This window comes from Sarcophilus harrisii, chromosome 2 (assembly GCF_902635505.1).
Source record: "Sarcophilus harrisii chromosome 2, mSarHar1.11, whole genome shotgun sequence".
Classification (NCBI taxonomy): Eukaryota; Metazoa; Chordata; class Mammalia; order Dasyuromorphia; family Dasyuridae; genus Sarcophilus; species Sarcophilus harrisii.
Window position 1 is genome coordinate 344054830 of NC_045427.1, and position 72089 is coordinate 344126918.

The 72089-nt window shown below is 34.4% G+C and overlaps 1 protein-coding gene across 2 annotated transcripts; it reads right to left on the bottom strand.

Annotated features, from left to right (window-relative positions):
- Positions 1 to 1982: 1982 nt before the first annotated feature.
- On the bottom strand, positions 1983 to 48848 carry SMAD5 (SMAD family member 5). Of its 2 annotated transcripts, none has more exons than XM_031953016.1 (7): positions 48688 to 48848; positions 23516 to 24107; positions 22661 to 22912; positions 13925 to 14044; positions 9596 to 9817; positions 8013 to 8269; positions 1983 to 6774 (listed from the first exon to the last, which is right to left on the bottom strand). In XM_031953016.1, exons 2-7 carry the CDS (start codon positions 23916 to 23918, stop codon positions 6631 to 6633), a joined length of 1398 nt encoding a protein of 465 aa, XP_031808876.1. In that variant the 5' UTR covers positions 23919 to 24107; positions 48688 to 48848; the 3' UTR covers positions 1983 to 6630. The 2 variants fall into 2 exon arrangements, with proteins under 2 accessions (XP_031808876.1, XP_023359165.1); XM_023503397.2 differs by lacking the exon at positions 48688 to 48848 and adding an exon at positions 29420 to 29922.
- Positions 48849 to 72089: the final 23241 nt, after the last annotated feature.

A 72089-nucleotide genomic window follows, 5' to 3' on the forward strand; every position in this document is an offset into this window, starting at 1 on the left:
GATCTACTAAGTATTTGAGGCCATATTTGCACTCAGAAGATGAGTCTTTCTAGGCTAGCATCACATCCACTGTACTACCTAGCTAATAGAAGCGAACACTACAGATTGAGCAAAAAGACTCAGGGCATGTCAAGATGGTTGCCTGAATATCAGGAAACAGACCTGATCTACTACTAGATCCCACAAAAACCTCAGAAACACATCAGACCGAATTATAATTTAAAAATCCCATGAGAAACTAGTTTAAGTGATTTCTTCCATTCCAAAACTGAACAAAAAGTCAGTCAGAATGCCATGGTCAATAGAGGAAATAGGATCACCCAGCAAAGCCAACTCGAATAAGCAAATATAATAGCTTCCCATTGTGACTACTGTGATTCAGGTAGAGATAAAGGTAGTCTATAGGATTGTAACTCGAAGTGACAAAAATGGAGAGTCCTCCCCAAAAAGTAAATCAGAAACTAACAACAAGATCTTTGGAAACCTAAGATAGGAGTTACCAATGTGAAAGCATGGGGTTGTGGTAGTGTTTAGATTAGGACACCTAGGTCCAGATAATCTATTGTCCCTAGAATTGTTCAAATATTTTGATGAATATTTTCTGACCCATAAATATATCTATAGGAGCCCAAACCTGGAAAGTAAAGATCGACAGCACCCATGTAACCTAGATCTGGACCTTGTAGAGTGATGACTGAACCAGAAATGTAGCAGAAGACAAAATTTAACCATGATACATAGTCCCTATTTAGGAATTAAGGCTGAAGAAGTGAATATGAGATTTGGGCCACTACAAAGCATTATCACATCCAAAAATACAACCCAAAAGGAGAAAATATCTTCATAAAAACTAAGCAGAGGCTCAAAAGTGAATTTTTCATATGGACCATGTGAATAGCTAAAAGAAATTCAACAAAAGCAAAAAAAAAAAAAAAAAAAAAACCGTTAGGTATTTGCTCTGTAACAATGGATGTAAAAAAAGAGGTCAAGAAGAAATAATTTCAGAATCAATGTACATCCCCAAAACTATGATTAAATTTTAAAAAATGATTACCATATTTCAGGAAATAAATGAAAACTGCCTAGACCTATTAGAACCAAAAGACAAGTGATGATAGAAAGAATTCACAGATCACCTCCTGAAATAAATATCTCAAAAGAAAAGCCCCAGGAACATAATGGCCCAAAAAAACCCATCCACTCTTTTAAGCAAGGAGAGATAAACAAGCAAATGAATAGATACACATGATCTGTTGTGAAATGTCAAACTGAACAGGAAAATGAGTGGGAATAGGGAGAAAGGACATTAAATGTAAATTAAAAATAAAGGGTATACATCAATTAGGGAATGAATTAGTTATAGAACATGAATATAGTATTTCACTGTAAAAAGTAATTTCAGAGAATTTGGGGAATGATTTTTTGGTAGAATGAAGATTGGAATAGAACCAAGTAAACAATTTCTACAAGGACAACAAACAAGATAAACAGCTTTTAAGAACTTTTAAAAACTCTCATTGATGTAATGATTGACTTCACCTCTAGAGGGCCAATGATGAATCATATTCCCTACCTCCTGACAAAGACTCAAATATGGAGTCAAAGTACAAAAAGACATATTTTTGGACACAGCAAGTATGTGGATTTATTTTGCTTAATCATGATTAACTACTATATAGGTTGTGATTTTGTTTTTAATTTGGGGGTATGACTGGAAAGAATGAATTCATAACAGTGATGCCAAAAAAGCATCACTGAAACATTTTTAAAAAATGCATAGAGAACAGAAGACCGTTCACAAGGAAGTTCAGAAAAGCAGGACAATTTTTAAAGTAACAAGTTGAAATCATCATATACTTTTTAACAAAGCATCACAAAATGGAAATTCCTGATTTCACATACAATCTTTTGTTCTGCTGTGTACAAGGAAATACTTGTTTTTTCTAGAATTTAAATTCAAAACAAACAAAAAAAATTAAAAATAAGAAAAGAATGAGATTTATTGAAAGAATATTTATGAGCAATATGCAAAAATTCATAAGCATTGTGGATTTGTAGAGCGCAATAAAAACTAATACATTTTACAAATTACCAAAAAGAGAAGAAAATTAAAACTTGCTGATAGAATCTCATTTCCAATAATGTAAATAAAAGCATAATAATGTTAGCATTACAAATGAGATGCAGACCAATAGTATAATCAAATAATTTGGTCTATTATTTGCTTATCAAATTTATTTTTAGAAAAGCATAGGCATGAATAAACTTTATGATGGTATTCGAATCACTTAAAAAGTAAAACAATTAGTTATTTTCAAAATGTCATTTGCTGAAAATGTTTTTTTAAAAACATATCTGTAAAATTGTTACTATAGTTGCTAAAACTAAAGAGTTCTCTATTAAGAAAGGTTATGATTAAATCAAAGCACATTTATCTTAAAGGGCAAAGAGGAAAAACTTAATGCCATTTTTTCTTTTAAAAGATGGTTAATGTGAAATACTAGTTTTTTGTTCAGTCTGGATTTTTATAATCTTGCTTGTCAATATTATACTGTCTGGAGCTAAAAATCACTCAACACCATTGTTTTTGTATTATTATCATAATGGCCCATAACCTGCTTTGAAAAAACAAAAAGCAAAATCAGATGCTTCACAAACTGGTAATTAAGGCTAAGAAATCTATATAAGTTGCAAATTTGAGATGACTTTTAAATTTTTCAGTATTTTAGAAAGAACAGCCTTTTAAGAATAACTGATTAGACCAAATCATAAGCATGACCCTAAGGAAGCACTGATAAGAATATTAACGCAATTGAGTTCAGTTTTCTAAGCCAATATAATTCTAACTTTTTGGGATGAGTTCAGTTTTCTAAGCCAATATAATTCTAACTTTTTGGGATATCAATATGTTGTCATGCTATTATTTCTCATCTTTTCATCACTCAAAGTGTTAATATAATAATAATAGGGCCTTATTATGATATGTTGAAACTAACAATATAAAGCTTTTCTTTTTATCTCGACTAAAATTTGGAAGACTTTTTTACAGTTGAATTTCTTCCTATATAGGAAGACTGCCCCTCTCCACCCAAGAAACCCCTCCAAATACAATACCACTTATAATTCAGTTAGGTTATAGGAGCAGAGTGTATGGAAGAAGGCAGGAGGAACACTATATCACATTAAATGCATTTGTCAAAATTCCTGTAATTGAAGTATCACATGATAACCTTTTATAAGATATTTTGAGGGTCAATTTTCATTACAAAAAACTGCAACTTGGATTAAGCTGGGCTCAAATCTTGAGCCTTAATTTTGTGCAGAACAGCTAAATAAATACCTTAATACTGGCCATTCTTGCCAAAATCCCATTTTTCAGCCTTATTGTACATAGAGCAACAGAGAAAATAGGCCTGACTCGACTTCTTTGTTAAGTTTTTATTTAGGGCTACTAAAAAAAAAAAATAATGGAACAGTAAGGTTGGCTCCCAGAGAGAAAAATATACACATCCTCCTACAGATTGGCCCAGGAAACATCACAGTTGTTGGGGGGTGAAGGGGGTTGAGGGGGGAAGGGTTGTTTTTGCTTTGAGAAAAGGACTTGTAACTGTTAACAGAAATGTGCCTTAATAACCTCTGATAAAATTATTTTCACATTTTTGTTTCTAATACTTTGTGAGGCACCTTTTTTTTTTTTTTTTTACCATTGCTTTAGAACAGTGTAATAAAATATATATACTGACAGATCCTAAGATCTATTCTTTAATTTATACATTTACCATGAAAAAGTCAAGTTGTGTTTCTAACATAATAGTTCGCTTATGATATTATTCCCTCATTAGTTGGCTTATTAGTAACAGTTCAATTCACTTACATAATTCCAGTAAGCTATTAGCTTTTGGCAGTAGAGAGAAATATGTAATGAGTAGTGACATCAAGAGGGTCAAATGTGCCCCAGGGTTGTATCTGAAGATGAGAGAAATAATACCTTAGATTTTAAAACTCTTTCAAAGTTCTCTTAACTGGTGATAAAAAGATTATAGCCCTATCTAAATATGCCTAAAAGAAAAATCTCTACATTAACAGGAGATTTATACTCAAAAAAAGTTTCCATAATACCAACAAAAATTCTGTCTCACACAGATAAACCATTCCCCCATCTATCATGGAACATATCTGAATTTAAAATTGTGATTCTCCAAATTCAATTTTCTGATAATTATAGTGACAATACTCAAACTCCTAATAGACAGCACTGTATCTCAGCTCCAAAGAGGAAATTCAAGTTGGCCAAGTAATCAAAGTTTTAATATCCTGGGTTGTCATATACACATATGATGATTGTTAACTATATAACTATTTAAAACTTTTCTTGAGGGTGGCAGAAAGGGGCTTCAAGGACCATATGTAAACTAAATTAAAATTCAGAAGTATAATAACATCCAGCAATCTTTAACCTTTGTGAAAGGTTAAATTACTATCTGATTAACTTTTAATCAGTTTAAATATCTATTCAAACTACCAAAATTAAATGTCTTCCCTAATTCAACATCAAAACTGCATTTTTATTATTTACATTTCATGTAAATGCATTTACATTATCATGAAAATGCTCCAGTAGCTCTCTTCGGTTATTAACTACGCTTTATTGATTTCCACCATCAAAGTTTCCTCAACTTGATTCTGAGAATTCAATGGAAAAAAAAAAAAAGGCAGGACTCTTTCCTAAGTTGAATCAAAAGACATTGCATTTACTGGTTTTAATACAACTCGGGATTCCAGATGTCAAATAATGTTTATATTCATTGTATAACTGTTAGGTATTCCTTTTATCTGACCATGGGTTCATCTCTAGGGTAATATGAAAGTTTGTGTTAAAACACAATTATTTTAACCAAATTAAACTAGTTGCAATCACAAAAAACAAATATTGGTATAGATGCCAAAAGGAAATCACATTCTCCATCAAAAAGGCCTATTTCTTAAGATCACTAAAATCAAGTAATAGTATACCTGTATCCTCCCTACTTATAAAATGTCAATTCTATATGCTTATGAAGATATTCAACAATGAAATTTCTGAGGACAGGTAACTAAATTTCTTTTAAATGATCCTTTCCTTCTTCCACAATTATTCCATTCTTGAAAAAGTGACTGTTCTTTTAACCTGAAAATTATAGCAGCTCACAAGAAGCTCAAAGGTTTAAAGTTTTAATCCCTATCCTCAAAAATTTTATTTGAGGTATTTAACTGCCATTAATCTAGGTAGTGAATTAGGATGAGCTATTGCACAAATGCTAAAGGTACAATTTGCATTCTTTGATGCATAACCTCTTTAAAAAACTTAGAAACCACTGGAGATTCTCTATTCTTATATGTGGGTCATGAAATACTTGCCTTAAAGTACATGTTTGTTTCTGAGAAAAGACCTGACCTAAATCATTCTTAAGGATGAAATCAGATACTTAACATTAATGCTTTGACTACATATTTATGTTAAATTGGTTGTCTTCTCAATGAAGAGGGTTGGGAAGGAGGGAGATAATTTGGAACTCAGTTTTAAAAATAAATGTTAAAAATTGTTTTTACATGTAATTGGGAATAAATGAAATACTAAATTAAAAAAAAGTAATGCCATCTATGTGAGTGAAAAGGCATCTGAAGTTAAAGCTAAACAAAAACTTTACAATTCTGATCAAAAATAAAAAAACTAGACAAAAAAACTTCTTCAACTTAAGTATGAGTTGCCATTTACAAACTGAAGTTTTTGTATTAAGACACAAAAAGGGGTAACAAGCTAATAATTAATAACTACATCTGAGTTGTTTGGGCACTTTGTCAAAGGCTACACTAAAAAATATTCACCCATAAAAGTGCAAAATAAAAAGGTTAGTCTTAACTAAATTACAATCCTTACAATGGTGGCTAAAGGCAACATAATCAAAGTGGAACCTGTGACCTGTCATCCCGCTATCAAAATAGTGTTCATGACAGAATTAAAATATTGTCACATATCTGATACCACTTGTCTGTAATAATTTTTTAAAGTGTATTTCAAAATATACATTGAAGTCACATTATTGTGTAAGGCAAATATTTAGAGGAAAAAAATGTAAATTTTATGATGTTTAATCTATAAAAGTATAGTTTTGCTTTATTACTGACTACCTGAAAGCTAGAAGAGTAAGTGGCATTTCTTTAAATTACACATTTCATAATTTTTTTTAAAGAAACACAACATGCCCTCCAAGAAATTCTCACTCTCTTTTGAGATTTTTTTTTTGTTGTTGTTCATTTAAAAACTGGTGTGACACTGAAGTAAATGCATTTTCCAGGTCAAGATGAATGCAAAATCATCTGATATACGTTATATATATGAGGGGTCATAATACTTGTTCTGTATCTTTCAGGCCATTTCTAAGACTTCAACTACTATTTTTTATAACACAACCATGAGTAAAAACAGAAATGTCCTTTCATTACAAAATACAAATGTATTGGTCACAAGTAGGTAGAAAAAGTAAGCTGAAATATCTGTTTTCCATGTAAGCTCACAGTATTCATACTGAAGGTATCTCTAAAATTAAAATAAGGTCACTAATATAGTAACTTAAGTTTAAGACTTCAGCACTACGAAACAGAAGATATGGGATTAAGAGGGGAGCCCATTTGAGTAAGTACTTTATCCAGCCATTGCAGAGGCCCATGAAGATGAATTTCAATCCAGCATGGAGTACTGGTAACATCCTGCCGGTGATATTCAGCTCCCCAGCCCTAGAAAGATTAAGAGATTTTAACATTAAATTTTTCCTCAGACTGTTACAACATAATATATTTTTGTTGAGATATAATTCTAACTTTCTGATATACAAAATATACTTTTAAAAAACATTTCTACCCGAATGATAAAAATGTTCAGTTTTGAATATAAATAACTAGGAGTTATAAATCATTCATGAATACAAAATTGTTTTTAGGGGCAGACATAATTTCATCGATATAGGGTAGATATTCACTGAGTAAATTCTTTTCAAAATCAACATTTTGCAATTTAAAATCTTAAAGAGAGGTATTATTAAAGTAAAAACTAAAATTTAAGCCTCTAAGTAATTCATTAAATTATTTCAGGTGGAAGTTATGATTCACTGAAAAATGATCACTGACCTTTTAGAGGGAAAGAAGCTATTCAAATTCAGAATATTTTAACCTGAAAAACTAGCTAATTAAAAGAAAATGTATTCTTAATTTCCTCTTAAGCTGTCTGGATCTATCCACTGTGCATACAGAAATGAGAATACAGGTAAACTGAGGGTGAGAGAGCATAGAAAATTGGTAGGAATATTAAAATCATTTTTCTAGTTATCTTCTTTCTATAAAAAACATCCTTAATTAATATGCTATTATTAAAAGAAAAATATTAGCCATATGTATGTAGTATAGTGAAAATAGTCCAATCAGCCTCTAGAAAAGAGAAAGTCAAAGAATGAAAGTGATTGGTAATTCTTTGACTTTGTCCTCAGCATAATGTAACAGCAGCATTATAGTATTTATGTGGTAATATGATTCTACTCTTCTCAGTTTTACTCATGAAATAACAATTTTGAAAAACTCACATTTATTTGAAAGCTTTTAGAATTGTTTTAGAGCTTTTTAGAACCTTTAAGAAATAGCAATTCTTAAGACAAATTTTATTTAGGTAACATTAATAACAAAATGAACTGACAACAAATGATTATTTTCCCATAGAGCTCCCTTCCTCAGTAAGTTACACTTAGAATTTTCTCTTTATATATGATGATCCAGAGAATGGCAATAAATCTGGTGATATCTTCTACTAACATTTTAGAGACATTAGTCATATACAAAGTAACACCCAGTGTTTCAACTACATTCATAGAAAGGAATTTGTAAAAAAAAATTTTCCTAATTGAACTTGCAGAATACCAAATATTGAGGACTGGGCTACAGCATTAAATGGTGAATCAAATCAGGTCAAAACAGAATCTACTCACCTTTACAAAGCTCATTCGAATTGTACACATTTTGGTGAGTTCATAGACTGCCTCAAATCCATGGTTGACAGACTGCGCCAAAAGCTGAGCAAACTCTTGATTGTTAAAAATCTTTAGGCTACAGCCACTAGGAATCTTACAGACAGTGGTAGGATGAAAGCCATGATGAAAGTTGCAGTTTCTACTCTGTACAAATATGCTGCTGTCACTCAAGCACTCAGCATAGACTTCCCCTCCAACATAATAAAGATGAACCCCTTTGCAAAGAAATGCATTAAAATATATTTTAATAAATTATGATTATTAAGACCACAAATACAATATAATTTTTATGCAAGACTTATATAATGTGCTCCAGGCAACCAATAGATGGCAATCCTTTACCATTTATACAACAAGATATGCTTCCTCCATCATATCCAAATGACAACCATATCAAGTTTGTTATCTACTATGATATTTTTGTTTCTGGTATTTCCTTCTTCTCACCTTCAATAATCATTTGTCATCTTTTTTGAAAGATGGAAAAGAAAGCTTTTTTTAGACAAGTCCTTAATATTAGGTAAACTACTTTTAAAATGGAATTCAACAAAGAAGTTCCTCATTATTTTTGTTAATGGAAAAAATTGGTACTTCAACAAATTTAGGATACACATATAATTTAATTGGCAGTGTCCTAATTTGTTTTGGGGTAATTATATGTCAAAATTGCTTCAATCCCCCCCAAGACATATGAATTGAACATGGATGAAAGGGTTTAATAGAGCAAAGTTGGGACAACATTTAAGAAATTGAACCAGATTCCAAGTTTCATTTCATAAGCATAGTGGGTGTATTACCCTTATTAGGCTGACGAAATAGAAATAAAAATCCTTTTGTTAGGAAATTAATTTTCCTCCTACAATTGCTCTAAAAGAGAAATGAATTTGTTCTAATAATATATTAATAGTCCATTATCAAAAATAATATTTGAAAGAATTCATTTTACTTAGTCAAAAAATGAACCTAGCCATAATACATATCTTTTCATTACTAGTAAGACTGTTTAAAAAAAAAAAAAAAAAAAAACAGAAGGCACAGACTCAGAAAAATAACATTCTTGATATTCTATACATTTTCAACTTCTCTGACAAAAAAATCTTTAAAATAAGTTATCTCAATGCAAAACATTTAAAATTTCTAATATGAATAAAAACTTACCTGGTGAATAAGAGAACAGGTCTCAAATCAGGAAGACCAGTATTTCAATTTTTATCTGATATTTAACTGGGCTTTCAGACTATAGACCATAATCACTTACCTACATAATATCTTGTCCTCAGTTTCTTCCTTCAAAAAATGAAGGGATTAGATTCTAACTTCTAAAATCACTTCCAGCTCTAAATCTAAACTATTATGGAAGCGGTTTGGATTTCACATTGAATAATCTGGGTCCAAATCTCTGTTACTATTATATTCTGAACTACTATATTCTGGACAAGTTATTTCCACTCTCTGTACCTTAATTTCTTCCATTGTTAAAAAAAAAAAAAAAAAATGAAGGATTTGAACTAGATGATCACAAAAGTCACAAATCATATTACCTTTTCCAATATGCCGCCTGGTATTTTCAATTGTTGAGTTACGATTAACATTTGACAACAAACCTAAACAGAATCTACTTTTGTTGTTGGAAGGATCTGTAAATCCATCAACTAGAACACTTGTTGAAGATGCATGAAAAGCTTCTCCAACTCGATTGTTTAATTCATAATAAACAATTGAACACCAGTGCTTAGGCTCTTCATAAGCAACAGGTTGGACATCTGTAAATGGAACATAAGGAAATGATCAATTACTTCACAATATAAATTCTGGAATTTTTACTAGGGTTTCAAGATATAAAAACTTAACTTTTTTAAAACTTTATTTTTAATAAATAGGTTCCAAATGTATAAATTCTCTTTTTGCCTCCACCACCCTCCCCCCTGCCCAGAAGACAAGATATATGATATGCATTAAGTGAAAAAAGAAAAAATAGAAAAAAAAAAATGCTTCGATCTGAGTCCATTCAGTTCTCTCTTTTAAGGTGGATAACATTTTAACATTTTTCACCATGAGACGTTTGGAATAATTTGATTATTGAACTGATCAGAAGTGCTGCTAAATCTTTCATAGTTGATTATCATTACAATATTGCTATAATCTTATATAAACTGTTCTCCTGGTTCTGTTCACTTTCCATTCTTTCAAATAAATCTTCCCAAGTTTTTCTGAAATCACCGCCATCATTTCTTATAGTACAATGGTATTCCATTATTTTAATATTTCATAACATTATTTAACTATTACCCAATTGATGGGCTTGCCTTTCAATTTCCAATGCTTTTGCCACCAAAGAAGTGCTGCTAAAAATATTTTCCTTCTTGAATGTGTCTAACCAATCAAAGGGGATACATAGTTTAATAGCATTTGGGCACAGTTCCAAATTGCTTTCCAGTTGGATCAGTTCACAATTTCATTAACAGTCTTCCTATTTTCCCATATCCCTACTGTCATTTGTCATTTTTCTTTCCTGTAATTTCAGTCAATTTGATAGGTGTAAGGTGGTACCTCACTTATTTTAATTTGCATTTCTCTATTAGAGATTTGAAGCATTTTTTTTTTCACATGGCTAGCAATAGTTTGGATTTCTTCCTTTATCAGAGAAACGTGCTGTAAACATTTATTCCCCAGTTTCCTGCTTTTTTTCTTTCTAATTTTGGCTACATTGATTTGGTTTGTGGAATGTAAACAAAATCATACCTTTTTACCTCCTGTGAAATTATCTTTTTTTGTGCTCATGAACTTTTCTCCTTTCCACAGAACTAAAAGGTAATTTTTTCCAAACTCCCCTAGTTTGCTTATGACAAAGACTTTCTATCTAAATCATGTACTCATTTTGAATTTTTCTTGGTACATAGTATGAAATTTTGATTTCTGTCAGACTACTTTTCCACTTTTCCCAAAAGGTTTTGTGAAATAATGAGTTCTTAATTCAATGTCTGGGATCTTTGCATTTCTGATCCCTAGGTCACTATTTATTTGCTTCTCTATATTGTATGCCTAAACAGTTCCATTTTATTTCCTGTCCAATATCAAACTGTGACAATTATAGCCTTATATTATAGTCTGAGATCTGGTACTGCTAGAGGACCTTCCTTTACATTTTTTGTCCTTATTGCGTTCCTTAAAATTCTTGACCTTTTGTTCCTTCAGCTGAATTTGTATTATTTTTTCTAGCTCTAAAGTTTGAATGGTATGACATTGAATAAATAAATTTAGGCAGTTTATTATATGAACTTAGTCAATCCATATGCAATTAATATTTCTTCATTACTTAAGACATGACTTTATCTGAGCGAAGAGTATTATGTAATTGTGTTCATATTGAACACAGTTACTTGTCTTGGCAGGTAGACTCAAGTATTTTATAGTACCTGCAGTTATTTTTAAATGGAATCATCTTTCTACATCTTCCTGTTGAGTTTTGTTGGCAATATACAGAAATGCTAATGACTTCAGGTGATTTATTTTATAATCTACAATTGTGCTAAAGTTGCTAATTGTTTTGACTATTTTTTTAATTGACTCTCTAAGAATCTTAAATATATTATATCATTTGCAAAAAGTAATATTTGTTTTTTCTCACTGCCTTTGCTTATTCCTTCAATTATCTTTTTCTTGTCTTAATGCTATAGATAATATTTCTAGTACAGTACTGACTAATAATGTTGATAACGGACAATCTTTGTTTCACCTTTTATCTTACTGAAAAGGCTTCTAGTTTGTCCCCATTATAAATAATGTTTGCTCTTGATTTTAGATAAATATTATTTTAAGGAAAGTTTAATTTTGCTTTTTAGTATTTTGTTGTTTTTCTTTTAAATAGAAATAAACCTCATTTATGGAGGACTGATACATACAGTTGTTGTTTTTGTTAATGATGTGGGTAATTATGCTTACAATTTTCCTACTATTGAATCAACCCTGCACTCTTGGTTTAAATTTAGCCTCGTTATGACTTCGGAGAGGTGAAATGAGCAGAACCAGAAGATCATTGTACATGGCAAACAAGATTATAGGATGATCAATTCAAATGGATTTGGCTCTCTTCAACAATGAGATGATTCAGAGAGCCACCTACACCCAGAGAAAGGACTGTGGGAACTGAATGTGGTTCACAATATAGCATTTTCGCTCTTTTTGTTATTGTTTGCTTGCATTTTATTTTTCTCGTTTTTTCCCCTGATTTGATTTTTCTTGTGCAGCAAGATAATTGTATAAATATGTATGCATAAACTGGATTTAACATATATTTCTACCATGTTTAACATATATTAGATTACTTACCATCTAGGGAGGGGATGAGTAAAGGGGGGTTGGATTGGAACACAAAATTTTACAAGAGTTAATGTCAAAGAATCATATATGCATATGTTTTGAAAGATAAAAAGCTTTAATAAATAAATTTAGCTTGGTCATATAGTATATGATCTTTGCAACATATTGCTATAATCCCCTTGCAAGTTTTTATTTAAATTTTTTTTGCATTAAAATTCATTATGGAATTGGTCTTTTTTGTTTTTACCTTCCCTTGTTATTTGTCACGAAAAGAATCTGACAAGACTCTTTTACCTAATTTTTTTTTCCAAACAGGTTTTAGCATTAGAATTGTTCTTTGAATGGTACAATTTACTTGTAAATACATCTAATTCTGGGTTTTTTTCCTTAAAGCTCATCTATGGCTTGTTCAATTTCTTTTTTAAGATGAGTTATTTAATTATTTTATTTCTTCTATTAATGTGGACAATATTTATATTTTTATTGTTTATATCCATACAATATTCATCCATTTCAAAAAGAAAACTTTCAAACATTTTCCTTAATGTAACATGTTGGATATTAGCAAAAGTAGAGTTTTTTTAATTCAAAAACTCTTGAATGAGTGCATGCTAAAGCCTTACACAGTATACTTAAAAAACTTGGCAGAAGTCTTGCACACTTCTTGAATCCTAGGAGAATATTAACTATAAATAAATATAATAAATATATATATAGTATAAATAATTTATTTCTAAATATATCAAGACACAAATTACAATTAATGACTTCTACACAAGTATCAAATACAAATTAAATTTCATGTGAATATCAAACCTAAAATGTGGATTATTTTGTGAAAATGTCTAACTTCCATAATCCAAATATATTTTTCCCTTCAAACTTTCATATTTCAAAGTTTTACTTAGGTTTTAACTTTCTAGACTTCAGTAGTGTTAAAAATTTTGCCTTTATGCCAATGAAGGAAACAGGCAGCTTTATATCCTGACGCCATAAAAGCATGGGCAGAAGCTTCAAGAAGAAGGTACTTTTGGTACTCACTACTTGTTTGATATGTTCTTAATATGAATTCAAATCTAAAGTGTTTACAGTTGCACATACACACACACACACACACACTCAGTAGACCACCAATATTAGGAAGACAGTGGAACTGAGTGTGGCAAAAAACATTAAAAAATAAAAGGTCTACTAGCTATCAATTTAAAAGAAAAAGTATTAAGATGTTCAATGTAATTAGTATTATTGAGGCAGAATGGATAAAAAGTTGATCTTAAGAGTCAGGAAACCTGGGTACAAGTCTAGTCTTTAATATGTAATAAATAGCTTTGTGACTTTCTGCAACCACTTTATCTCTCAGCATCCCCTAAGACTAAATTACAGAGCATACTACATCCTACACTTATAGTTTCTTATATCAATGAAATCACAAGTTTGGTCCAAAAATTTCTGTCTGTCTGTCTCTCTCTCTCTCTCTCACACACACACACACACACACACACACACACACGGGTAAAAAGAACATTCAAGAACTACTTGTTTATTTTTACCTCTAGTAGATATATTTGGCATAATTTGAGGAATCATATTATTGCTTGTGTCCATAGATTGAGAATTATCTTGACCCATCTGGTCATCAGGAGGCATATAAGCTGGAGGAGGAGTATCAGCTATAAACAAAGAAAATAAAATTAATGAAGCATTCACAAAGGACAAGCTAAAGTTTGGGTTTTCTCTAAAGTTTTCAAGGGAACATATATGAATTATTCTTAATGAAAAAATACTCAATTGATTTTTACATAGAAAGCTTACCAAATATACAATTTTTAAACAAATATCAGTAATTAAAAGCAATATAAAATCATGAATGAATCTAGCAAAGAGGGAACATTTTATAGTGCAAAAATGAGCATGATAAAGACAAACATTAGAGAAATTTACTAGAAGAGATTAAGAAGAGGTATCAAGAATACACAAAAGAAGCAAACAATTAAGATCTTAACATCACTGATAACCACAATAATGTAGTTATTGATCTTAAGTCAAATATCCTGGAGAATGAAGTTAAGTAGATCTTAATGCTAACAAAAAGACTAAAAGAAGCGATAACATTCCAACCCAGATACTGAAGATTCTAAAAGACGCTACCTAAAATGCTATATTTAATATGCCAGCAAATTTGAAAAAGGTCTGTTTGTTTCCCAATTCTAAAGAAGGGAAATGCCAAAAAATGTTCAAATTACCAAATAACTGCATTCATTTCACATACCAGCAAAGTTACACTTAAGATTCTACAAGTTAGGCTTCAGCAATATGTGAACCAAGAATTGCCAGATTGGAAAAGGAGTATAAAAAGGGCGCTTATTTATTTAACATACACAGAGAACATTTTGTGAAATGTCAAGCTGAATAAATCAAAAGACAGATTTTTCTAGACACTTTAATTCTATCTCAATCTTCAAATAAATCTCAGATGTGCAGATGATACCACTTTGATGGCAGAAAGTACAGAAACATTCCAAAGAAAAAGAACAAGAGCAAAATGGCTGCTAAGGAGAGAAGGAAAGCAAAAGATAAAGGAGAAAGGGAAAGATCTACACAAATACAGAATCCCAGAGGAAAAAAGCATGGAGAAGGTTTTCTTAAATGAACAATGCAAAGAAATAGAAGAAAATAATAGGAAAGACAAGATCTCTTCAAGAAAATTAGAGCTACAAAAAGTTATCAAACTGTGCATACCCTTTGGTCCAGCAGTGTTACTACTGGGCTTATATCCCAAAGAGATCATAAAGAAGGGAAAGGGACCTGTATGTGCACGAATGTTTATGGCAGCCCTCTTTGTAGTGGCTAGAAACTGGAAACTGAGTGGATGCCCATCAGCTGGAGAATGGCAGAATAAATTGTGGTATATGAATATTATGGAATATTATTGTTCTGTAAGAAATGACCAACAGGATGATTTCAGAAAGGCCTGGAGAGACTTACATGAACTGATGCTGAGTGAAATGATCAGGACCAGGAGATCATTATATACTTCAACAACAATACTATATGATGACCAGTTCTGATGGACCTGGCCATCCTCAGCAATGAGATCAACCAAATCATTTCCAATGGAGCAGCTACGCTCAGAGAAAGAACTCTGGGAGATGACTAAAAACCATTACATTGAATTCCCAATCCCTATATTTTTGCCCACCTGCATTTTTGATTTCCTTCACAAGCTAATTGTACAATATTTCAGAGTCTGATTCTTTTTGTACAACAAAATAACAGTTTGGTCATGTATACTTATTGTGTATCTAATTTATATTTTAATATATTTAACATCTACCGGTCATCCTGCCATCCGGGGGAGGGGGTGGGGGTAAAAGGTGAAAAATTGGAACAAGAGGTTTGGCAATTGTTAATGCTGTAAAGTTACCCATACATATAACCTGTAAATAAAAGGCTATTAAATAAAAAAAGAAAGAAAGAAAGAAAAGAAAATAATAGGAAAGACAAGATCTCTTCAAGAAAATTCGCGCTACAAAAAGTTATCAAACTGTGCATACCCTTTGATCCAGCAGTGTTACTACTGGGCTTATATCCCAAAAAGATCATAAAGAAGGGAAAGGGATCTGTATGTGCACAAATGTTCGTGGCAGCCCTCTTTGTAGTGGCCAGAAACTGGAAACTGAGTAGATACTCATCAATTGGAGAATGGCTGAATAAATTGTGGTATATGAATATTATGTACATTATGTTATATAATATTATGTACATCTACTGGTCATCTTGCCATCTAGGGGAGGGGGTGCGGAGAAGGAGGGGAAAAATTGGAACAAAAGGTTTGGCAGTTGTCAATGCTGTAAAATTACTCATACATATAACTTGTAAATAAAAGGCTATTAAAAATAAATAAATAAATATTTAAAAAAATTAGAGCTATTAAATGAATGTTTCATATAAAAATATGCACAATAAAATACAAAAATGGTAGGCACTGAAGAGAAATAGAAGAGATTAAGAGGGGGTAATAATACATTAATAACCAAGATCATGTGGTTACTGATCTAGAACCAAACATCCTAAAGAATAAAGCGGGGTGAAGCTTAAAAAGCACTATTAATAATGAGGATAGTGGAGGTGATGGAATTCCAGCTGAGCTACTGAAAATCCTAAAAGATGTAATGTTGCACTCAATATGCCAAAGAATTTGGAAAATTCAACAATGGCCAGTGGAGTGGAAAAAAAAATAGTTTTATGTCCCAATTTTTAAATAGGGCAATAATAAAGAATCTTCAAATTACTGAACAATTGTGCTCATTTCACATACCAGCAAGGTTATTCTTAACATTCTACAAGCTAGGCATCAGCAGCATGTAAACTGAGAATTACTAGAAGAGCAGGCTGATTTTCAAAGAGTCAGAAAAACCAGTAACTTCTTTGCCAACAATAGCTAGATTATAAAGAAAGCAAGAAAGTTGCAGAAAAACACTTCATTGTTTTCAGCTTCATTGACTACATTAAAGCCTCTGACTTTGTGGATCACAACAAAATGTGGCAAGTCCTCAAAGAGATGAGTACCAGATCGTATCTGTTTCCTAAAGAATCTGTATGAGAACCGAGGCTTAACAGTTCGAATCAACATGTGACTTCAGATATGCAACATGCTACTTTGATGGCAGAAAATGAAAAGGAATCAATAAGTCTCTTGAAGGTGAAAGAAGAAAAGTATAAAAGTTGGCTTGAAATTTAACATCAAGGAAAAAAAAAACCTAAGATCTTGGCAACTGCAGTGTCATGATTTTGTATTCTTGGACTTGAAGATTACAGCAGACATTAACTGCAGCCATTAAATTAAGAGATGCTTGCTTCTAGGAAGGAAAATCATGGCAAATCTCTGTAGCATATTAAAAGCAAAGGCATCACCTTGCTGACAAAGCTCCTTATACTCAAAGATATGGCTTTTCTAGCAGCTAAGTATGGTTATAAGGAAAGTCTGGGGAGCTGCAGAATTGATGGTTTTCAGTTATGGTGCTAAAGAAGATTTTTGAGAATTCCTTGAGCAAAAGGAAATCAAATCAGTGAGTATTTAAATTAATCCAGACTGTTCACTGGAAGGCAAAATACTGAGGCTGAGTATTACTGAAGCTGAGGCTTACTTTGGCCACATAATGAGAAGACAGGATTCACTGAAAAAGACCTTGGATTGAAGACATAAGAAAAGGGGTGGGTGGCAGAGAATGAGATGGATTGTGTCTTGAAAACAAACAACAAACATGACCTTGAACAGACTTCAATAGATAATGAAGGATAGAAAAACTTGGTGTGCTATGGTTCATAGGACCACCACCTTTCTGTAAATCAGAACATGGGCAAAAGATTCTTTTATTTTGCAAACTTTTCTCCTAATAATCTATTCGTAATATTTAGAACTACAGCTTTTCCAAATTAATTTGAAGAATACAGATTATCCCATCATGAATATATTTCTGCAGAGAGAGAGACTAAAATGTTAAATAATGACTATCAAATAATTGTTTAAATATGTATACATATGTTGGATTTAACATATGTTTTATAATATATTTAACATGGGAAGGGGGGGAAAAAGGGGAAAAATTTGGAACCCAAATTATTCATGTATATGTTTTGAAAAAGCTTTAGTAAAAAAAAAAATAATAATGTTTAAACAAAAAAAGTATCAAAAAGCCAAAGCAAAAAATTTTTTTTTCAAATGACTTTCAAAAGCTTTCAACAACTTAAAACTTACATCATTAAATGTGCCCATAAAATAGTATTATCAGTACAATTCCCTCAGAGGTTCAAATGGCTTCAGGAATCCATTTTTAAGAAATCTTAAGGAATTATAAGCAAGTTCAGTTATAGTTCACTTCTTACCTATAGTAATAACCAGACTGCTGCTAATATGTAAGAGATCTAAGTTTTAAAGTTTGTCAGTTTAAAGAAAATCAATATAAGGAAGTTATTTAATGCCAATGGCATCTTAAACCAACAGTTTGCTCATTTGATGAGAAAATGTTTTCAGAAATGTTTTCAGATACTCTAATTCATTTAAGAATTTAATAAAAATTTTATCTTTATGTGCAAAAAATTATGTTTTAAAACCTGTACATATTAAATATTCCTGAGAATACCCCTCACAACCACAAAAAGCACAGATAAATTGAAGGATAGAAAAAGAATCATTTTAGGGCTCCTTCAACTATTGATTATACTTGTGTCAAGGAACCATTACCCTTTATACTGTTTCAGTGACAAGATATCTATCCAGGAAACCTATCTTCACTTTATCCATACTTTTTTGTTCAGTCATTTCATTCATGTCCAACTTCATGACCCATTTGGGATTTTCTGAGCAAAGATAACTAGAGTGCCATTTCTTTCTCCAGTTCATTTTACAGATGAGAAAACTCTGAGGAAAACAGGGTAAGTGACTTGCCCAGTGACATGTCATACAGCTAGTTAAGTATCTGAACTCAAGATGAACTGCTGACTCAGCCCAGTACTGCACCACATAGCTGCCTATAATGCAAACTTATACATCTGATATTTCATTAAAATGACAGGGCATAAGTCCTTTTACAAAATCTATTACTTTGGGTCTGATGACCACAATTTCATCCTAGTCACCAGTCATAAAGCACTCTATATCAGAAGCTATTTATTCTCGTCTCAAAATGCTTTTGAACCATCAAAACATTTTCTTAGCACTGTACCTAAAATACAGTAAATATTCAAAGAATTTATTATTCATTCTTCAACTGCTTCTTCCCACCCCCAATTTAAAAATAAAGCATAGTATACCTTTTACTATTTGGCTTTATGTGAAAAAAGTTAAAAAAAAAAATTTTAGAGGGGGAGCTAGGTGGCGCTGAAAAAGCAAAGCCAGAGCACCAGCCTTGAAATCAGGATGACCCAAGTTCAAATGTGGTCTCAGACACTAGCTGTGTGACCCTGGGCAAGTCCCTTAACCGCAACTACCTCAGCCAAAAAAAAAAAAAATAAAAATAAAAATAAAAAGAATTTAGGATCCTCTTTTCTAGGATTTTTTTTTTTACAACAGCAATTTTAAATGTGCCATTATTTTAGTTTAAATGTAATACCGCTTACATATTATAAAACTGAAAGCCTGATTTTCCTTTTGACTTGTGAGATTAGAATCAAGGCAGTTATTATAAATCAACAAGTTTAAAGAAAAAATCACCACAGGTAGGGTCAAGTGAAAGTTTTTGCACAATGGGAGAGATCTGTTCTTATCTGTAGGCAAAGAAGGGGTCAGTAAATAAAGGAGTTTAAAATTTAGGGACAAAGAGATGGCTAAAAAGACAAATTCCTAGAGAAGACAAGAAGAATGGGAATCAAGGACATTAAATAAAGGGTTTATGTTGTTAAGGAAAACAGCCATGTAACATAATTCTCAAAGTGAAAAAAAAAAAGTTTCACTTCTAAAGTAAAGGAGAAATTCTTAATATTTACAATAATGATGAAAGGCTTACTTTTCACTTCAATTATGGTACAGAGAAAAAGAGTTTGGATAATAGTTATTAAAGCAACAAGCAGCAGTACTTATCACACATATTCTATGCAAAATGTTAGTCATTATCTTCATTGGAAAAACATTACTAGTTTTCATAAATCATTCAGACTTAATATCCAATAATTAAATATCCAAGGGCTCACTAAGCTATTGACAGCAGCAGGGTGCTTATAGTTAAGCACCTACTCAGTGTGATTGATGAGATGATTCTCTACTTAAGCACATACTTAGTTGTGACCCTCCAGAGAGCTAGCCTGGACATTATATTTACTACCTGCATGACTTTGGACAAGTCTCATCTTATCTTTTTGCTTTCTCTCTTAATTCAAAATTTCATGTCCTGCTTTCCTCTGTTCCTTGGTCACACTTCTAATTAGTTTAGTCATTATTCAGTTGTGTCCAATTCTTTGTGACTCCATTTGGAGTTTTCCTTAGCAGAGTCACTGAAATGGTATGCTGTTTCTTTCTCTAACTCATTTTACAAAAGAGAAAACCGAGGCAGACAGGATTAAGTGATCTGCCCTGGCTCATACAACTACTAAATGTCTGAGGATAGGTTTGAGTTCTGGAAGATGAGTATTCCTGACTCTAGGTTTGATGTGCTAACTATTGTGCCACTTAGTTGCTCATAGATTCTTAAAATCCAAATGATGCTTATTCTTAATTTTGAGGTCACAATTCTACCCGTTGTACTTATATCTCCCTATGGCCACATCCACATCAAGATATTACCAACACCTTCCTCACCTGCCAAGTAATTAATGTTTATCCATATCAATATATAAAGCTTGCTATGGAGTAGTCCATATATATATATATATATATATATATATATATATATATATATATATATATATCGATAGATACATATATAGATATATCAATATATAAAGCTTAATAAGTAATCAGATTATAAAGGAAAGAGTCCTGAGAACATCAGAAACCAAATAGCTCAGAGGCTACAAGAGATTAAATTACATAAAGAAAAAAGTTGAAGCAGTAATTTATATATTTATTAACAACAATAAATATCTTGTTGAAACATTTTTAAGTGAAAGGCATAAATCTGTTACTGAAGCATCTCAATTGTATGTTTTGAAATTTTAGTATAAATAGAAAGTTTAATATAATTCCTAGGGGAATGGGATGGTAATATTCATTTAGTTCTTACCACGTGCCAGATACTGTGCTGATCATTTACAATCATTATTTCTTTTGATTCTCATAACCATCTTGAGAGGTAAGTGTTATTATTATCACCATTTTGCAAATGAAGATATCATGCTTAATTGAACATTTGGTTTCAAATCTTATATTTGAATACATTATTATTTTGCTTTTCTGCTTTGATAACTATAGAGTATATACTAAATATAAGTTTTCTATCTCAATTATGTTGTTACCCACAGACCCATTCTTTTAAATATTATTTACCATCAAAATGCAGACAGGGCTAATCAACCCTAACTCACACAGATCATAAGGAATTTGTATTCAAAAACAATTTTGTAGAGAGCTGAAACTCTGGAGAAATATACTTGAAAAAAGGTGTTAACGCAGTGGAACTGATGAGATAATGGTTCTCTAGTTCACATATATACTTAGTACTTAGTATGGTGACATAATGGCTCTCTAAGTTCACACATAATCAGTATGTGTAATGATATAATTACAGATAAGGGCTAAGAAGGACTGAAAGATAGACATTCTATCTTTGACCAGCCTCGTGGTGGCTCTCCTGCCTCCTGCACTAATGGGGAGACTGGTTGAGACTGGCAGACAGTCAGACTGCTGGAGGAGACTGGGTCAGACTATGACAGAAAACTAGTCCAAACATTATACAATTTAAGATTTTGCTTTTTGTTTATCATTGTTTTCTCCCATGAATGGAAGGCAGTGACAAAAAATTTCACATAAATGAAGGTCCTAGCCACTTGACTTTACTGTCAGTATTACATCTGCCTATTAACACATGTAGGAAACAACAAATAAGTGGCCTTTCAAAAAATATACTAATTACTCTCACTATTCAAAGCAAATTATTTTACCAAATATCTAAAAAAAAAAAAAAAAACTACTGCTTTTTAAAAGTCAAATTTGAACAGTATGAAAATGCTTATAAAAACATAACTACTTCATAAGCTCCTAACAGTAAATACCAAAGGTCAAACATTTTTATGACCACTTTTTAAAAGGAACAGTGATCATGTGTTAAAATTTATTATATATATTACATATTAGGTTTTTTTTGGGGGGGTGGAGGGAGGCAATTGCAGTTAAATGATGTGACTTGCCTAGGGTCACACAGCTAAGAAGTGTTAAGTGTCTGAGCCAGATTTGAATTCTAGTCTTCTGGCTTCAGGGCCAGTGCTCTCTATCCACCACACCACCTAGCTGCCCCATCTTACATATTCTTAAAGAAAAAGAAAATTGCAAAAGATTCATAGCGTCACATAAAACTCTCCTTTCTATTCAAGTTGTTTACAGAAATATTCTGTCTGCCTTTTCTGATACATCCTTATCCTCTCCCTTTCCCCAGGGAATTTTTAAAATTCAGAATTTTTTTTTTTTTTAAAGGCAAGAGCCAAATTTAATCTTTCTGAAATGAAAACTATTCACTTCATAAAATAAAGTTAAGTCTAACTTTCTTGGGTTATATAAGTAATCATGATGGCAAGTGGCTACTAAAAGAAATACTGGATTTGAGATTTGGAGAGATCAAAAAAAATTAATTTCTTACCTGGGAGTTGAAATGGACTTCCTGGTCCAGAACTGGCAGGAGAATTGGGGTATGTGCTGCTAGCTGGAGAAGGAGGATAAGGGCTGTTTGGTGATAAGGGGAAAGGAGTGTTGTTGGGTTGCTGGAAAGAATCTGGAAATGTAGCATTCTGTGGCATATGTGGTTCATTGTGGCTTAGATTCCTGAACTGAACTAGAAGGCTGTGTTGTGGATTGAATTCACTATGTCGAGGCACTAATACTGGAGGTAAGACTGAAACAAAATAAAACAATTATCAAAAATGCTAAAATAAATACTCAACATGTCACTAATTGTCACTAATATTAATATTAAAGGTTAAGGATTTAGAAATATATGTATATATATTTTAATTCTTTCGAGAAGATAGGCCTTAGAGAATTATTTCAAAATCAGATTGAACCTAGCACCACTAAAGCTATAACAAGTCCCTTTAAGTCTCAGTTTCTCATTTGAAAAATAGGGATGATATTTATCAGATCTATCTGATTGAATTGTCAAGGTCAAATGAGATAAGGTCAGCAAAGAACTTTAAACTATATATTTCAGCTATCATTAACTTATACAAGTTCCTACCTGCTGTTTTTAAGCTTATTCTTTTCAAAAACATGCCTTTCTCTCATCTTATTTCATCTTATAAATTAAAGGCTCTGGCCACCATTCCATGTGATCATGGAAATTTAGGAATTTAACAAATTTTAAAAAAAAATTTAACTAGATAGAATAAAAAACCAATCACTTTATCTCTAGCAAACTCATTATATCAATTAAAATGAAATGTAGTTCTGAGCTAATTTACCCTCTTTCCAGGGGGAAAAAAAAAGGTCTAAAACATACCTGGACTTTCCACTCTCTTATAGTGGTATGGATTGATACAAACTTCCTTTTGTTTAGACCCAAAGGGAAATTCACAAATATCCAATGGCTTCAGTTCATGATGACTCTGTAAATCAGGCCAACGCCAGACTCGGCAGTAAATAACATGGGGTAGGCCTTTTCTGTGAGAAACCTGTAGTCTTCCATCTAAAGATCTAGGAATAGTAACACACTTGCTGGGCTGTCCAGGGCTACTCAGTGCTTTTTCTAGTTCTTCCATTGCACCCTTTTTCTTTTTTAACTTTTTTACCAAAGCATCAACTGCTTTTTCTGCCCATTTTTCTTCTTCATCACCTTGTTTCCAGCCCAATAATCGTTTTACAGCTGGGCTAGTAAAAGAAAACAAACTGGCCATTGACGTCATTTGAGATAACTCTTCAAGAAACTTTACTATTAAATGTCAATGTATATTTGAAGCTATTATCACAATTGATAAACAATGATATTATCAAAAATGATAAACAAATTTTCTACAGATGAACCAATTAACCAATAATGGGAAAACACTGCTTTATCTTCATGATGATTCAGCATTTCTGGCATCAGGTGTATCCTAAAGAAAAAAACAAAACCAGGATAAACATTTAAATTTTTTTTTAAATCTGCAAGGACATATTTTTGGTAAATAAAACATAGAAACCATAATTAGCTTTTTTAAAGATTTTTTTAAATGCCCCAAAAGTTGCTAATTCCATATAATTTTTAAAAAACTCTTAATAATTATTTATTTTTACCATTCATTAAAAAAAAAAAAAAAAAAAAACTGAGTTCCAAATTCTCTTATTCCCTCCCACCATTCCTCCATTCATTGTGAAGGCAAGAAATGTATTATCAATTATACATGTGAAATCCTGCCAAGAATATTTCTATATAGTCATGTTACAGAAAAAAGTTTGAAAACTATGCTTCAATTTGTAGTTAAGACTCCATAGTAGTTCTTTCTCTGAAGATGACTGATTTTTAAGCATGATTCTTCAATGTTTATTGGCTGTACATATATTCTTGATATTAAGAGGCATGAGTAAAATCTACACCTTTTCAAATGTTCTAAAACTTTTAACATTTCTCTTCAGGACAAAATCAATGCATTTTTTTTTTTTTTAAAGGCAAAGAGTAGTCTTCAGAGTATGAATTACAGCAGATAGCATGTATTTTAGCTATACTCTTTTAATTTGATATTTTGTTTGAATACAATAAACTTCCATATCCAAATACCCTTAATAAAATCTACTACCATGAGGGAAAAAAACCTGCAAAGAACTTAGGGGTTTATCCTTTTATTTTAATGGTACATTGGTATTTGATCAGTTTTGTTGTTTCTCCATATATACCCCATTTTAATATTAAGAGATACAAACACTTAACTCATATCCCCTCCAAAAAAAAGTTTTATCATCTCTGATAAAGACAAATATCAAAAATTATAGTTTTTAAAGTGCCTGTAATTTTACAACCTATTTTATTCATTAGCCCAGTGAAAAATGTTAAACTATTAAGAGTTTAGGCACTCTGGAAAATATTTAGTGTATAGATTTTAGATAACAGAATCTTTTAAGCTTAGCTTGTTAAGCCATTTTGCTTGCTGCTAATTTGCTAATTGAAATGATTTACAATGTGCTATTTTCGGTTTAATAATTACTCATTAACTAGTGACTTGGGATTTTAAAAAATCAGTTCATATAAATAAATAATAAAAACCAAGTTTAGAATGGAGAACCAATAGAGAATAAAGAAAAGTCCTATATGACAACTGTAGAACTGATATGTTAATAGCATATGAATGTCATTTTTTAACTCTTCTTAAAGAATCAACAGGCTAGAAGTCTCCCTCTAAATTAGGATTTCTTAACTTTTTTTGTCTATTTCATGGACCCCTTTTTCAGTCTAGTGAAATACATGCACTTTCTTCTCAGAAAAAAATACCTTTATAAGTGAATAAAATACACAAGGTTTTTTTTGTTTTTGTTTTTGTTTTATTTATTTATTTATTTAATAGCCTTTTATTTACAGGATATATGCATGGGTAACTTTACAGCATTAACAATTGCCAAACCTCTTGTTCCAATTTTTCACCTCTTACCCCCCCCACCCCCTCCCCTAGATGGCAGGATGACCAGTAGATGTTAAATATATTAAAATATAAATTAGATACACAATAAGTATACATGACCAAAACGTTATTTTGTTGTACAAAAAGAATCAGACTCTGAAATATTGTACAATTAGCTTGTGAAGGAAATCAAAAATGCAGGTGTGCATAAATATAGGGATTGGGAATTCAATTAAAATACACAAGGTTACAAAGAAAACCAAATATACTGAAATATAGTATGAATCCCTGCTTTACATCTTTTGACAATCTGTAAGTACTACTCTAGCATCCAAGAGTTCCACTTAATCTTTCATTTTCAATACATAATTAGTCCATCTACTTTTCTGATGACATCTGAAAGTTATTCTACTTGCCAGTCATCCTGACCTTTGTCTTGCCATTGGTTCTGGAAGAGAATGAGGTTGATGGCTTTGTGTAACTGCCTCACTTAAATCCAATTCACGTGCCAGTCAAAACATCATACAGTAATGTCACTAGTTCTCTTTAGAAAACAAAGGATGAACAACAAGGACCCCTTCTATATATGATAAAAATTCAATGGATGAGAAAAATATGACAAATACTATTACTATTATGCACTCTGTCATTCTGAATGAATTGTTATTTTTACAAATTCTAAGAGGGATCAAATCACAATATACCACACTGAGCATCTGATGATCTAAGGATTTCAGATGGTAATGGTGCTACTCCAAATGAACCTCAGAAAAGGACTGAAACTATAAACAAAGTCCAAATGCTGACCTTACATACTTACATTGAACCTCTAAAGATTCTGGGACTCAAATAAATGATCTGACAAAAAAAGAAAACAAGTGCATGTTTCTCCTATCTTCTCGATGTGCCTCATTTTCAACTCTTGGGATATAATTAGTAACTTAGTGCCATGAATGATGCCATGGATGCCACATATTAATGGCAGTCTTAAGTCTTCAGGACTATACTTTGTCTGCGGCCCTAGGTTGTGTCTTCAAACCACGTGTTTACAGACATTCCCTAGGAACTAGAGCTTTGGAAATAACATTAATGCCTAAGGTTTAAAACTCATCTTCTATTTCTCTGAGCAATCTCTATTTTTCCTTTCTTTATTGTATTATCATTCATCTTCAATTTGCTTAGTACGGTTGCTCCCCAAAACACAGTCCTCGGTTCTTTTCTCACCTCTCTTGAAAACTGCATTTTCTCTTTTAGATCCAGGTTTTATCTCTACAACAGAATCAATGTTGATTCTTGAATTCCAATAATTTTCATTCAACTACCAGCTGGATATCTCTACTAGAATGTCCAAAAACAGAATTCCTCTTACCTGCTTCCAAATTTTTCTATTTCTGTTAAGACCACAACCATCTCCCCATAGTATCTATTTTACTTTCTCATTTACAAGCCTATAAGTGATTATAAGATGAGAGAGAGAGAGAGAGAAGAAAAGAGCTTTTCTTTAGTTTCCTAAATAATATCTATCTAAAACCAAAAGCAAACATTATATGTAGTAGAGAATCCTTAAGATCAGTACACTTTATTGCCACTGTTATTTGATCTAGAATTAGAAATGAAGGAAAAAGAGAGTAAAGAAATAGTGGCAAAAAATAATTGTCTAAATTCAATTACACAAAAACCTTTATATAAAGACTTTCAGAATTAAAAATATTGCTTATTTTCATGCAAATATAATAAAATTGTCAACATTAACCTAAATTAACTTATTTAGATGAATAATAATGACCATACAAATCAAACCACCAATAAGTTGCTTTAAGAATTAGAAAAAAAAGAAAAACATAATTCTAGAGAAACAAAAGATCAAGAATCTCAAGGGATGAAAAAGATAGAAAGAAAGAGGACTTTATAGTATTAGATCTTAAACTAAACTTCAAAGCAATAATTTTAAGTTAATTGGCATTGGTTAAAAAATAGAAATGCTGATTAATGGGAAGGATCAGGAGCCCAAGATCCAGAAGCAAATGCACATGGTAATGCAGTGTTCAGTAAGCCTAGACTCCCAATTACTGGAGTAAGGATTCACTGCTTGACCAAAAAAAAAAAAAAAAAAAAAAGCAAGGTTGGAAAACTAGAAAGGAGAGTGGCAGAAATAAGGTTTAGAATGGCACCTTATATCACATGCTACAATAAATTAAAAATTATACATAATTTAGATAAAAAAGATCACACCATAAACAAGTTAAAAGAGAATGGAAAGAAATAGATTTTTCTCAAAAATGAATAAGGGAAAACTTGGTCTTACCAAAAAAAAAAAAAAAAAAAAAAAAAAAAGGAGCAAATGGACAATTTTGATTTCGTAAACTCAAAAAAGATTTTATTTTGGGTTTGTTTGTTTTTTTTTTTTTTTTGTACAAATACAATCATGGGAGCTTAAAAAATAGCTGAGGAAAAATGCTTAAGGTTCGAACATTAAAAAACAAAAACTAATCCCCAACAAAACATAGTAAACAGGTAATTGCTAAGAGAAAAAAAAAAAAAGCTAGCTATCACCAGACATGAAAAAATACTCCAAATCACTCATAATCAAAATGCAAATTAAGGCACAGAGAGCAAAAAGGGGAAATGGCAATAGCTGGAATAGATATAGGAAGAAAGAAACTAATCTCATTACTGGTGAAACTTAATTGGCCTAACCACAATAAAAAGCATTTTAAATAAGAATTTATTTATTATTATATTAGTATATAATTTTTGATCCAGCAATAACAGTAGTAAGTATATTCTCTATGATATAAAGAGGGAAAGATCTCACACATACATTCTCTTCTACCAAAGCTATATTAATGAAATTCACTGTCATATACAATACTCATCCGTTTTTTGTTTGTATATGGAAGCATGTACATTGACATGTAAAGTTCAGAATAACCACAGAAAAAATAATACACACACACACACAACTACACAAACAAGGTAATTTCAGGAGGAATCAGGGACCAGTAAAGGCATAATAAACAAGACAAAAATACCCACACTAGCCATGTTCAATGAGCATATGTCTCAATTTGTACCCTAAATATACATCATTTCTTTTGTCACGATAAAGTAGCAACCCTCTTCATCAGTCCCCTAGAAGCAAGATCAATCATTGTATCAATCAGAGTTCTTAAGTCTTTCAAAGTCATGTCTTTATAATTTTGTACTATTGTATAAACTATTATACTGATTGTATTCATTTCATTCTGCATTAATTCAAACAAGATCTTCCAGGTGTCTCTCAAACCAGTCCTTTTCATCATTTCTTATAGCATAACAGTAATCCATTACGTTCATATACTATAATTTGTTTAGTCATCCTTAATGAGCATTCTTGACAGTTTCAAATATTCTACAATCACAAAAAGTATATCTGTGAATATTTTTGTTCATATTGGCTGTGGATATTTTTGTTTATATGGATTCTTTACCTCCGGATTGCTTAGGTAATAATATGCCTAGTTGTCTTATTGCTAGGTCTTATTGCTAAGAAAATTTGTTCATCCATTTCCCAAATGACTGGTACCCTCTTCATTTCCAGCTGTTTGCCACTATAGAAAGCATTGCTGTATTTTAGTGCATAGGATGTTCTTTTATTTTTAGATCTTGGGGGACAGTTCTGGTAGTGTTACTATTAGTATATATAAAAGATACACACAGAAACACATATGACAAAGACACACAGAGATAGAGAGTTTAGCAAATTTGGGGGCATATAACTGCAAACTGCTTTCCAGAATGGTTATACCTACGTACACAGCTCTAACAGTACATACCCATAATCCCTCAAATATTTGTGATTTAAGATTCAATTCCAATTGTAGGTAGATTTTTTTGGTTCATTTTGGTTCATTTCATTCTTTTTTTCAGAAACTAAAGCTGCAAATATAAAAAAGCATAGAAAACAATCAATACCTTATATTAAGAAAAAAGTGGTCAAATAAGAACTAGGAGAACAGAGTGTCATGAAAATCTAGAGTATCAAGAAAACAGCAGAAATGGACGTATTAAGGGATTTGTGAAGATGAGGAAGATACATAATCATGCTTCTGGTAGGTAAGGAACCAGCCAATAGACAGATAAGTTAGATAAGTTAAAGTTAGAGTGGGGATGGTTAGGGCATACTAGAGAAGACAGAATGGAATGATCACTTGTACATGTTCTTGACTTAGCAAAAACAAGCCACCTTTTCATGTGAGACAAAGGTAAAGATAAGAGTGACAGAAGACATCGGGATGAAGTTATAAAAGAGAAGAAGAGGGAGCTAGGCAGTAGCCTCAATTTTTTAAATAAAATTATCCAAAGGATCTCAACTAAGAGAATGGGGAAAAGAAATCTTTGATAGGTTTAAGGAGAGATGAAAAAACTTGGAAAAGCCCTTGTAGTAAGTAGGATAGTGATTCAATACACTGTGTAACATAATATTCCAAAATGTATAATCCATATGTTCTCTATAAATAAAACATTAGTTTGTATGCCTCCTAAAGTTCTAGGATGATAGGGACTTCTGGCTAAGATGGAGGTGTATGATAGATCTTACAAAGAAACCCAATTCTCTCATTTAAATTCCAGCACTGCATAGGAAGAAGGACAAATTGAACAATGATCAAAAAATTCAAAAAAGAAACCTGAATAACAATCTCCATCTGGAGTTATCTACCATTTTATATCAGAGATCCTGGAGCTCCTCAGGATTACTTAACATTCAGGAATTTATATAGACTAAAATGAAGCTTTAATCTTCTGTTCCTATCATGTGTCAAGAACAAGCTTGATACTTTTAAGAAAAATCTAGCTTAGAGGGGAAAAGTTAGAATATTGCTCCTACAGTACTCCCCCCCAATTCTAGTTTTATTAGATTTAGTTGATAAAGATTTTATTAAACTAGATTATAGTATCTGGCCATTCACTGAATTATCAAAGCTAGAGGACCTCAGAGACCTTCTAGTCCAAGTATATTATATAACAAACAAGAAAAGTGACACCTAGAGATAGGAAGTGACAAGATCAAACAATAAGTGGCAAAACTGGTATTCAAAACCAGATCTTGATGCCATTCTAGTAATCTTTCCATTAGACAACAGTGCTTTGTAAACTTATTATTCCATTTTGTAAGCTTTGTAAAGCTTATTACTCCATTATTAAAATTTATTCTAGATTTGTTTTTAAGGGATAATTTATTTTTTATAATAGCTTTTTATTTTTCAAAATACATGCAAATTTTCAACATTTACCCTTGCAAAATCTTATGTTCCAAATTTTTCTCCATCCCTTCCCTAGACATCAAATAATCCAATATAGGTTAATAAACATGTTCAATTCTTCTTAATGTATTTCTACATTTATTATGCTGCATAAGAAAAATCAGATCAAAAAGAAAAAAAAATGAGTTAGAAAAAACAAGCAAACAGTAATAACAAAGGTGAAAATACTATTTTGTGATCCACATTCAGTTCCCCTACTTATCTCTCTGAATGCAGATAGCTCTCTCATCACAAGACCCTTATTACACCTCATTATTGAAAAGAGCCAAGCCCATCATAGTTGATTACCAATATTCTCTTGGTTCTATTCACTTCATTTAGCATCAGCTCATATGAGTCTTTCCAGGCTTTTCTGAAATCAGCCTGATCATCATTTCTTACTACTGACATATTAACCAAATTTTTAGTAAAAATAAATTTGAGACTATATATAAATTGCAAAAGATTAACCTAACCTACCTCTTAATCAGATAAAGATAACTTTGATTTATTATTTTCTGCAAAATTTAACTAAAATTTTAAAATGCCAGAACGAGGACAAAAGATCATTTAGCATTGAGAGAAACACTGGTTTAGAATACACTCATTTGTAAAGCACTTTTGAGAGTGGAAAACTATGAGGTGTATTGATTTATAAAAACTAAGAAAAACCAAGTCTGTGAAAAGTTTGGGACAAGACCCAAATGAACCATATCATTCTAAGGGAATTCACAGATAAAACTGGTCAAAGAACAAAAAAATAAATTATTAAAATACTGACAAAGTCATTACATTTTCACATAAATTACCACCATCATCCCTGACATGTGGATTATATTTGGAATTTAACATTTCAGATGAGATACACAGGAAAATGTTGAAAAATTACCCATGCATATGGTTTGTTTGTTTTTTAATTATAACTTTTTATTGACAGAACCCATGCCTGGGTAATTTTTTACATTATCCCTTGCACTCACTTATGTTCCAACTTTTCCCCTCCCTCCCTCCATCCCCTCCCCGAGATGGCAAGCAGTCCTATACATGTTAAATATGTCACAGTATATCCTAGGTACAATACCACAATTCACCCAACCATTCTCCAATTGATGGGCATCCATTTATTTTCCAGTTTCTAGCCACTACAAATAGGGCTGCCACAAACATTTTGGCACATACAGGTACCTTTCCCTTCTTTAAAATCTCTTTGGCATATAAGCCCAGTAGTAGCACTGCTGGATCAAAGGGTATGCACAGTTTGATAACTTTTGGGGCATAATTCCAGATTGCTCTCCAGAATGGTTGGATTCGTTCACAACCAACAATGCATCAGTGTCCCAGTTTTCCCGCATCCCCTCCAACATTCATTATTTTTTCCTGTCATCTTAGCCAATCTGACAGGTGTGTAGTGGTATCTCAGAGTTGTCTTAATTTCGATTTCTCTGATCAATAGTGATTTGGAACACTCTTTCATATGAGTGGAAATAGTTTTAATTTCATCATCTGAAAATTGTCTGTTCATATCCTTTGATCATTTATCAATTGGAGAATGGCTTGATTTCTTATAGAGTCAATTCTTTATATATTTTGGAAATGAGGCCTTTATCAGAACCTTGAACTGTGAAAATGTTTTCCCAGTTTGTTGTTTCCCTTCTAATCTTATTTGCATTAGTTTTGTTTATACATATAATCAAAATTTTCTTTTTTTGTAATCAATAATGATCTCTAGTTCATCTTTGGTCACAAATTGCTTCCTCCTCCACAAGTCTGAGAGGTAAACTATCCTATGTTCCTCTAATTTATTTATAATCTCGTTCTTTATGCCTAAATCGTGGACCCATTTTGATCTTATCTTGTTGTACGGTGTTAAGTGTGGATCCATGCCTAATTTCTGTCATACAAATTTCCAGTTTTCCCAGCAGTTTTTGTCAAATAATGAATTCTTATCCCAAAAGTTAGGATCTTTGGGTTTGTCAAACACTAGATTGCTATAGTTGACTATTTTGTCTTGTGAACCTAACCTATTCCACTGATCAACTATTTCTTAGCCAATACCAAATGGTTTTGGAGACTGTTGTTTTATAATATAGTTTTAGATCAGGTACAGCTAGGCCACCTTCATTTGATTTTTTTTTTCATTAATTCTTTTGAGATTCTTGACCTTTCGTTCTTCCATATGAATTTTGTTGTTATTTTTTCTAAGTCATTAAAATATTTTCTTGGGAGTCTGGTATATCATGCATGTTTTGTAAACAAAAAGCTTTAATAAAAAAAAATCTTACAGGGATTGTAAGGATCTTACCATAAAAAATGATATTTTAGGTGGGACTTAGAGGAAGCTAGGAAAACAAAGAAACAAAGATGAGAAAGAAAATAATTCCAGACAAGGAGGACTGCAAGTGAAAATACCTCCAGTCAGGAGATAGACTATCATAGTTTGAGGAAAAACAAAGAGGGCCAGTGTTAATGGAGTACAAAGGATGCAGGATAGGGTGGAGAGATGGAGGCGTGAAGTCAAGACAAAACTAGAAAAGAAAGTAGGGATCAACTTAATAAGAGCTTGAAATGGCAAAGAGAAGATTTTTATATTTGATTTTAGAAATGACAAGGAGCCATTATGGAAGAGTGACATGATCAGAACAATTTCATAGTTGAGTGGAAGATGAACTAGAATGGGAAAACACGAAACCAGAGAGAACAAGGAGTTGCTGTCATCCAGGGCCTGCTCCTGGGTGACAGCAACGTCAGAGAGAAGAGATTCTTATAGACGGTACTATGAATCGATAATAAATGGTAACAGATCTTTAAAATCAAATTCTTTTTAATAGTAACAACAGTGATATCTTATATTTTCTAACCTTTTCGGTTACCTTGATTTGCATTATATCTCCAACAAAGCAGATAAAAATCTTCCACATTTCTAGTGGAAGTAGTGCCTTCTAGTGTAGTAAAGAACTGCCAATGCTCTCATATTGTCTTGGTTTTAAGAACCCAGAAACACTATTATACAATAATAAAGCAGATACATTTTATAATTATCAACCAAGGGATTTGAAATGTTGGTAAAGACTCAATAGCAGTCTTCAAGAGTATCCCAACTTCATTTATACTAAAACAATCACCTATAAGTAATTGGACCTCTAAGCATATTTGTCAAGCCAGAGTGAGACTGGCAATTGTCTGAAGAAAACGTTGAAGCATGGTATTCAACCCAATAGTGGTATATCCACTGAAATACTGGTCCAGGGATAGAACCTCAGGAGATGGTGACTCTTTGGGGAAGCAGGGGTCGACAAACATATTGGCCAAGAAGTCTTTGTGGATGCTATAATGGATGAGGTTAGGACCTTATTTATAGGCAGTTTACTCTACTGTACGTAGCTAATCTCAGGCAAGAATGATGCAGCCAATAATTAAGCCTGAGGACATTACAGTATTAAGACAGAGATTATTGATCCAGTATTGGAATATAAACTGGAACAATACAGAGGGCTCTTGAGCTTCCTAATATTTCATACTTTTGGGAAGGTAAGATGCAGGATTCATCCCATAATCAAATCAATGGAGAGCTTCTCCGTTAGCAGTGGCAAGAAATTCAATTCAATATATATATTTATTAAGCACTTATTTCTATGCCAGAGACTGTGCTGTTTGAAGATCCATACAAATAAGAAAAAGTTCCTGCTCTCGAAGGGTTTACAATCTAATGGAGGAAGACAAAGGAAGACAAGAAAGGCAAGCAAGGTTTGGTAGCATCTTATCTGTGGAGTTGAAATACAAAATATAATGAACTCAAAAGTCCAATTTCTGCCCTCTATGAAAGAAGGCTTTGGGAGGTGTTTGGTACTCTACTTTCCAGTCCTCCAATCAGAAATGGACAATTAGATCACCTGACATCTGCAAATAAAACACCGATATCAATTGCCCAACCAACTGCAATTGGTTCTCTAGTCAAACACCTAAGCACCTATACTACCTGTTAAGAAGACCCATCATAAACAACTTCTTGTGGTGGTAACTTGGTATCAAGGGATGTTGCCACTGTTAAGAAAAAAATGAACCAGTTTATAGACTGGTATCTTAATGGTTTAAAGATAAGCAACAATCATCAGACCCCAAAATGCACTACTTCAGGGTGGGGGGGATTAGGGAAGGAGAGGAGATGAAGGGGGAAAAAAAGGAGAATGTGACCAAAGAACAGTTGACAGTACATATCATTCATTGCTTGCTCAGTAACATTTTAAAGCTTGAGCCTGCATATATCATAAATTTGATTTTAGATGCCATTTGTGCATTAGTATATGGAAAGTGAAGAGTTAGGAAGTAGGGGGGAAGGGAAGAAGATATGGCAGATTTGTAAGACAGAAGTTTAAGCAGAAGTGACAGAATTTCCTCACATTCCCTCCAATATTTCTCATTTTTCTTTTATGTCATTTTAGCCAATCTGCTAAGTGTGAGGTAGTACGTCGGGAGCTGTTTTAATTTGCATTTCTCTGATCATAGTCATTGACTTTTTTTTATCATCTGACTATATAAATAAATTTAATTTCTTCATTTCAAAAAACTGCCTGTTCACATCCTTTGACCATTTATCCATTAGGAAATGATTTCTATTCTTACAAATTTGACTCAACTCTCTATATATTTGAGAAACAAAGCCTTTGTCAAAGAAACTTGCTATAAAATATTTTTTCCAGGCTTCTGCTTTCCTTTTAATCTTGGTTTATGCAAGAACTTTTAAAAAATATAACTTTATTTTTTCCAATTAATTTTTAACATTTTTTTAAAATTCTGAGTTCAAAATTTTTTCCCTCTTCACTCCTAAAAAAGTTAAGAATTTCAAATAGGTGATATATATGCAATCATATAAAATATTTTCCCATGTTAATCATGTTGTGAAGTAAACAGAACACACAAACACACACACTCCAAAGAAAGCAAAAATAGCATCCTTCAATCTAAGACTCCCATCAATTCTCTAGATATGGATAGCATTTTCTATCCCGAGTCCTTGGGAATTGTCTTGAATCACTGTATTTCTGAGAAGAGCTAAATTATTCATAGGTGATCATCTCACAACTTTGCTGTTACTATGTATGACAGTCTTATTCTGCTCACTTCACTCAGCATCAATTCATGACTTTCCAGATTTTTCTGAAATCTGCCTACTCATCATTTCTTATAGTGTAATATTATTACATTACATTACTATACCACAACTTGTTCAGCCACTGCCCCAACTGGTGGGCATCCTCTCAATCTCCAATTTTTTTCAACCACAAAAAGAGATGTTAGAAATATTTTTGTGTATTTGGGTCCTTTTCTTTTTCATGTGATTTATTTGAGATACAAACACACTAGTGTCATTACTGAATCAAAGGGTATTGTGCAAAAACTTTTTAATGTAATAAAAAATATGCATTTACATCCTGTAGTTCTCTATCTCTTGTTTAACCTTATTAAATCTATTTCTCTTTCCTGTTTACCTTATGCTTCTCTTGAGTCTTGTGTTTTAATATCAATTTTTTTTCAGCTATGATCTTTTTAATCAGGAACACTTAAAAATCCTCAATTTCATTACATAAATTACTTTTCCCCTTGAAGGATTACATTGTTTTGTTGGGTATATAATTCCTGTTTGTAATCAAAGTTCCTCTGTCTTCTAGAATATCATAGTCCAAACTCTTCTATCCTTTAAACGTGGAAGCTGTGTATTATCCTAACTGTGGTTCCACAATATTTATATTCTTTCTGGATAGTTACAATATTTTCTCCTTGATCTAAGAGTCCTGGGATTTGGCTAAAATATTCCTGGTAGTTTTCACTTGGAGAGCGCTTTGGTTTCTATTTTATCTTCTGGTTCCAAAGATATCAGTTTTCCTTGATAATTTCTTAAAGTATGATATCTAACTAAACTCCTTATGTGATTATGGCTTTCAGGCAGTTCAATAATTCTTAAATCATCTCTCCTCAATCTATTTTCCATGTCAGTTTTTTTTTTTTCCAATGAGATATTTCACATTTGCTCCTATTTTTTCATTTTTTTAATTTGTGTTTGTTTCTTTAAGTCTCATGGAAACATTAGCTTTTACTTACCTACTCCTAAATAATTATTTTCTTCGGTGAGCTTTTGTACTTTTATGATTTAGCTAGCCAATTCTACTTTTAAAGGAATTTTTCAGGAAATTTTTGTATCTCTTTTACCATTTGGCTTATTCATTCTGTAAATTGTGTTTTATTTTTTGCCAAGTTATTCTTTTTTCATGATTTTCTTGCTTCACTATCATTTCTCAATTTTTCCTCTATTTCTTTTAGATTTTTAAAATCCTGTTTGAGTTCTTCTAGGAACTTTTTTTTGGGGGGTGACGGAAGCTTGAGAGCAATTCACATTTTTTCTGAAGGTTTTGTATATAGCTGTTTTGACATTGTTGTCTTCTGAGTGTTTTGTTTTTCCCTGTCACCATGTTAACTTTCTATAGTCAGATTCTTTTTGTTATTATTGTTTGCTCTTTTCCCCCCAGTCTCTTTTCTTGACTTTGAACTTATTAATTTGGATTCTGCTCCCCGGCATGTAGGAGGCACTATCCCAAGCTTCAGGTTTTTCATGCTGTTGTTTTCAGAGCTAGTTGTTGGGATCTTTTAAGTTTTCACTTTTTTCAAGGTGATTTAGTCTAAGGAAAGGTATAGTCACTATTGTCCTGTGCTCTTATTGATGAATTCCCACATTCTTTTTCTTATCTTGGAACTGTGTCCAGATCTCTACTCCTGTTAAGTGCTTCTCCTCACCCTGGGACTATGATCCAGAGCTGCTTATAAACAATGCAACAGAATTCAGCTCCCAATGTCTGCAAAGGGTGTCTTGTAATCTCCTCCTGACCAGTTGTCCAACTTACTTACCATATGTAGGCTAAAAGCTCTGGAAGCCATCAACACAAATTTATTGACTATCTCTCGCATGCTCCCATGGACTGTTTTGGCATAGTCTGTGCTCCACTTTCACCCCAATGAGACAAACTTTTCTGTCAACTTTCTAAGTTGTCTTTGGCTGCAAAATTTTTCACTTCATCCTTTTGTTGGTTCTGTATTTAGAAGAGTTGGCCAAGTCCCTTGCCTTTATTCTACTACCTTGCTTCCACCTTACAGTATATTACTCTATTACTCTTAATATTTGCTGAATTAAATTTAACGACTTGCCTGTAGTCACACAGGAGAGTGTGAAAGGACAGTACAGTTAGTTTGGATTTGATCCTAGATATAGTCCACCTCTACTGATTAATCAATAAACTATTAATGTTAAGGAATATTCCTTTAAAAAAATTCAACAACAAAAAAAACCCAAAACACACATAAAAATGAAAACTGCTCAGGATAAAGCTTGCAGGGACTGACATTTAAATAACTTTGAAGTACCACTAATATTGAGATAATCAAAAAACTATCAAAGCACATTTTTCCAGAAGCAGCAAAGAATTTTTCAAAGTGGCTAACTTCTTACCTATACCTAAAAAAACAATTCCATCCTCAACATCCCAGGAATGTATGTTTGAAAATCCCCAATGTTAGAAAACCTAATGCTTCCTGAAGCAGCCAGTTTTATTTTGGAGTAGCTTGGTAAATTTTTCCTTACCATTTATGAATGTTTCTCTCTTAGCAACTTTCACTTAGCTCTGCTAATATCAAACATAATTTCTCTCCTCAAATACCACCACTACTCTTAAGTGCAAGCCTTCATCACCTCATTCCTGGACTATTATAGTAGCCTGCTGATAGGGAGAGATTTGAGGAAAGCTGACCTATTCCAGGCCATTCCCTTTTCATCCACTTTTTAATTTCCTAAAGCACAGCTCTGACAATTGTCAGTTTTCTCCCCTCAAAAAAAGTTATCAGTGGCTTCTCTGTATCTCCAGAAATAAACAGAAAATTCTGTTTAGCATTCAAAGCCCTTCTTAACCTAGTCCCTTTTATATTTTCAGTCTTTTCACACCTTATTTCCCAATAAGGACTTTAGAATGCAGTGATACTAGTTTCCTTCCTATTCCTCAAATAAGATATTCCATCTCTTGATTTCATTAATTTTCTCTGGCTTTGCCTGGAATGCACTCCTCCCTCATCTCTGCCTCCTGCCTCTCCTGACTTCCTTCAAAGTTTCAATTAAAATTCTGTCTTCTACAGTAAGTCTTTTCTTATTTCTCTTAATTCTACTACCTTCCCTCTGCTAATCATTTCCTATTTACCTTGTATATGCCTTATTTGTATATATTTGTTTAATGTCTCCCCTATTAAATTGTGAAGTCTTTTGCCTCTTAATCAGGGTTAAATAAATGTTTATTTACTGGTTGACTTAACTGTCTTTGAACAGAGTATAGACTTAGCAAATGTTTGTTTTTATGTGTTCTTTCCTCTTTTCTCACCCCACTAACACTTTTTAAGGAGCTTATAGCCCAAAGAGCATTCTGAGATACAGAATGGTAGGTAGCAGTGATGAAAGATCAATTGAAGGTTTTTGAGGACAGGGAAAACATGGGTATATTTGTAAGCAATAGACAATGGGATGATAGGAAAAGACGAAAAATAAATGAAAATGGGGATGTCAGAAAGAGCAATCTGTTGGAGCAGATGGGAAGGAATGGGATCATTTGAGCAGGTGTGGGGAGGATCTTGGTGAAGAGTAGGGCCACCTCATGTGAGAGAGGAATGGAGATCATTGTAGAAGATGTACTATGAAATGAGGAAGAGAAAAAAACAAAGAGTGAATGGCCTCAAAATTATTTCCCTGTAAAATATGAGACAAGGATCTCAAGTGAAAGAGTAGAAGAGCAGCAGCTTATGGGAGGTTTGAGGAGGGATGAAAAGCTTTGGAAGAGTCACTTTGGAAAATAGGATAATGAGCTGATGAAGCAGGCATAGAAAGACTGCTAGAAGCAGTGAGGGCCTACTTCAGTCTGTGCAACATAAAACTTAAGTGAATTAAGTCAGAACAGTTGTATGGTTTTCTTCCCCTTCATTAAACAGCATATTTGTAGTAGCAAAGGTGGTGAATAAAGGCAGTGATCTAAAACTAAGGCTTGGCAGGGAAGAATATAATAGACTCACTATCATGACAAGAGGCCTACTGACTCAAATTTGTTCTTTCATCAAAAAGTCAAAATGGGGAAAAGAGGAAAAAGCAGTAGTAGAATGGTATGGGAAAGAATTGAGGGGTCAAGGGACTGTAAGTCATAATACAGATGAAATGCAGGGTTTTATAAGGAGATGCATAAGGTAAAAAACTGATAGTTATAATAGAACAAAGGGATTTTCAAATTCTTTATAGTGTAAAGGTACATTTTTGGATGATACCATCTTAATGTGTAACTGAGATAGGATATTAGAGTAGTTCATGGGAAGTGGAGAGATTAAAGTACTGAGTGGTTCAGATATTTGAAAGTCCATAATGTATTGAATGAAGTTCCTTTATATGAGGACAGAAGTTAAAAAGGAAAGAAAAATTGTGAACCATATGTTGAACTCATTGAGGACAGAAGGGGAGTTGCCTGAAGATTATGACTGGATGATAGATATAACTAACATGAAATTCAAAAGATTCAAGGTTACTGAAGGAGGGAGGAAGAAAAAAACCTGGAAGTGGTAATAAGAGTAGTCCAATTCCTTCCCTGGTACCATTCTCTTGAGAGAAATAAATGAAGGTGTAGTCAGCTGTGTCATCAGGGTGAAGTCTAGTTTCAGTAAAATCCAGGAAATGGAAGGAATAGGAAAAAGAAAAAATAAAAGAATGATGAGAAGTGCATAGTGTAAAGAACAAGTATTCCACAGGGCATAATGAAAGGGCTCAATGATAAACTGATGTAAACAATGATCACCATAAAAGTTCAGAGGGAATCCACAAGAGAGAGTCTTTTAAGAAGAAATAAGATTTGATTTGAGCAAATGAGAAATAGGAAAGCAATCCACAAAAGGGAATTAGAGTAAACTAGAGGAGGAAGCTTGAATGTAGAATATTTCTAAATGAGGGAGGGAAAGAGTGAATTGATTTGGTTACAGTGGAGAAGTTCAATGAGATAAGGCAGGTGTGGTCAAGATTTCTAGAGCCAAGAATATCAGGCTAAAAACTTGGATTTTCTTTTAATTTCAGTAAGGAATGCCTGGGAAGATGGAGGGAAAAGGTCTAAAGCATTACTTGGAAAATATTCATCTGGCTGTGATACCTATAGTTGGAAAGCAAGAGAAGTGGAAAGCAAGAGAAAAATAAAAGCTTCATCCATACATAACATTTTAATGCATTGGGATTGTTTCCTTATCTGTAAAATGAAAAGAGGCAGACTAGATAACCTCTGAGGTTCCTAGAAGCTTCTATTGATTCTATGATAAAGTAGGACATGAGAAGAACAAAAAAGGCTATTGAAAAGCTAGCCTAAAACATAAAGGTTATTAAGTGAAGCACTCTGTACTCACATATAAAGGCTTCAAGAATGTATCTGACCAGGTGATACTGAATACACTGGAACTTCCAAAACTTAAAGAAAAGAAAAGCTTGTGGCAGCATCATACTGATAGGAAATTTTTCAAACGAATGAAAAATTAAAATTTTTCTAATAAAAAAACTTGTCCTAGACTTAACATATTCCAAGAGTGAGAGATGAAGTCTCCAATTTCCCTCTCAATTTGCTTTAAATTCTAATTAATTTTGAGCAATTACCTAATGCCAAAAAACTGATCAGAACTAGTTTTTATTTAGTTTTTAATTTTGTTTACTTAAAAAAGGGGCATGTGTCCTAGCCAGAGATTATTGAAGCTAAGCTGGAAAATAATCTGGAATTCCACTGTGGGGGGAGAGAAAAGGAATTTGTTTTTTTTTTTGTTTTTTTTTTTAAATCCATTAGCCCCTGGACAGAACTGGGAGGGTGGAGAGTTCCAAACCTGATTCAGAAAAAAGATTCATCAGTGTTATTCTTTTGGAAAGAATACAAGAAATTTCTCCCTTCAGTTAGCCACACTCCTTTTTGAATGTGATTTTTTTCTTCCTCGTTAAGTAGAAGTAGTGTTGACTTAAACTACAAGTGAGTGAAATGTATTGCATTCTTCTTATTCCTCTTGTAGATTGCTGTATATTAAACAACTAGCTTTGGGGAGGTTCATTTGCCAGACAAGTCAAAACCAATTCCACATATCTTGATTACCACCTCCACTCAGATCCAGGTGGAGATTGCCCCAAACCCTGAGTTCTAGAGCCTTAGGAATAAGTAGGAATAGTCCCAAATACTGAACCTTCTTCTGGGCCAGATTCCACAAAAATCAATGAGGGAAGATCAATGTGGAGAAGGAGCCCACTTTCTCATCACCACAGGTAGCTGTTGACCAGTAACCACCAGCTGGCAGAAGAACACAGGGCTGCACCTCTAAAATCACTAGTCCTGCTTTCAGCTCAGCCCTCACATCCATCATTAGAGAAGGGGATGACTAAGTAACTGCTATCTACAGCAAGTCAAGCAAACTAACCTAGTTGAGACAGTGAGGAACCTTGGGAGAAAGAGCAGACAGCATGTGCTTTCTTTTAACAGTCAAACCATCGCCACTATTTATACTCAGAGCCTACTGGAGACTGCTGAGGATCTTGGACCTAAGACTTTTGGTAACAGCAATGCTTTCATTACATTGCCCACAGTCATCATCCTGGGACCACAGCAATTCCTGTGGAGACACATCCTGGCAAATGTTCCTACAGATGCTATGCTTACAAACTACTAAAGACACAGAAAAGAAAGTCCTTGCCACCAACATCTTTGGCACTGTCAAATGGTCCAATATCAGAAATTGATACAATAAGATTTTATAAGTAGAAATAACATTAAAGAGGCGGCAATATCATGTACTCTGCCACTGCATCTTATGGACCATGGGATCTTTCCATTTGATTTGCACCTGAAAATTTTTTATGTGTTTTTCACCACCCAAGAATACAAGCTCCTTGGTAGCAGGGACTATTTTCTTTTCTATCTGTATCCCCATTGCTTAGCACAGTGGCTTTGCATGTAGCAAGCACTTAATATATGCTTTTTTCATTCATTCCTTTGCCAACTGTTACTTCTGAGTTTAGCATTCAACCTCTGTATTTTAAGAACCATACCAGGGTTTATTTTGTTTTGAATTTTAACCATACCAGGGTTTATTTCGTTTTGAATTTTTCTTTTTCTATTTTTAATTTTCTAATTCATTTTTATTTTTCTAATTTTTATTTTCTAATCATAGTCTAAGCCTTGTTCGTGGAACATGGATGATCAATTCCACATATTTAAAAGGATGCTGAGGCAAGTATTGCTGGCAGAAACAAGTTCTATGAAATGATTCAGATTATTTTTTCTCAAGAGCTTGGAAAAGACAATCATCTTCATTATGAAGCCTAGGGAAGGGAGATATGTGATACTATAGGGACCAATTAGGGGAATCTCCTTTATCTGTGTTTTGCATCCAAGATATCCAAGAGCCAGAGGATTAGGCTTTTAATATGATAAAAATCATGGAAAGAAGTTGAAATTCCAATGTTAATAAGGATTTTCTCATAAAACCTGGTTTTCAGTTTCTATTTTTAAAATAGCTATAGAATCTTGTTCTTCTTCCCCAAATCCTAATTTTCATGTTTATTGTGTTGAACCACTACTTTTCTCATGTCTCATTTTGGCACATGTGTTAAGGAAAAAACAAAACAAAATCCAAACAAACAAAAGAAAAACCATCAAAAAAGAAAGGAATAAAGAAGCCTCCTCTTATAATATACTCATTAATTCTTGCTTGAAGGTCTCCAGTAAAAGAAAATCTACCACTCTCCTAAGGCAACATATTCCTATGTGGATTTCTCTAATGCAAGGGATTTTAACCTGGGATCCATGAATTTTTAAAAAACATATTTTGATCATTATATTTCAGGAGAATGTTTTCTATATACCACCATTTTATTTAATTCATTGAAAAACGATTATTCTGAGTTTGGCTTTATAATACCAGAGAAGTCCATAACACAAAAAAGTTTATGAATCCCTGCTCCAACTTAATACACGTATGTTTGTCTCTTTAAAACTTTCACCCAACAAAACAAAACAAATCCCTCCTCCAGGAGATAACCTCTACAAATAGCTGAAAACAATTATTCATCTTTTCTTTTCCAGATTAAGCATCACACCATTTCCTTCAGTTGATCCTTATACAACATTTTACTTTTAATTGTGCCTCCAATATTGCTAACAAAATAACAGATATTTATAGAGCACTTGAAGCTTTACAAAGCCCCTTTACATACATCAGAAGTTACAAGGCAGATGGCATAAAGAACTAGCTATATCCTGATGTGAATAATAAAATGTGAAAATTACAAACCATCCTTCCCCTAACCACACTAAAGTATTAGGTAAAGTGAAAACTAAAAATAACATACAAGTATCATTTTAAAACAAGATAGACAGAATATAGTATACAAGGCTTCAAAGTCAATAATCAACTGTAAGAAAATACTATAGTTTATAAAATCTACTTACAATTTACAGTATTACATATGAAAAAATATTTTATTAAAATATTTTTTTTCCTAAGATAGGCAGGGTAAGGCCTCAGTAAAACTCGGGGGGAGAGGGGGGAGGGAGGAGGAGAATCCTCTATAAGAACAAGGTCTTAAATTTATTTGCCCAAAGCTATTATCAAAATGAATGTAAAATTATTGAACTATTTATTCTTGTGAAAAACAAACCAAAAACAACAACTGAACTCTAGGTATCTAATCTTTTAGAAATGGAAGAGCAACGAAGAAGTGCCAATGCAAACTGAATCTATGCTTTCACATTAGAAATCAAGCCAATCTTTTTTTTAAAATCACTGATTTTAAAAATCCTTTATAACTACTTTTAGGTCCAAGTCTTTTATATTATTAAACATAGCTAGTGAAATTATACATGTTAGAGAAAAAGTAAAAGTGTAGGATTAAAAACCAATCAAGCAGCAAACATGTTTTAAAAATCAAATAAGAAAATATATATATATATATATATATATAAAGTATTTTAACAAACCTCAAAGCACAATACAAATGTGAACTATTCTGTGCTAAACAATGTGCTGGACTCCAAAAAGAAAGACATTAAATTTCAGGAAGGAAAAGACCTTCATTTACCCAAATTTTGGGGAGTGGGCAGCAAGGATTAGACCCGATAACTGTAATACACATTTCCAGAAAAGTATTATGAAATTAAAAAACAATTACAACATGAAGTTCACAAAAGAAAATCAATACAAAGGGTGATCAGGAGTTAATTGGAAAGAAGAAATCAATCAAGATATAGGGCCTAAAAGCAAAGATGTGTAGAGGCAAGAAAATGTAGTCTCTTAATTTTACTGGTAGAAAGTACCTAACCATAATTAATATTTGGGTAGCACCTGAATGAAAATCTTTGAATGTAAATTATTTCCAAATTTAATTCATTTATCTATAATAATCTTTCTCAAATACAGACCTGAACATGTTATTTAAACAAAATGTCAATAGGTTTCTACTGCAAAATCAAGTGTAATGATAAACTACCATAAGAGATTCTATGGTAAAAGGTACCAAGTGGCATCAGTATTAAAAGGAAGAGCAATGGCCTGGAAGTCAAGAGATCTTGGGACCTTTAGGCCTCATAATTTTCTACCTGGTAAGATATTTTTGTAGTCCCCTGGTGATATGATCCATTATGTAAATCCAATATGAAATGTACCCAAATCTATTGAACTGTAAGTCAGGAAATGCTCTAACAAATACTATTAATGAAGAATAATTTTCCACCCTCTTTTTAATAGTGGAAATAATCACTTTTAGAAAAACCAAAACTTACTTATATAAAACTTATGAAATATTTTAAAATATTAGAAGACTTCAGATTTCCTTACAGTTCTGAATAATATGCCAAGTAAGACTCAAACACTTTTTTCTATTTCATTTAAAAATTATATATTACGTATAAAATACATAATACTTTCAAAAAACAGCCATTTGGCCAATATAAAGTTACAGAAAGCAATAGACTGTCCATTGAAAAGAATAAAAAGGATTACTATATACCATAAAGTTTGAATTCATAATAAAAACAAGAAATAAGGCTCCCCAGGCAGAATTATGCTTCTACTCTACATCTTATTCATGCCTGTACTCTCCACACTAACAATATCAGATTTAATGAATCTACCTACTATATTAGGTGGTCAATTTTGTATGCTCATCTAGCTTTATTACCTATCAGCTCTAAGTGACAAAGGATGAACAAGTAGAATATACTAATGCAGGAAGGACTTGCAATATTGTGGGAAGAAGATTTTAAAGGGATTTATTTTTCATACAATGAGTCAAGTGCATAAAAAGATAAAGATGAGAATGAAGAGAAGATATAGCATACAAGTATAGGTGGTAAAGACTTATTAACCATTGAAAAAAATAAGTCAAATCTAAATATAGTCATTTTAAAAATGACTCCTTTATGTATTAATGTTGAATAAAATTAATCAACTGTCTTAAAACTTTAAATTGACATGCTTTGAGATCCTTAGGGAGAATGATTCACTGGCCCTTGTTAATTTGTAAACAGCTTTCTTGAAGTTTCTGAACTTTAAATCAAACTACCACTTTAAATTTTATAATCATTTTGGGATCAATGTGGAAAAACAAATCTTCCCACTCCCATATCTATTGCTGAAAATGCTGGTAAGAATTTAAAACCATCAGCAGCCAGTTTAGAAAAAAGACAATACCTCTGAACTTGCCAAGGAATAACTTTTTTTAAGGATAAACTGAAAAACTAACATTCAAATCACTACAAGTTATAGACTGGGTACTTTGAGTTTAAGAATGTTATCAGTCTCATTGCAATAAAAGTGTGTGCTAGTGTTTGTTGTTAGATAACAACACTTTTCAGTGCTGGGGAACAACCAAGATATGACACCCCAAACAAACTTCAAAACTTTTTCCAAAGAAAGTTAAGGTAAACAAGATATAGTTAGCACCACTCCCACAAGCAGCCAAGAATGTTTTGTTTTTTTTCTCTCCCAGATTCCCAGCTGGTCAGGAAGCTCTCTGCAATCAAGATAGAGATCTGGCACAGAGTTATCCAGGTATTCCTCACCTCCTGGTCTGAATACTGCAATGTGTTCTATTTCCATCAAAACCAGAATCGGAATTTATTTAATTTAAGTGAATTAATTACCCCCAACTCTTCTCCCCACAAGTTAACTCTTGATAATTGCTTTAAAAGAGACGTATTCTCAATAATAAACTTTAAGTCTCCATTTATGCTTTCTTATGGTGAAATTCATTATTGTGTTGGACTTTATACCTGATGGCTATCAATTTTAAATTTTGTGATGTCCAAGTACTCCAGCTTTTTAACTGTCATCAAAAAAAATCTTTTGGATCCGGAGAACGCTCAAATTCAGAACTAGATCCATATTTAAGGTTCAAAGGTTCATACACTTCAAAAATCCACTAAATCACAGACATGTTTGAGTATCATAGATTTGAGATAAAAATGTCTCTGTTGGAATTAAGAGGAAAATAAGTAAAATCGGAAGGAAATAACCTCAGAATTTGTGAGGACCAATCCCAGGTTACCAAGTGAAACTATTAAGTACTGATAGCCATTTGTGAGAAGTTATGTGAATTGCACCAGTTCGAAAGAACCCATGTGAATCCTTTTCAATGGATAAAAACTTCCAGGGTGAGGATATCAGCCTCCCCTGTAGTGGGCAACAGAAGAGGAGAGCTTTAAGGGGAGAACAGAGGAGGAGAGATTAATTATGACCTTGAGTAAGTCATTTTAGCATTGTAAGCCTAGGTAAAGCAAAGTAAAATAAAGATTAACTATCTGAGCTCTATAAAGGCTTTTCAGCTTTTTTTTTTAATTCTTTGATTCCAAAAGGATGAAATGGCACAGTGCAAAAAGAACCTCTCTAGCTTTGCTTCTCTTAAGCAGCAGGGTTCATATAGGTCCACCTACTCATACCGGAAAACGCAGTTAATAAGTCTGCCCTCCCCCCCCCCAGCAACGTCCCCAATACCAGGGACTACCCCCCCCGCCCCCCGCTCACCCCTCACCCCGCCCGCGGAGAGTTTCCATGCCAGGAAGCTACGGGCCTGGTAGGCCGCTCGCTCCAAGACCTCTCGAGGCAAGCCCTTACTGATCTCCCCCAGATTTTTAATTACAGGGCCCCCGTCCCCTGCTTTTGGTGACAGAGATACTATTGTTTGCCTTGCCTCTCTCGGGCTGGCGGCCAGGCAGAGCACTCCGAACAGGAGCCGTTATCGTGACTCTGGGCCACTCTTGAGGGCCCCCGTCTAGGTAGGCCCCGGTCCACCTGACTGCTCAGCCCTCCGCTTAGCATCCCCGCTTCTCCTTGGGAAAAGGCAGCCGTCCCATTTCCCGGCCCCAACGCCGTCCCGGGCTCGGGTCCAGACGGCCGGGGCCCCCTGACACGGCCCGCTAGGAGCCTGGCACGTAGTAGGCGCTTGTTACACTGTGGCACAAGGAGAAAGGCGCTTGGCGGGGCTCGGCTGTGGGGCACAGGACACAAGGGTGTCCTGGGTGCGCCAGAGTTCCGCTTGCGCGCGTTCCCGCCGCCTGCACCCGTTAACGGCCCGACCCCGCGGGTCCCGGAAGCCGACGCGACACAATCAAGGGAGGCGGGGACGGCAGCCGCGGCCTGGGAAGGAGCCGCCGCTGTCTATCCCTCACAGACCTCGGGGTCTCCCCTCGCGCCCCACTCCCCTCCCCGCGTTAATAGAATACACTTACAAACCAAGTAAAGCAGACGGGGGCGGGGCGGGGCGGGGGAGAGTGTCCCCGCCGGTGCTCCGGGCACACTCGCAGAGCGCGGACCAGTTCCCACTCAGTGCAACTTTATTAGGTCCCAGCTTCGGGAGACACTGCCCGCTCCCGGGCCGGCGAGGACCCGGATGGTGGGGGAGGGCTGCAGCTGGAAAGAGCGCTGCAGCGGTGGCGCCTGCGCATTGGGACCGACTTGTGGCGGCCCTGGGAGTTCGAGCAGCTTTGGGGTTCGCTGACATTAGCCCCCGAATTCCCCTTTCCCTCCAGTCCCATCCCTTATTATCTGTACGTACGAGCCGGAATAGTAACACTCCTCATGGTACTGCAGAACTTAAGTCAGAGCTTATCACTTTGCTAGAGAACTGCTCAAAACCACAAAACCACCGAAAGCCCCAAGAAAAGCTCTTAGACTCTCTCCAGCAGATTCAGGAAATACACTCTGGGAAGTGGGGGATGGGGGGATGGGGGGTTGGGTGGGGAGGATCTATATTTACAAAAATGGGCGTTGGGTGCTGAAACCCTCTCTGCCCCGCAACCATTTCACCGTAGTTTTCGAAATCATCTAATCCATCCTTTTAATTTTTTAGAGGAGGAAACCTGAGGTTCTCTTCTAGCCCAGGTTCACTTCTAAAATTAGAGCCCAAGTCTTTTGACCCCTTTCCCCCAAATACCACAAAGTTAATAAATTAATTGCAATCTCTGCTCATCCGGCTGTTTGCATTCGTAATAGATCGGCATCTCAGAACTCCATTCTGGCATTCCTTATCATTGCAGATCAAAATCCTTCACATCTTAGCTTATTTCTTTTAGTTTTGATAGCGACAAACGAAAAATCAATATCTGTCTTAGCCTTCTAGTAATGAACTTTCCCTCAGCTCAAAAAACATTGTCCCAATACAAACATATAGTCCTTTGCAGGGACTGCAATCCTTTTGGGTTTGCAGACCCTGTTAGCCATATTTGTTAAATCCTAGTCATAAGCCATAACTAAATTTTATTTTGGACATTTCCCTAGAATAGACTAGTATGTATGTATGAGGAGCCAGAGAAATGAATCAAAGTGTAGAAAAAGACCCAGTATGAGTTTTGGCCTTGAGGATTTATGCTAATCTATGTGAACACATGGGTAATAAATGACTACAATTGAACCCATAACAATTATAAAGCATAATCTATTATGTATAGATTTTAATATATTAACTTACTGCAAGGCAGTAACACAATTGTCCCATTTGCCTGTAGTTTCTTTGCTATTTATAGTATTTTTTTTTACATGACCAAACCATTATTTTGCTGTACAAAAAGAATCAGACTCTGAAATATTGCACAATTAGCTTGTTTTTTTATTTTTAATTTAATAGCCTTTTATTTACAGGATATATGCATGGGTAACTTTACAGCATTAACAATTGCCAAACCTCTTGTTCCAATTTTTCACCTCTTACCCCCCACCCCCTCCCCCAGATGGCAGGATGACCAGTAGATGTTAAGTACATTAAAATATAAATTAGACACACAATAAGTATACATGACCAAACCGTTATTTTGCTGTACAAAAAGAATCAGACTTTGAAATATTGTACAATTAGCTTGTGAAGGAAATCAAAAATGCAGGTGGGCATAAATATAGGGATTGGGAATTCAATGTAATGATTTTTAGTCATCTCCCAGAGTTCTTTCTCTGGGCGTAGCTGGTTCAGTTCATTACTGCTCCATTGGAAATGATTTGGTTGATCTCATTGCTGAGGATGGCCAGGTCCATCAGAACTGGTCATCATATAGTATTGTTGTTGAAGTATATAATGATCTCCTGGTCCTGCTCGTTTCACTCAGCATCAGTTTGTGTAAGTCTCCCCAGGCCTTTCTGAAATCATCCTGCTGGTCATTTGTTACAGAACAATAATATTCCATAATATTCATATACCACAATTTATTCAGCCATTCTCCAATTGATGGACATCCATTCAGTTTCCAGTTTCTAGCCACTACAAAAAGGGCTGCCACAAACATTCGTGCACATACAGGTCCCTTTCCCTTCTTTATGATCTCTTTGGGATATAAGCCCAATAGTAACACTGCTGGATCAAAGGGTATGCACAGTTTGATAACTTTTTGAGCATAGATCCAAACTACTCTCCAGAATGGTTGGATTCGTTCACAACTCCACCAACAATGCATCAATGTCCCAGTTTTCCCACATCCCTCCAACAATCATCATTATTTTTTCCTGTCATCTTAGCCAATCTGACAGGTGTGTAGTGGTATCTTAGAGTTGTCTTAATTTGCATTTCTCTGATTAATAATGACTTGGAGTATAGTATTTTTTATAAGAAGGAATTTTCTTAGCCATTTCAGATTTCATCATCACAATGCATCTGATTTAATCTATTCACTATCCCTTAAATATCCTCCAAGCCTTTGTTTAGACTAGATGGGTCAAGCCAAGGACCTAAGGACTTCCTGAGGTTTACAAAGCTCCTGAATATAACCTGGACTAGATTAAAATGTAATTGGAAAATTGTGAAGGTCTTCCTGGAGGGCAGCCTTAGTTTCAGTTGCAATCAATAATTAATCCAAAATCGCAGCCAGCTGCTAAAAATGCAAACGTTTATTTCTCCTTCCAAAATTAGCCCGGATAGTTGAGGCCTATCTCTCTACCTGGCTCCAAGAGATCTTGCAGCTTTGTCCTTGGCTTCTGCCTCTGCTTTCTTCAGCCTCCAGCCAGCTCCGACTCGTGGCTTCTCAATCTTCAGTCTGTCCCACCTGAAGAAGTCCTTTCAAGCTCCAAGAGCTCCCTATATATGTGATCTCCCAAAGGTTAACTCCGCCTTCTAGAGGGAGAGGGATTCTGGGTTATCTCCCAGAGTGCTCTCTGGTCCTAAGGGAGGTGTGAATTCAGATCTCATACTAGCCCTGAACTCTCCCAAAGGTGTGAACTCCATTGAGTACTTAGATACTTATGAGCTCTTTAAAGGTGTGAACACAAGCATTGTTCAATCAGTTCCACTTAATATCTTGTTTCAAGTTCTGGCCCAAAATAATTCTTTCTAAGATTAAATTAACTCCAATGTCTTAACACTTTGTAAAGATTCCAGCAGAAAATGGCAAGGATCCTCTTTTCTATGAGTTTCATATCACTAGCTTAAAACTACTTACTCACCTAAAGAAAGCTTTAGAGCTTTCTCTCTGACAACATACATGTCTAATGCTTAAAGATCCAGTTTGAATCCTATGTCTCCCTCTGTAGTGGAATATTTATTTACTCATTGTCCACTTAAATTTTCCTATGTAAATCTTAATTCTCTAGATGATATATTCCTATGCAGTAGGAGCCTAAGAGGATCTATTATATTTCTTTGTAAGCAACTAAAAGAGTGACTTTGCCCATAACATCAATAAGCAAGCATTTATTAAGTAATAGAGTATGTCAGGTACATGTCATACAAACACCAAAAAAAAGAAAAGTGTACTTCCAAGGAGCTTACTTTCTATTGGGAAAGACAATATGTGTGTATACATATACATATATGTGGATAAATATATTTGCAGAAATCATACTAAACAAATATGAATTAATTTAAGGAAGAAAATCGCAGGAAAGTTGTAATGAAGGGGTGAAGGGAAGCTTTTTGCAGAAGGTACCGTTTAAGCCTATAATGAGGCTAGAAATATAAACTGGGGCTAGGTGGTAAGGCTTTACTTGTAAAACAGATTATATCTTGTTCTAGAGGCTTCAGGGAGTCACTGGAGTTTAAATAGGGAAGTAACATGGTCAGATCTGCATTTAGGGGAAATTTGACCATTAATTACAGAATGGATGGGAGAGGGAAGAAGCTTTAGAAAAACAGACCAATTACAAAAACATTGCAAAAGTCTAGGGAAGAGATTAGATATGTTGCAAAAGATTCTGTAGATATAGATTGAAAATGTGAAATGAGGGAAAAGTAAGGTGTCAAGAAAAATACTTAGATTGTGAACCATGACAACTAGGAGAGTAATTCATCAGAAATAAAAAAGTTGTTGACATCCAGTTTGAAATGTCCAGTATGCAGATGGTGATTTGGGAGCAGAACTCAGTAAAGAGATTGGAACTATATATAGACATCTGAAAGTCACCTGTAAAGTGATGATAGTTAAAACTGTGGAAGTTGATGAGGTCAAATGAAAAAGGATAAAGAAAAGAGAAGGCTCACAGCAGAGTCTTGGAACATACCCACAGTTGGGATGAGGAGTGGGAGCGTGAGGAAGATCTGAATGATGAGCTAGGAGATAATAGGAGAACCAGGAGAAAGTAATGGCAATCCTAGATAAGAAGCAGCATCCAGGAGAAGAGGGTTATGCTACAAAGAAGTCAAAAGGATGAGAATGGAGAAAAAAACCATGAGATGTCAGCCTTTAATGTCAGCATTTAAGAGATTGTTGGTAATTTTGAAGAGTAAAATTTCAAATTTAGTGATGAGTTTGGAAGCAAGATTGGGTTGATGTTAATGAAAAGAGACTCAAATAAATCTTCAGTTCAATCTATCCTCAATTCATCTGCCAAAGGGATTTTTTTTAAAGTGCAGATCTGTCCATAATACCTTGCTTCTCAGTAAGTCTCAATGTGACCCGATTTGGAGTTTTCTTGACAAAGATACTGGAATTGTTTGCTATTTCCTTTGGCATCTCATTTTACAAACGAAGAATTGAGGCAAACAGGGCTAACTGACTTGTGCAGGATCATACAGCTAGTAAAAGTGTCTGAGGCTGGATTTTAAGTCAGTTCCTCCTGATACTAAGACCAGCACTCTATCCACTGTGCCACCTAGATGCCCCCCATAGTGAGTGCTTAAAATCAATCAATAATCAGTAATAATCAGTCAATAAACATTTATGAGGCATTAGGATACACAGGATAGTCCTGTAGGATACACAGGAAGGTCTCATAGTGGGAGAAATAACATGTAAACAATTATGTATAAACAAGATATATACAGGATAAATTGGAGATAATCAATAAAGAGAAAGTACTGGAATTATTGGGATAGTGTCTGGACCTGCTTATGGGAGGATTTCAGTACCAGCCCAAATTTTGATCATGGGTGAGGAGTGATGAAGTAGAACTCACAAGGATGGTCAAATAGGACTTTGTTTATTCAAAAAATCCTCAGCCTTATATATCCTATACTTACATATATATAACTACAGGATACTGCACATGTGGAACCACATAAACAACTTGGTATTGTGTGCAGATGTTTCTTTGTCATATTAGCATAACTCTGCTTCAAGTACAACACAGATTGTCACACCCCCTGACTTCTCAGGAAGGCTGAAACACCCCTGGGGGGATGGGGAGTCAAACCAAACACATTAGTAGTATTCCTTTTACTGGACTAAAGGGTCTTATACCTTGCCCAGGATTCTTCACTAACAGTGGTTAAATCCATAAAACAGTAGATAAGTTTCAGCATGGGAGGAATCACACAGGCAAGTAGTAAATATAACAAACAACATGAATAAACAAGATACTATAAAAGACTTCTATGACTCCCAGAAGCAAAATATAGAAAATAACTATTGTCTTGCATTTCTCATCCATTGAGCCATCTCATGTAGCTTATGGTCATGTGCTGTGAGTTATTGATATAAATACAAGAGAAATTCACAACCACACATACACCTCCTCAGCAGCCAAGAATAGTCCAAAGCCAATCTATTGTCCATTATTTCACTTGCCAAGGAATCCAGTGATTCCTGCAGGTTTTGAAGTCCTGCATCAGTCTCATTAGCAATTATTTTTAAGTCATGGTAATATTCCTTAGTCAATTGCCATACACTTAAGGCTAACAGCCATACTCTTTCAGTGGCAGATATAGTCAGAAATGGAACCACTCAATGTTTCCTGGGTCTTTTTTGTTTCAAGGGTCTTCTCTTTTTTCATCTCTCTGATGGCAGATATGACATGTTAGCACCTTTCAGAATCCTCCTCTATATGTAGAGACACAAGCAAAACCTCTGCCCCAAGCAGTTAGTCTGTTTGGTCCCTTCCATTCACCAATCTCTGGATCTTTCTCTATCACCTGACAATTATCTAAAGATACTGGAACTGCTTGTGCTGAACACTTCTCTTAGAACGAGTTATGAAACCTGAATGCCGGAGTTAGTGCATCTTTATCAAAAATTTAAAAATTAATAGAATAAAGGGCTCAGTTTAGAAGTTCTCTAAGGTTATCTGTAGCTCCCCTCCTTTTGTTTTTGGAGGGATGTCTTGATATCTCTGTTCCTCCTCTATTGCCTGTCCTTGAGGATTGAAGGATATGCCAGTAGTGTGTGAAATCTGATATTGTGCCCAAAAATGTGTGAAATGTTTGGAAGTATATGCAGGTCCATTATCTGTTTTTATTGCTTGTGACACACCATTACTGCAGAGGCCTGTGTAAGGAATTCAGTGACTATCTGGGCCGTCTCTTTTGCCATTGGTGCTGCAAAAGTAAATCCTGAGAAGGTGTACATGACAATATAGATAAATGACAGACGGCTAAAAGATTTATAGTGGCATCCATCTGCCAAATTTCATTAGGCCTCAAACCATGAGGATTCTTCCCTGGCGGAAACGCAGAAACATGGAAAGGGAGGCATGTCATATAGGCTTTTACTATGCTCTTAGCTTCCTCTTTTGTTATCCCAAACTACAAACATAAAGCTTGTGCAGCCAGATGATATTTAGAATGAGATTCTTGGGCATCCTGAAATAGGGGAGTATTGGCTAACATGGTGAGAAATGGATCTGACTTCAAGTACCCATAAAAAATAGATCCTCGAAGACCAGTATGAGAAAGGATATGCAAGAGGTAATACTTAACCTGAGTGGTTTCTCACTTCCTCCTGAAGTTTCTTAAAAAGTTGATATATATATTAGAGGCTACAAATTTTATCTGGGCTGTGGCAATTCTTTGTACCACACTTACTGAATAAGCCAAATCAGATATTATATTTATATCTCCTGGGAAAATAAATAAATGCATACAACTCATTCTGCTGAATGGATTGAAAGGAAGTTCTTACTACTCTTTTTATAGCTAAGTCAGGAGAATATACAGCACAAATATTATATTTGAACGCATCTGTGAAGATGATTGGTCCTAATCTTAGAAACCTTTTCTTCAAAAAACCATGACCTAATTGACTGGGCTATCCTTAAGGGGGACCCATGAAATTTGGAGTTATGGCCAATAAAATTTCCACTTTGGGATGGTTTCACAGCATACATTTGTTAGGCCCTATCCCAGATAATTGTATTACTTGTTTAATGGCCTGCAATAATATTCTAGCCACAAGTACTGCATAAGGAATAAGGCTTTGGCCTTGTTGTGCTGGGAGCATCATCTTTCCCATGTTTAGGTCTTGAAAAGCTTGTCTGGGCATAAGAGCTATGTGTGCCCACTATGGCACAGCACCTTAGGATCTCATCTAAAGGGGCATCCTTTTTTAGTCCTAGTATAATTCTTCTACAGTGCTCATTAACATTTTCTCTAGCAATTTGTCTTATAATTTCTGTTGCTTCATTTCTCCAATGGTTTGTATGATGGCTGTCTGCAGACACCCCACAAAATTGGCAAAAAATTCATTGGGACTTCCTGGGAGGGTACCCCATATATCCTCATATGCTGCCAAAGGGTAATTAATCTGTGCTAAAGTGTTTGCATAAAGACCTGTACCTGCTAGTTGGTCAAGGAAATTAGTAACTCCAGGCTGCCTGTTTCATTGGGCTCATATTCGACAGAGTTCAGCATACTCAGAAAGCCACAACCAGGTTCTAAACATGTTTTTGCTATGAATTTCCAATCATTAGGGGTAAGGATATCATAAGCCAAATTCTCTAATAGCATTTTAATATAATATGATGTAGACCCATAAAGAGTGCAAGCCCTTTTCAGGTCTTTGATAACTTCTAGATTAAAAGGAATGTGTCTTCTCCTGATTTAACCTGGAGGCCCATTGGGGTCTGGTTCTTCAATTATAGGATATGCTTCCATTCTCAATCCAAATGTATCCCATTCTTCCTCCTTTCCCTTAACCAGTGTCTCTTGTAATTGGGACATAGGAGGACAAGATGGCTGCACTAGAGATGCCAATAGGGCCACTGCCTTTCCCATTCTCCCATCTGGCATCTATGAAGGCAGAGTTGGGGGAGGAGGATGAAAAATTGTGGGCCAGGAAAGCAGAAGATACACCTGGGGCACAGGCACAGTGGGAAGTGGAGGCAGGCTGAGAAATGGGAAAATGCCATGCCCCTCAAACTTCCCAGCATCATTTTTGTCTTTGTTTAATGTGCCATACCCTTTAAAATTGTTGGCATCTTCTTTTTGTTTATTTTCCTCATCCTCCTTGGTTTGGTACCCTACTCTAAAAGCCATCTTTTTTTTTTTTTTTTTTTTTTTTTTTTTTTGTTGGATAATATATGGAATCTCTCAAAGCCAATTTTTAGTATATTCTACATAAGGAATGTGTGTTTGAGAATTGAGCCAGGACCCATGTTCTTTCACTATCTTCCACTTCTCTGGCTCCAGTGTCTCCTCTTTAAGGAACTAGGAAGACATGCACTCCACAATATTTAAGAACTCAGTGATCTGCTTCTGAGTTACTAACAAACCTCACTGTAAACCTAAATAAGCATTTTCCATACTTCCCTTGAGGAGGCAGACTCTTTTATTAGCACTTGCCCCATTTCGACTGGAAAACCAAAATGACTAGCTTAGCTCTTGCCAAATCTTCCCATTCCCATTTAAACTTACTGTTTCTGGGTACTTCAGGAATTCCTCACCCAAACTTGTACTGTTCCTGTCAGCTGGTATATACCCTCCTTTCAAGAGCCCCACATTGGGTGCCAGTTGTCTGGACCTGCTCACAGGAGGATTCAGTACCAGCCTGAGTCCTGATCTTGGGTGAAGAGTGATGAGGTAGAACTCATGAGGATGGTCACACAGGAGTCCATCTATTCAAAAAATCCTCAGCTTTATATACCCTATACTTATGTAATACACTTACATAACTATAGAATACTATGCATGCGCTGACTATATACTATACATTTGGAACCCATAAACAACTTGCTGTTGTGTGCAGATGTTTCCTTGCCATGTTAGTATAATTCTGCTTCAAGTACAACACAGGTTGTCACGCTCTCTGACTTCTCAGGAAGGCTGAGATGCCCTTAGGTAAAGATGGGGAGCCAAAACCGACACATCAGCAGGATTCCTTACTATACTAAAGGGTCTTATACCTCACCCAGAGTTCCCCACTATCTGTGGCCCTCTACAATATAGAAAAGGATTTCTATAGAGGGTAAGATTTTAGTCAAGATCTGAAGGAAACCAGGTAAGGCAGATAAACAGAATTGAGGAAGGAGAAATTCTAGGCCTGGTGTCAGAAGATGAAATGTCTTGTTTAAGGATCAACAAGTAAGGCAGTGTCATTGGATTTCAAAATATGTGATGGAAAGGAAAAGGTATTTCACACACACAAAGAAAGAAAAAGGTAGGGAGCAAGAGGTTATGGAGATCTTTGAACACAAAACAGAAGATTTTATAATTGATCCTAGAAGTGATAGGAAGCCCCTGGTGTTAGTGAGAATGGGCGTCAGACAGACATGGTACTGATACCTAAACCAGGTAGGCTGAAAACAGAGAAAGAAAATTATAGACCAATCTCCCTAATGAATATTGATGCTAAAATCTTAAATAAGATATTAGCAAAAAGACTACAGAAAATCATCTCCAAGATAATACACTATGATCAAGTAGGATTTATACCAGGAATGCAGGGCTGGTTCAATATTAGGAAAACTATCAATATAATAGGCCATGTTAATAACCAAATTAACAAAAACCATATGATCATCTCAATAGATGCAGAAAAAGCATTTGATAAAATCCAACATCCATTCCTATTAAAAACACTTGAGAGTATAGGAATAAATGGACTTTTCCTTAAAATAATCAGCAGCATCTATTTAAAACCATCAGTAAGCATCATATGTAATGGAGACAAACTGCAACCATTCCCAATAAGATCTGGAGTGAAACAAGGTTGCCCACTATCACCGTTACTATTTAATATTGTATTAGAAACGCTAGCTATAGCAATAAGAGCTGAGAAAGAGATTAAAGGAATAAGAATAGGCAATGAGGAAGCCAAATTATCACTCTTTGCCGCTGACATGATGGTATACTTAGAGAACCCCAGAGATTCTGCTAAAAAGTTATTAGAAATAATCCACAACTTTAGCAAAGTTGCTGGTTATAAAATAAACCCACATAAGTCATCAGCATTCTTATATATCACTAACAAAATCCAACAGTCAGAGTTACAAGAGAAATTCCATTTAAAGTAACTACTGATAATATAAAATATTTAGGAATCTATCTGCCAAGGGAAATTCAGAAACTTTATGAGCAAAATTACAGACCACTTTTCACACAAATTAAGTCTGATCTAACCAACTGGAAAAATATTAAATGCTCTTGGATAGGGCGAGCAAATATAATAAAGATGACAATATTACCTAAACTAATCTATTTATTTAGCGCTATACCAATCAGACTCCCAAAAAACTATTTTAATGACCTAGAAAAAATAACAACAAAGTTCATATGGAAAACAAAAGGTCAAGAATTTCAAGGGAATTAATGAAAAAAAATCAAATGATGGTGGCTTAGCTGTACCAGATCTAAAATTATATTATAGAGCAGCAGTTACCAAAACTATTTGGTATTGGCTAAGGAATAGATTAGTTGATCAGTGGAATAGATTAGGTTCAAGGGATAAAACAGTCAACAAATATAGCAACCTAGTCTTTGAAAACCCAAAGATCCCAGCTTTTGGGATAAGAACTTACTGTTTGATAAAAATTGCTGGGAAAATTGGAAACTAATATGGCAGAAACTAGGCATTGATCCATACTTAACACCATACACCAAGATAAGGTCAAAATGGGTTCATGACCTAGGCATAAAGAATGAAATTATTAATAAATTAGAGGAACATAGGATAGGTTACCTCTCAGACCTGTGGAAGGGGAAGGTCTTTATGACCAAAGCAGAACTAGAGATCATTACTGATCACAAAATAGAAAATTTCGATTATACCAAACTGAAAAGTTTTTGTACAAACAAAACTAATGCAGACAAGATTAGAAGGGAAGCAATAAACTGGGAAAATATTTTTACAGTCAAAGGTTCTGATAAAGGCCTCATTTCCAAAATATATAGAGAATTAACTCTAATTTATAAAAAATCAAGCCATTCTCCAATTGAAAATGGTCAAAGGATATGAACAGACAATTCTCAGATGAAGAAATTGAAACTATTTCTAGTCATATGAAAAGATGCTCCAAGTCATTATTAATCAGAGAAATGCAAATTAAGACAACTCTAAGATACCACTACACACCTGTCAGATTGGCTAAGATGACAGGAAAAAATAATGATGATTGTTGGAGGGGATGTGGGAAAACTGGGACATTGATTCATTGTTGGTGGAGTTGTGAACGAATCCAACCATTTTGGAGAGTAGTTTGGATCTATGCTCAAAAGTTATCAAACTGTGCATACCCTTTGATCCAGCAGTGTTACTACTGGGATTATATCCCAAAGAGATTATAAAAGAAGGAAAGGGACCTGTATGTGCACGAATGTTTGTGGCAGCCCTTTTGTAGTGGCTAGAAACTGGAAACTGAATGGATGTCCATCAGTTGGAGAATGGCTGAATAAATTGTGGTATATGAAAATTATGGAATATTACTGTTCTGTAAGAAATGACCAACAGGATGATTTCAGAAAGGCCTGGAGAGACTTACACGAACTGATGCTGAGTGAAATGAGCAGGACCAGGAGATCATTATATACTTCTACAACAATACTAGATGATGACCAGTTCTGATGGATCAGGCCATCCTCAGCAACGAGATCAACCAAATCATTTCTAATGGAGCAGTAATGAACTGAACTAGCTATACCCAGAAAAAGAACTCTGGGAGATGACTAAAACCATTACATTGAATTCCCAATCCCTATAGTTATGCACACCTGCATTTTTGATTTCCTTCACAAGCTAATTGTACAATAATTCAGAGTCTGATTCTTTTTGTACAGCAAAATAATGTTTTGGTCATGTATACTTATTGTGTATCTAAGTTATATTTTAATATATTTTAACATCTACTGGTCATCCTGACATTTAGGGGAGGGGGTGGGGGGGTAAGAGGTGAAAAATTGGAACAAGAGGTTTGGCAATTGTTAATGCTGTAAAGTTACCTATGTATATATCCTGTAAATAAAAGGCTATTAAATAAAAAAAATTATAAAAAAAAAAAAAAAAAGAGAATGGGCGTCAGATATGAACTTTAGGAAGATCTCTTTGAAAGCTGGTTGGAAAGAGCCTGAAGTATTGTGGCAGGGATACCAATCAACAGGCTATATTTAAACAGTCTAGGCATGAGGTGATGAGGGCCTGTACCCATGTCAGAAGAAAGAAGAGAATGTATGGAAAAGATGTTAAAAGGCAAAATCAGCAAGTTTAGTAATAGTTTGGATACAGGGGCAGAGAGATAGTAAGAAGTTGAGGACTTTACTTATGTTGGGAGCCTGGGTTATTGGGAAGTTGGTGATGTCCTTAATGGCAACAGGGAAATTTGAAAGGAGGAATAGAGGAAATACAATGAGTTCAGTTTTGGACATGTTGAACTTAAGATGTTTATAATATTTCCACTTCAAGATGTCCAATAGGCAGTCAGAAATGAAAGACTGGAGATCAACAGACAGTTTAGGGTTGGATAAGTACATTTGAGAATCATCAGCATAGCAATAATTGAATTATTTGAAATTAATAAGATCATCATATAAAATAATATATAGGAAGAAAAGGAGTCCCCAGGAAAGCATCTTATGTGACACCCAAAGTTAGTAGATATGATCTGGATAAAGAATCAGCAGAAAAGACTGAGAAATATCAGTCAGACAGGTAGAATGACAACAAAAAGAGAAGAGTATCATTGAAAATTTAGATAAAAGAGAGTGGTCAAAAAGGATGAGTTATTTGAAATGGCTAAGATATCATTAGAAACGCTGGAGGAAGCAGTTTCAGGAATTCATCAGAAGAAATATTGAAGAGAGTTAAGAAAAGAGTGAGAGAGAAGAAAGTGGAAACATCTGTTAGAGCCATTTTTCTGAAAGCGTTTCACCGTAAAAGGGTAGAGAGATGTGGTAAAAGGAATGGATGGATCAAGTGAGGGTTTTTTGTTTTTGTTTTTATGAGAATAAGGGAGACAAGAGCATCCAGTAAACAGTGAGATATTGAACATAGGGAGAGACTAAAAAGTAGAGATGATAGAGGGAACAATGCACTAAAGAAAACAAGATTGAATGAGATCACTTGTTTATGCCTTGCCAAGGAGAAGAGCCATCTTTTCATGTACGACAAGTGAAGAAGGAGCTAGGGATAAAAGGCATCTGGGTGGTGTGAGATGAGGAAGAGAAAAGAAGAAGTTTTCACCAAGTGACCTCAGTTTTTTGTTTGTTTGTTTTAAATAAAATATCTGGCAAGATTTTTTTTTTAGTGAGGCATAGAAAGGGGGAACCATGATAAGCTTGAAGAGAGATAAAAGGTTTGGAAAAGCTGTTGTAGTAAATGGGATAGTGAATTAATCAAAGATGTAAAAAAAGAATTGCCTTGCTTTAGGGAAGGCCAAGTTTAGGTTATTTATCATAAATTTATAGTGGACCTAGACAGAATGATTTCATTATTTTTTCTGAATGCATTCAAGCAGCTTGTGTATAGGAACAAAGATGGCAAATGTTGAAGGCTAAAGCTTGGCACAGCATTGTAAGAATAAGGGACCCAAAAGAAGAGAACAGAACAATATAAAGTCAAACTGGCTCACCCAGAATTGAATCACCAGGAATTTAAGATGGGGAAATGAAAAGAATATAACCAGTATAAGGACTATGACCTAAAAGAGAAGTAAGAAGTAAAGTGATTGAAGATTACAGTATGGACAAAGTATAAGGAAGAGGGAGGGGCAGAATGACAATAGATTGTAATCAGAAAAGGGAATTTATGATTTCATGAGCATGGAAGTGGAATATTTGTGGGGAATGACAAGACCAAGGATATGGATCAGCTTTGTATGCCTGAGGTCCATTTGTAAAGTGGGTCATTGGAAATGAATAAATTGATGGACTTTGAAGTTAAATTGTTTGATAGGGTATCAATAAGTATGTTGAAATCAAACAAAATATTTTATATTCAATGATGGAAATGTCATATTAAAGTATATTGATTGGGGAGGTGAGAGGAGTAATTCAGTCAAAACTGAATTGTGGAAAGATACTTTGATAGCTTCAGTGGAAGATAAACTATTGCAAATAGTCCAAGGTTGAGGAGCTAAGAGCTTGCATCATGTTAGTATCAGAGAAAAGAAAGGAGATATGCAAGAGATCTTATGAAAGTAAATCAATATATCTTAGATTTGGATGTGGAAGGTGAAAAACAATGATGAATTGATGACACCTTCGTTAGGAGATAAGATAGAAAGACTGGATGACCCCAGATGGTGGAGAATTTTGAATGACTAAGCAAGAGTTTCAGCTTTATCCCTATTACACATAAATCTGATCATACAAATTCCCTTTTTAAAAATCATTTGATTTCCTGATCTTTGAAACCTTCTGTCACATATAGAGCACAGTGCTGAAGATATTAGCATTTAGGGATAATGTAACAGTCCTTTGGACTCATGAAGATTGTAAGGATTGGGAGAGTTGTTTTAAAGAGGATTAGTCACTGAGCTAGGAAGGACTTCCCACTCAGTAGACTTTAAAGAGAAAAAAATTTCTCTTCTCACCTTCTTTCCTTCCTCTTTCTGGAAATGTGAAATGGAACTCTGCCTGGTACTTCCCAGAAACAATAGCAACTGCTCCTGCTTGGCAATAGCCAATTGGGTTGCCTTGGCAAGCTTGAACCTGGTTCCTGTTTTTCTTTGTATTTCTTTTCTTGAAAAAAGGTTTATCAGTGATATTGAGAAAGAACCTAATGTTTGGAGATAACCTCATGACCTCAGTCAGTCAGTCAATATGTGTTGGAATCTTTACAAACTGTTAAGCCATTAGAGTTGATAGACACAATAATTATCTAATTTGGCATGGTTCAATGATTGATTTGATCTTGGAAGGAGATGTTTTGGGCCGGAACTTGAAACAAAGTACTAAGTACAACTGATAGACAATAATGCTTGTGTTCACACCTCCCTTGAAGTTCTTAGGGCCAGAGAGCACTCTGGGAGATAATCCAGAATCCCATTCTCTCCAGAAGGAGGAGTTAACCTTTGGGAGATCATATAGAGAGAGGAAGCTCTTAGAGCTTGGAGGAGTTACTTGGGAGAATTTTCTCCGGAACATTGACTGGGGTTGGAGAGGAGCACTCTGGGAGGAAGCCCACAAGCCCTATCTTCGAGGCAAGAGAGATTCATTGCAATTTCCACCGTGGTGCTGGCTGGAGTCTGAAGGACAAACCTTTGGATTTTGAGATATTCGGAGGGAGCTCTTGGAACCAAGCAGAGAGATAGACTCTGAGCTAACCAGGCTATTTTGGAAGGAAAAAATAAATGTTTGCATTTTTACCAGCTGGCTGCATTTTGGAGTAATTATCACTTTTAACTGAAACTAAGGCTGCCTCCAGAAAACCTCCCCAAGAAACCCTCTCTTTCAGAGAGAACTCATATTTAAAGAAGAAAAAACACCAACAAATATGCATTTATTAAGTGTTTATTTATTAATTAAGTCAGGAGGACCTAAGTAAAAGAAAGTTCTAAAAAGAAATTCATCAGTGGGAGGAGTTTCAAAAGTCTAGGAGAACTTGGATCCCTTAAATGGTATCAGCTGCAATTGTGGTGGTGGTGGGCTTCCTCCTACCCTAAATAATATGTCATAATCATAGGAAGATGAATTGAAGCACTCAACTCACTGCATTTATGAACCTTGAAGAAATTGTTCAAACAGTGAAGAGCTGAGGAAGAAAACGCCTATTGAACAGTACCACTAAATGACCTATTTTTAATATTTTGAGCATCACTCTTCTGAAACAGTATAATGAATCTAAGAGAAGTTTTGTTATTATATCATGCCTAAATATTTGTTAACATATACAAATGAGTCATTTATATAAAGAAAATAAATAGCTGTCCTGTACCTAATCCACATTGCACAATAATTAACTTTCTACTCTATTTTACAGAAGCCCCAAACATAAGTTAAATCTAAGATTTGAAGGATTTATCCTGAGGAGGTACTGGGGAGGGAGTGCAAGATAGAAAATGTTAGAGACTTAAAATGCCAGAGTGAAAAATGAGCTTGACTTCTTACTTTAGAGATCAGTTTCTTCCGGACTGAATCTTTGTGTATATTAAGAGGCTTCTTAGTTGTAGACCTAGTACACCCACCCTTTGGACCTGATATTTATTTGCTGATTCATACATAAGGAAGAATAGTCTGACAGTAGTAAAAAGGAGATAAAGTTCACCCACTGGGATGGAGAAAGAATGAAAGTTGGAAGAAAAAAGTTAATGAAATAAAGGTGCCAAATATGTTACTGTGAAAAGGTACTACTATTTGGGTACAATCAACCAAACACAAATGCCATGAATTTAATTTATTCAACAATAGAGAAGTAGCATGGTATAAAGCTAGAAAACTGTCTTCAAAGCCAGGAAAACCTAAGTTCACCTTAAATTCTTCTTCTGATATATTTTATCTGATTTTGGGTAAATCACAATCTCTTAGGCAACTCCCCAAACCTGAGAGACAGTTTATTGGTAGAAGACTGTTCTTATACAATTAAATCAAAGGTCAAATTGCCATTCCTGTCTGCAAATACTGATTTTAAGTGTTTACTGTGTATCTGACAATGTGCTAGAATTTAAGCCTAAACTACCAATACTTTTTAGCTAAAAATATTATCAAACAGTAAACAATCTGGCCTTCCAAAAGTATAGAATGAGAGTAGAACTTGACCAAAGAACAGACATAATTTTGTATGATCTTAACACATACATTCAGGAAATAGAATGATCAAAGTAAAAAACAAAACTTATTTGTCAGTTTATCTGATCTTTTTCCTCATTGGGAATTCTAAAGACTGTTTCAATACTTAATCTCTTCTGTAGAAATATATAATTTTAGAACCATATAGCCAAAGATGCTTTTGACATCTTAGTACCAATATTTGGGGTAACTATTTATCTATCTGAATTAGCAAGATAATCGTTTCTTTTTATCATTTCATTCTCACATAATGTCACAGCTTATTGAAGCATTTCTCCCTTTGTCCATTCTTATATATTGAATATATATATATATATATATATATATATATATGTATATAAATTGAATCCATTTTCAAGAATAGATTTATATTACAAATAAATAAGGATTAAGATGATTATTCAGGTCATCCAAATTTATAAAAAGTTCTGCTTGAAACTTTAAATTCTTAATTCTTAGACCTTAAATATCTAAATAATTGAGGCAAAATATGAGGTAGGAAGTTTTGAATCAAGCCAACTTGTGATTTTATGCAGGCTCCTACCTAATAAATTCCACCATGTGAGAAATGCATAGCCAAAGGAATCAAAAGGATATTGTAATTTAATTGTTTATGGAATTCAAGACTAAATTCATCAGAATCAGTAGTGCTACTACGTTAGATCACAGACTTGAAAACAGCTACTTGAATCTTTTTCCTTCCTCATAATACATTAACACAACAGGCAAAATCAAGCTTTGTTTCTCAAGATCCCGTCTTTAGAAAAAAACAATGATTACAATTCTCAGAATCTGAAAACCTAAGTTAATATCTTAAAATCTGAAAAATTCCACACATTGAATCAATGTTGAACTTACCTAAGCCTCATTTCTCCCTCCTTCCCTCCTTCCTTTCCTCCTTCCCTCCTTCCTTTCCTCCTTCCCTCCCTCCTTCCCTCTTCACTCCCTTTTCCTTCCTTCCTTCCTTCCTTCCTTCCTTCCTTCCTTCCTTCCTTCCTTCCTTCCTTCCTTCCTTCCTTCCTTCCTTCTTTCCCTCCTTTTTTTCTCTCTCTCTCCCTTTTTCCTCCTTCTTTCCTTTCTCCTTCTCTTTTCTCTCCCCCTTTTCTCTTCTAAGCATTCCCATCTCATCCGGTTGGAAGTATAGTGACCATTCACAGGCCCAATTCCATTCCCACTACTGATTGGCCTGAAAGCTTTGACTTGCTCCTAGGAAGCTCCTGACCTTTGCCCTACATTATGTATCCTTGTTTCACAGCCCACACTTTTCCCTCTTCACCCCTCTAATTCCTGACTTCATTGGCTATAGAACTCTGACTCAGAATTCTTGAACTCAAACAATTCAGCAGCCTCAGTATCTCCAATAGCAAGGACCACAAGCATCTATCACCACTCAGCTTGTGTAATATTTCAAAGAGGTTTTCTTCAATGATAATTGTATGAGCTTGGCTTAACTTTTTTTGAAGTTTTCAAATACTTCATTCCCAAAACTTAAATTGTTTTTAATCTTCTAATGGCAATGTCTTTATGATCCATGAATTTTGGATGATGAGATAAACTTCATTACTAGCATCTATGTGAGTACTTTCTCTAGTATTGCATATTACAGTTTAATCTTCAAATGGCTGTTAAATTTAGGGGATCATAGGAAAATCTAGTGAGAAATCTTTAATTAGACTGGTCTTTCAATACAGCTAGAATCCATTATTAGGCCCCTACATAAAGCATTTCCACATGATAGCACCTTCCTGAGTTTGTGCCTTGTTTGCATAGATTTCAGAAACCTAAGGTAGGATAGGATGCTATGACACAGACCAGAGCATCTTGAATTAATAGCCTTCTTTCAGGCTGTTGGGAGACAGAACTTCATAAAACATACTTTAATTTCACACACAGTTGGACTTACTTGAAGTCCAGCTTTGGGGGTCTTTGGGCAAGGAGTACAAGGGCTGCTCTAGGTATTGAGCAGAAAAATTCTCAGACTGTTTTTAACAGACCTCCTTGTAGGCTCCTTTTACCCAGAGAGTGTGGGGTGGAGGTGGGGTAGAGACTGATAAGGGTGGGAGAGATAGTCACAGAGTATGTTTTTATAGAAAATGGAGGGAAGCTGTCCTAATCTGTTGTATTATTTCTCATTATAATTGTTCATTCAAACCCTCAGACTCAGAATGATCCATTGCACGTGGTGTAGAAATCCTGTGGGACAAAGGATCAATTCTATAATATGATGAAGCATTGAACAAAGACTAATGAAAGATGAATTCTAAAAAATTAAGAAAATCACAATTTAAAAAGAAATCCTCATCTCATGAATTACCTAAAAAGAAATCCTCATTTCACATACTTATTAATAAGTATATGAGGTAAGGATTTCTTTTTAAATCATGTGAGACAGAGATGCAGTGCAATGTATTAGATAAGTTGCTATATTTGGAGTCATGAAAATGTAGGTTCAAATGGTACTTTAGATGCCTTCTAGCTGGGAAATCCTGGGCAAGTCATTTAATCTTTCTATGTTACAACTTGCTCATCTATAAAATAAGAGAGGCTAAGGCTTCTTCTACCAATACTTCTATGATTGATATTTTAAACTTACTTGATGAAAAAAGGGTTTTTTTCTCTTTCAGAGAAATATAGTTAGAAAACCTTGTTTTCAATAAAAAGTTGGGAGCTTTTCCTGCCTTCTTTGCTGAATGACTTTGTAATATAGGGTATAAAAGTTTAGCTTGGATATATTCTCTGGACAATGCATACCATCTATACCTTGAGATTACTTCTCTGAAGTTAAAAATTGGGAATGCAAGCCGTCTTCACTGACAAAACATTTGTTGACTTTCCTTGACACCAAGACTAACCACTTATATTTTCCTCTCCAGGCTCTCCTCTAGTGATTGTTCCAGGCATTTGGGACAACATTCTTTCTATAAGTATCACCTTAATCCCACTTCTATAGTTATAATCAAAGAATCAAGTGAAATAGAGTTTTGACAATTATCTCATTAATCTTATCTGTATACTTAGATGTGATCTATATGATTTGTATATCAAAAAAAAAAAAGAGTTTACTCTCTAAAATGAAAGTGACAATTAAACAATTAGATCCACATTGTTGTGTCTGGCAGTTTATTCTAATCAAATTTAATGGATCTCTGCCTCATTTGTATAAAGATAAGGACAGTATTCATTCTGTGATTTTTATTTTCATTCTTATAAAATAAACAATTCATACTTCATTAAGACATTTAATACCCATTATTCTAGGAATATGGAAAAAAATACTTCCTTCAAGTATCTTACAATGTACTGGATAATAAAACTGTATAGATAAATACAAGATAACTCAACTGAAGAATACAAATGCCTAGAGAATCAAACAAGACTTGATTCCATAAAAGGTAAGATCCTTGGGTAGATCCTTGAAGGATGATTTAAATTTTAAGAATCAAAATAAGAAAGAAATAATGTACAAAGGCTTTGAAGTAAAAAGCTCTCAGTCTGGGGAAAGGGGGCCAGTTTAGCTGGAATGTAGAATATGTGAAATATTATTAAATATTACAGATGGAACTACACTGAGAAAACTTTAAATATCTTGGTGAAGTGTTTGTATTTTATTCTAGATATAGTAGGGAGCCATGGAAGATTCTAAAGAGTGGAATGAAATGGTCAGACTTGTATTTTAAAAATACTAATTTGGCATCTGTGTGCAAGATAAATTGGAGAGATAGGAAAATGGAAGCAAGGAAACAAATAGCAAATAGTGCAATAATCCCAATTAAACATGATAAGGAGTTGAGCTAGGGGAGTAGTTATGGTTCGTGGGAAAAAAGAGAGCAGAGAGTTTGTTGAAGTAGAATTTTCAAGACAGTCATTAATTAAAGGTTGAAGGGGTACAGATAGGAATGAGCAGAAGAGGGAAAAATCAAGGTTGATACTTTCTGAATGATATTTCCTGAAGAATAGCAGTGTGCTCAATAGAAATAACACTTCCAGTGAAACAAATCTCAGCCCATTTTAACCTTTTCATTTTCAGTGGCTTTTTTATATTCTTCATATAAATCCTCCATGAAGGATTTCTTGACAATGCATGAATACCAATGGCATACATTTAATATCTACCAGTTATCTGGGGCTTTTATCATTCTTTACATCATTTATCATGAACATCTTATTGTTAATGTGCTATAGCCTACTCATACTTATCAAGTATCTAAATTACTCTTTGATTTTTTAGGAGACTAATGTTTTATGCCTCATAGTATAAACAGATGAACACTCATGTTAAAACCTAGATTTTAAGTCCAAATGTAGCCACAGAGCATGGAGATCATCTAATACAAACTTGGGCACTAATAACACTTGCACTATAGCTGATTAATGATTAGTAGAATAGATTGCAAAATGCACTATTTAAAAATGATAAAGATGGTACAAAAAAAATTGAGGACTCTAACAAGATTGTTTGGGAGGGACTCCATGAAAGGTGAGTCACAGAATATATTTAATGAAGCAGGTGCTTATGGTAATGATACAATTGACTTTACAGAATTTCTGACAATTATAGATAAAGAAATTAAGTCAAGAAGTCTTACTCTGAGGCTGACAAAATATAGGACTAATTTTATGCTAATTTTATGATGGACAATTATATGATGACACACCTTAGTTGTGTGTTATGGGCCAGAACTCTGAACTTGTGCCTATGTTATATTGCTATGGGTTTATGTAATTTATGTAATTATGGGTAATACCTCCCATATTGATGGATTTATGTATACCTGTTTTAAGAGCGAGACCCTTCAGAAATCCACTAATCTGATTTGATTTCCCATTTTCTTTGGTGTTTTCAACTCCCTTCCTGAGACATCAGGGAGGGCATGATCACCTCCTCTTATGGTGTTTTCACCCCTTTTTTGAGCAGCCAGGGAAGGCGTGATCACCTCCTTTTTTAGGGTTCTCATCTCCTTGAGAAGTCAGGGAGGTCACGACCACCTATGTTCAAAACAAAAGAAAGTGGGAGATGTTATGGGCCAGAATTCTGAACTTGAAACAAAGGATTCTTACAAGGTACTAAGTCAGTGGAATTGATAGAGACAATAGTTATCTAATTTAGCATGGTTCAGTAGGATTGATTTAATCCTACAAGAAGATGTTATGGGCCAGAACTTGAAATAAGGTACTAAGTGGAATTGAGGAGACAATGGTTAAATCTAGTTTAGCATTGAATTAATCCTACAACAAATAATGGTTTCCTACTGATATAATGATTGGTGTAATACTCAGTATGGAATATATAAGGAGAAGCTCTCAGGGCCAGAAAAGGCAGGTGCATTAGAAACTCTCAGAGGCTGAGACAAATTCATTCCATCTTCCACCTTTGTGGTGACTGGAGGCTGAAGCACAAACCTTTGAAGTCGGGGAGATTCAGAAGCCAGAGAAGAAGGCAGGTGGGAGCTCAAGCTCTCAGAATCAAGGAGAGATAGGCCTCCAGAAAACTAGCCAAGCCCCAAGTGAAGGAGTCAAGACTTTGAAGAGATAATAAAGGATTTGGACTTTAATGCCTGGTTGCACTTGTGGTGATTACTGAACTGAAACAAAGACTGCCTCCAAAGACCCCAAGAAAACCCAACAAGAGAACATTACATTTTAGAGAGAATATTACAGTTGTTGTGCATACCCTTTGATCCAGCAGTGTTACTACTGGGATTATATCCCAAAGAGATTATAAAGAAGGGAAAGGGACCCGTATGTGCACGAATGTTTGTGGCAGCCCTTTTTGTAGTGGCTAGAAACTGGAAACTGAATGGATGTCCATCAGTTGGAGAATGGCTGAATAAATTGTGGTATATGAAAATTATGGAATATTACTGTTCTGTAAGAAATGACCAACAGGATGATTTCAGAAAGGCCTGGAGAGACTTACACAAACTGATGCTGAGTGAAATGAGCAGGACCAGGAGATCATTATATACTTCAACAACAATACTAGATGATGACCAGTTCTGATGGATCAGGCCATCCTCAGCAACGAGATCAACCAAATCATTTCTAATGGAGCAGTAATGAACTGAACTAGCTATACCCAGAAAAAGAACTCTGGGAGATGACTAAAAACCATTACATTGAATTCCCACCCTATATTTATGCACACATGCATTTTTGATTTCCTTCACAAGCTAATTGTACAATAATTCAGAGTCGGATTCTTTTTGTACAGCAAAATAATGTTTTGGTCATGTATACTTATTGTGTATCTAAGTTATATTTTAATATATTTAACATCTACTGGTCATCCTG

Coding starts and splice junctions, on each gene's coding strand:
- SMAD5 (XM_031953016.1), bottom strand. CDS start 23,918: ATGACGTCAATGGCCAGTTTGTTTTCTTTTACTAGCCCAGCTGTAAAA. Junction 22,913..23,515: donor TAAGAGAGTGGAAAGTCCAG/GTATGTTTTAGA, acceptor ATTTTGTTTCAG/TCTTACCTCCAGTATTAGTG. Junction 9,818..13,924: donor GCCAAATATATCTACTAGAG/GTAAAAATAAAC, acceptor TTCCATTTACAG/ATGTCCAACCTGTTGCTTAT.